Source organism: Triticum urartu, chromosome 3, assembly GCF_003073215.2.
Source record: "Triticum urartu cultivar G1812 chromosome 3, Tu2.1, whole genome shotgun sequence".
In the NCBI taxonomy this organism is placed as follows: domain Eukaryota; kingdom Viridiplantae; phylum Streptophyta; class Magnoliopsida; order Poales; family Poaceae; genus Triticum; species Triticum urartu.
The window spans coordinates 148925983-148998071 of NC_053024.1; the positions used below are offsets into that span (position 1 = coordinate 148925983).

Genomic DNA, 72089 nt, shown 5'->3' on the forward strand with positions numbered 1-72089 from the left:
GATGAGTGAAGAATATCAAATGTCTAGGATGGGAGAGTTGAAATTCTTCTTATGTATTCAAATTCGTCAACAACACAATGGCATATTCATATCTCAGGAGAAATACCTCAAGGATGTACTCAGGAAATTCAGCATGCAAGATTGCAAAGGCGTCAAAATTCTTATGCCCACAAATGGCCATCTGTGCACTGATGAAAATGGTATTGACTTCAATCATAAGGTATACCGCTCCATGATAGGTTCCTTATTATACTTATGTGCATCTAGGCCAGATATAATGCTTAGTGTTTGCATGTGTGCCCGATTTCAAGCTGCACCGAAGGAATCACACCATAAGGCTGTGAAGCATATTTTTCGATATCTAGCTCACACACCAACACTTGGATTATGGTACCCCAAGGGCTCGGATTTTGATCTTGTTGGATATTCTGACTCTGACTATGCTGGTGATCGTGTGGATCGCAAGTCAACATCTGGTGCATGTCATTTCCTCGGACGATCTTTGGTCTGTTGGTCCTCGAAGAAACAGAACTGCGTATCACTATCTACTGCTGAAGCTGAGTACATTACCGTTGGTTCTTGCTATGCCCAATTGCTATGGATGAAGCAAACTCTCAAGGACTACGGCGTCAACATGAAGAATGTGCCTCTCTTCTCTGACAATGAGAGTGCCATCAAGATTGCTCACAACCCAGTTCAGCACTCGAAGACAAAGCACATTCAGATTCGTCATCATTTTCTTCGTGATCATGTGTTGAAGGGCGACATTTCTATTGAGCATGTGAAGACTGAAGAACAGCTAGCCGATATCTTCACAAAAACCTTGGATGAGAAGAGATTTAGCAAGTTGTGGTGTGAGCTAAATATCCTAGAATCTTCGAATGTTCTTTGAAAAGGACACTCATCCTAACACTTATGCAAAATTGATGACTTAGATGTGCAACACATGAAGAAACGTTTTTCTTCAATCAATGAAGAATAACACTCTTAGTGTGAAGAAATTAACGAAGAATTTGATTCTCAGAACCCTACGATAATTGTACGCGGTGTCTGAAATCATCATTCTTATACGGTGGGTCACGCCACCACCAAAAGTTGAAATTCCTCAAATTATTCATATTCTTCAACTTTGCATAGTCTTCACTGGTTCCGTCGTTTTTCTTCATTGGCTATATATATATATATGAGTTTATGTCCTCTACAGCATTCACTTATTGTTATTTCTTCAAGTTGGTTTTCTGCTAAGTGAATGTGATCGGACCCTTCCCCTCTATGCTATACTCAACCCAATCTGTTCACAAATTCTTCATGTGCGTTCTATTTAAAACTCGTTCAAAATCTTCACTGTGTCCTTGTCAGCTGAAGAAATTGCGAACGGAACTTTAAAACCTATCTTATCGAAATTTTTGGTTTTGCCGCTCAAACCGTTCCGCATCCCACAATACACTTATCCACTCACCCACGATCTAACACGATCTGCACCTCTCACTACGTGGGTGACACATGTCATGCGAATGAGAAGGGTTAGGGGCACGTTCATCCAATTTCTTCGGGCGAGCAGTTTTTCACCGTGGCTATAAATACCCCTCCTTTCCTCCTTCACTTCTTTTACTCCGCTCGACCTCTCTCTCTAGCTTGAGCTTCTCAAACCCTAGCGCCGTCGCTACTTCATCGCCGCCGGTGAGGAAGAGCTTCACTGCCTCGACCTCATCACCGACATACTCGCGCCGACCGCGGACATCTTCACTCCGCCGCCGCCGTAGTCGTCTTCCTCCGCCAAGTTAGGGCATGGAAGATCCGCACAGACGAACTTCACATCTCCTCACTCCAGTTCGTCGTGTTCTTCGTCCAGGGTAATTAAAAGTTACTTTTACTGCCCTCGTTAATTCAAATGATTATCTACAAAATCTTCAAAAGTGTTTTTCTTCATATCTTCACACACTGAACACCTCACAAGTCATCCGTTCTTGATTCATTTCTCTAAGCATCATTTTTCTTCAAGATTCCTCAATTGTGTGGATCTTCGATCTATACAACTCTGTAACCTAAGACAAAGAACGCTTAGTGAAAATCTTCAAGACTCATCTAGTCAAATTCCTCAAACTTGTTCATTTTGAAAAACCTTCTGAGAACGCATATGACCTCTCCAAATTCCTCGCAACTATACTCTGTTCACAGGTACACATGTCAGCTGTTGAATCACTAGGTTCTCATCAACTTAACTCATTTGCAGCGTTCCTCGAAGAAAAGTTGCATACTTCTTTAGAGAATTCGATTATTCAAATTCCTCAACTGAAGAAAATGGCTGATGGTAAAAGGCCACAGAAGGGAGGAAAGAGGCCTGAGGTAAATACAGCATTTGAAATCCCTGATGACATATATGCTGGGTACTACACACCTACTGAGGAAACCAAGAATGAGCGCAAAGTGCGCATTCAGAAGATAGAGAGGAGATGGGCAAGATAATGGAGGGAGTACAGATATGTCACTCCTAAGTATATGAAGAAATTCACACTCAATCCTCCATGCCCAAGAGCACCATTGTCACCTGGCCAAATCGCTGATCCCACCAGCCTCAAGCGCGGTGAGGACTATCCTGATGAATGGGCCAAGCGCCAAGGCAAGTTGGCTAAGCAAGCCAAAGAAGCAGTGAGGAAATTCAATGAAGATTCTGCTGCTGCTGCCTCTGCTGAGGTCCTTGCTGTCAAGCCAAAGAAGGCTATGTCAAAGAAGCCTGCGCGCAAGCCAAGTGCTTCCTCAGCAATGCCCTCACGGCCAGAATCATCAAAGCCCTCACAGCCAATTCCTCATGCTGCTCCTGTTCCTCCAAAGTCCCCAGCTCCTCCGCCAAAGCCTTCAGCTGTTCCGACCAAATCCTCAGCACATGTGCATCTCGCTTCGTGCCAAAGGACTGCCGGCATCTCCATTGCCTCAGGTGTCTCAGCTAGTTACTCAGCTGCACCAAGTTCCTCAGCTGGCCCCTCACTGCTGAAGACAAAGGCCACTGCTGGACGAGGTCCACGCCCAAGTCCTCAAAAGAAGCAAGTCACCTTCCAAGTGCCGTCTGATGAAGACAAAGCTGATGATGATGAACTTGCAGAAATCATCAGAGACAGGCAAGTCAGGCCGCTAGAGCCAAAGGATCAGAGGTGCCACTGCTTTTGGATCCCAAGCTGATCCTCGACTACATTGATGATTGGCACAAGGACCCCAACACTCCCTTTCCTGACTTCAAGCTGACTCCTGGCGAGAGTCACATGCTGACCCACTTCATTCAAGAAGAAAAGTGGAAATTTGAGAAGGCCGGGCAGATCAAGAAAGCGCAGTACAAGAAAGAGCGCTATCTGAAGAAAAACGTTGTCTCTATGACAACTGAAGAACTTGTCACTATTCAGACTGAGATTAAGAAACTCAGTGATGACTTTGACGCATATCTCGCTGATTGGCTTGGAGACAAGGTTCGTTTTGTGAAACTTGTGGATAACTTCACTTCCAATGTTGCAGCCCCAATGCAACAGGAAATTCTTCAAGCTAAAGCATCTGCTCAACCTACTGAAGAAAATGCCAGCACCGCTGATGACAATCAGGCTGCTGAAGATAATGTGAGTTCCAGGGCTGATGACTGCATTCCAGCCGCTGAAGAAATTGCCAGGGCACCCACTAGTGGTGTGCCTGAAGAAAATGAAGCCTATGACAAGCTCATTGCAAATCCGATTGATGTTGTTCCCATCTCAACCAGGCCATCAAAGGACCTCGTTCCTTTTGATGAAGAATATGTGATCCCCAGCGGATCTGATGAAGAAACTCCTTCTGCTGCTTCATCTGAACCAATCGATGAAGAAATTGAAGTGGATGATATCCCTTCAACACCTATCATCTCCTCGCCTATGCCTCAGTTCACAGCTGAAGAGGCTGGCGTTGAAGAAATGGAAAATGAAGATGTGGATATTGACTGCTCCACACCCGTAATCAGTGATGAATTCTGGGAAAGTCAGCATCCAAACTCTCCAATGTTCACCCCTCTACAGCAAATTCCTCAGTCCCCCACACAAACTGTTCACCTGGGCTCTGAAGAAACTCATCCCACTGCATTTGTCCATGAGGAAATTCCAGCCACTAGCGCTAAAGAAACTGCTGCTGCTGAGTGTTCTTCACGATGCTGGACTGCTCAACTTTTGCTCTGACATCTGCGATTGGAATGAAGAACTGATTCTTCAATTCTATGCAACACGGCACATCACCAGAGATGCTGAAGATGTGAATTCATGGGTGCTGGACTGGATGTCTGAAAACACTCACTACACTGCACCAGCCTCTGAATTGCTTCGTGCTCTACCACTTAGTCCTCCCCTTGAAGAAGCTCGCTGCATCTACAGTGAACCTGAGCTCACACATCATTACATGCAGGTGCTGATGAAACCTTTGAAGCCAGGTCAAGCACCAAGAACCAAATTCCTCGTGAAGGAATTGACGTACGTGCCTAGAACTGTCTATCGTATTCTTACGAGGACAATCAGTCCTATCAAAGGCCACGACTCATCTGATGAGAAAATTGTTGGCATCATGAAGAATCTGGTATTCAACATCGTTCATGGCATTCCTGTCAATTATCACGATTTCTTCATGAGGACTATGGCCAATGTTGCACTGCCTCCGTTTGAGCTGAAGCCTTATGCACCTTGGATTATGAGATTCCTCAGAACAAGGTCTTCACTCAACTACAAAGCTGATTTCCAGAATCACCTCAGCTACTTGCCCCCAATTGAAGTCCTCAAGTAGACATATTCCTCAGTTGATGGAAAGGGCAAGGCACCAGCTATAATAGATGAAGGCATTCGCCCATTGGATGGTCAGTTTCGCAAAGCTGCATCTTATTCCACCAATGATGACTCTGCCACACATGACTCTGCCAATGCACCTAAGTCCACTCCTCAAGCCACTGCTCCGCGCGTGATGACTGACCGTGAACTTCTGCTTAGTCTTCACCAGAAGGTGGATCGAAATCACAAATGGGTTAAGCGTCAGTTTGGTTCACTTCTTCACAACATGACTGCCACACACAATGCAGTGAAGAAAAACCACTACTACCTCCATCAAGTCTTCGGTCGCACCTGGGCAATCCTGTCACATCTATATGGTGAAGAAAATCTGAAGAACATGGGTCTCAAAGAAGATTTTGACTGGTCTGCACCTCCATCGAAGAAATTCAAGAAGGTCCAAGTTCCTTCTCTGGTGGCCAGCTCATTTTCTTCATCACGCGACACTAATGAACATGAAGATTTGGACGACACTGCGGCAGGCCCTACATCAACAAACGACCCCAACAACGCTGGCGCTCCTTCATCAACATGATTATCTTAAGGGGCGTTAGTCCTCATTTTCGATCCTTTTGGTCATTCGATGACAAAGGGGGAGAAATATGAGTTAGTCTTCAAGTGGGTCTACTATATGGGCGTTTTTTTTGCTAAGTTACAACTCTCGTTCTTCTGAAACTTTATTGGATCGAGTTGTAATCTTAAACCCAATGGTGCTCTGATACTTTTGATGCACTGTGCTCTGATACTTTTGATGCACTGTGCTCTGATACTTTTGATGCACTATTCTGCATGCTTATTCCTCGTTAAATATTATTGCACGCATGCTGAATTTCATCAGGCACCATAATTCATCATGCATTTCAAATTCTTCATATTATATGTTAAATGCGTGTATGAATTACAAGATATAAGGGGAGATCTCCATGATTCAACTCTTCAAGTGTGCATTGCTTCAAAAGCAAATTCCTCACTATGCACATCTTCAGGGGGAGTTCTTCTATATCTTGCAATCAAATTCCTCAATATCAGTAGTTACACTTCATATGTTTATCCCCGTTGAAAACTTAACCTATATTGTCATCAATCACCAAAAAGGGGGAGATTGTAAGTGCATCTAGTGCCCCTTAGTGATTTTGGTGTATTGAAGACTTATAGGTTAAGGGACTAATGCGTTTGTGAGTGTACACAGGTATATAAGTCTATGAGGAGTTTGATATTTACAGGAAAAGTCGACCCCTAAAAATGAATATCTTCGACTGAAGATTTTGGTATTTCTGAAGACTTTCATGAAGACTTTGAAAGTGAAGAAATTGGTGTGTCCATGAAGACTTGATATTCATGCGAGGAATATGAAGCTTGAAGACTTTCATTTTCATAGTTTTGTTTTTCTCTTTCTTGAGTCATAGGAAACACCGTACTGTTAAAGGGGGTCAAGGAAATACTAAGGAAAAAGTTTCATGTGATGCTCAACTCAAAATCCTACATCTACCAATCCCTTCGAGTGAAGCCATTGGAGATCTCATATAGTTCAGTCAATTTCTTCAGTGACAGAAACGAAGTTCTTCTGGTCTCTGAGGAATTTGTCCTGACTGAGGAGTTAGGAATTCGTCAGTGCGGATTGCCTACACAGTGAGGAAGATGATAGCCCTGAGGATTTTACTACTCAAAATTCCGACCGTTGCTGTGCTATGCGCCAGCTGTCCCAAAATATCTATCCACCTAACGGTCATATCATTGAAGGGCATTTATGTCTTATCATGTCGGGCTGCTCCCTAGGCTATAAATAGTCGCCCCTACAACCACTAGTTGGTTGGCTGCTCCGAGAGAAACTGACACTTGTCATTTGAGAGCAACCCATCCTCCGAGGACTTTGAGCGAAAATCATCAAGTGAGGAAAAACCAAAAACCCAAAACCCAAACACCTACAAACCCCAAGTGATTGAGCATCACTGAAGAGATTGATCCTGAGTGGATCCGACGCTTGTTACCTTTGAAGACCGTGCTTCTTCCAGACGGTTAGGCGTCATGGTCTAGAGCATCCAAGAAGAATTGTGGATCGCCGAGTGACCAAGTTTGTGAAGGTTTGGAAGTCGCCTGAAGACTTACCACGAGTGATTGGACGAGGTCTGTGTGACCTTAGTTCAAGGAGAATACGGTGAGGACTGGGTGGGACTGTGTGTCCTCGAGTTTAAATACTCAGCCGCTCCAACCAGACGTACAACTGAGACAACAGTTGGAACTGGTCTACCAAATCATTGTTTTCACCAAGCTTACTGGTTCTATTTCCTCAACTCTTTCATTTCCTCATAACTGTGTTGTGTACTTGTTCATATCTGTGTTTGAAGACTTTGACTGAAGACTTTCTTAATTTCCTCAGTTTAATTTCTTTAGTCTGTTTGTCTTCATCCTGTGTTATTCTGTGATTACCCTTCCTGTATTATGTGCCTGTCTTCATTTCATCATGATGAATATGCTTGTATTCTGTTATGTTTACTTTTAAGTACTTATTCCTCTGCTAGTAGTTCTTCGCTAAGGAATTTCCTCACCGGCAAATTCCTCAATGAAGAATTTCATAAAAATCGCCTATTCACCCCCCTCTAGTCGATATAACGCACTTTCAATTCCGATAAACGGTTTAAAAATGCGATCGAAAATATGATTCATGTTTTTTGTATGAAGAAAAAACGGTTTTCAAAACTGCTCTTAAACCGCTTACATTTTGCCAAAAATTTAACTTGGGTCATGATACTGGTGTCCATAGCTTTCCAACGGTATATAGCAAGCCCCGTTTGGACACCTTTTAGCTGAAGTTCAACCTAGCACACGGGGAAGGTCAGGCGCGTTACTCAGGAAGTTCATGTTGTGATCAAAATATTATTCTGATCCCATGATCAGAATAGTGTTTATGTGTGTGTATATATATTTATGGGCCCAGGGTTCAGCCCAGTCAAAGGAGGCCCAAAGCCTTGTTTGCTTGGTTCACTAGTACGAGCACCACCACGTGACTACACATGACCTAACTCACACGTCGCACGCACAAGACACATTCGACTCCAACCTTGCGCCGCCGCCTCCCAGTTCTGCCGCCATCTTGGTGGCCGCCGCCGTGGCGCCGATCTTCCGACCACTGCCTCCAGACCCCCAACTTCCCCAGGCATCCCGTGCTTGATGACGAGTTCTCCATCAGCTCCACTGTTCCCCACCCCCAGCGGCCAAGCTCCATCCCTGTGTGCGCCGTTCGCCGCCACACGCCATCCCCTTTCCCCCCTGCCTAAACTTAGTAAATTTCTTTGATTCTTTCCACTTGTTCTCTGTACTAACCGTGTAGTCTGCATTGAATGGTATGAGATATTTTTTGGGTAGTTATAAGTGCCAAAAAATTCCACACTCCTGGAAAAAAATTGGCCCAGGGTTTGCTTCGTTCCTGGCTCCGCCACTGACCGCTATCATCACGCCTCCCGACCGACATGGGATGTGTGCATAGTGGGAGGCCACGACAGAAGACCGTGACCACGTGGCACGCGGATCCAGTGATCACAAGTCGAACCTGCAGCGCCATCGCAAACAACATCAGTTCTTATATCCAAGATTAATTAATAGAAAAAACCTATATTCACAAATGTCTCCACAAAAAAATACAGAAAAAAATCCACATAAATGATAATAGAACGATAGTGGAAAAAACTCAAAGCTATGGTACCAAACACACATTGAAGACGAAATGTAAAACACACATATACACGCATGGCAGAGTAGTGTGTTTGGTACCACGGCAAAATCCGGCATGGTTATGAGAAGGGGCTGACGTGGTGGCAAGGGCACATGGGACGTGTCCCCCCGAGAAGTAAACATTTGTGTCCACACAAGTCGACCACAACTGATCGCCCCTCTCTCGCAGCCGCCCTTTTCTAGTCCTCCATCACCACCTACTTCCCTCCCATCTATCCTCTTTCTCTCCTCGACCCTCTCTCTCTCTCGGCACCAATCTCCTCAAAAATCCTAAAGCACCCTAATAGTCGTGTTCGAATACCCAAGCCGGATCCAGACACGTGAGGTGCCTGACATCCAACTCCTTCACCTTATCTTGATTGTTCCAGGGGCCGAGTCGTTTAGTGTCGACTCCTGACGACCTTGATTACCGTGCCACTTGGGCTCAATTCGGTCAAACTTGGTTGAGACCGTCTCGCAAGAGCGCCACGAATCTTGATGAAGTCATCTGGTCATCCCTGGTGTCATTCCTGACATAGGCCAGGCCTTGTCCGACTCGATTTCTGAGAGAGCGATGGACCCATCAATTCAGGTCATTTCCAGTCAAGTGAGAGCGCGAAGCAATGCAGGCCCAACCATGTCATATCCCATCGCCTGCCACATTAAATGTGAGTGTACGACACAATAGGCACTTGGGGGCTTGGATTGTATCAGGGGCGGAGTTGAGCCCCGGACACCCAGAGCCCAGGCCCATGGGCATGGGAATTTTTGCTAGCTAGTATACATATACAGAGAGATTTTGATGGGCCCGGGGTTCAGCCCAGTCAAAGGAGGCCCACAGCCTTGTTTGGTTGGTTCACCAGCACGAGCACGACCAAGGGACTACACATGACCTAACTCACACTGTTGCACCCACAAGACACACGCGACTCCAACCTCGTGCCACCGCCTCCCTGTTCGACCGCCATCTAGGTTGCCGCCGCCGTGGCGCCGGCCCTCCAACCGCTACCTTCCGGACCCCCAACTTCCCCAAGCATCCCGTGCTTGACAACGAGTTCTCCATCAGCTCCACTGTTCCCACCCCGGCGGCCAAGCTCCAACCCTGTGTACGTCGTTCGCCGCCACACGCATCCCCTTTCTTCCCTTGCCTAAACTTGGTAATTTTCTTTGATTCTTTCCACTTGTTCTGTGTACGAACCGCGTAGTCTGCATTGAATGGTACGAGATATTTTTGGGTAGTTATAAGTGTCAAAAAATTCACAGTCCTGGAAAAAAATTAGGCCGGGGTTTGCTTCGTTCCTGGCTCCGCTACTGACCACTATCATCATGCCTCCCGATCGACGTGGGATGTGTCCGTAGTGGGAGGCCACGACAGAAGACCGTGGCCACGTGGCACACAGATCCACTGATCACAAGTCGACCCTGCAGCGCCACCGCAAACAACATCACTTATTATATCCAAGATTAATTATAGAAAAAACCTATACTCACAAATGTCTACACATAAAATACAGAAAATGTAATTCACATAAATAAATAATATAAATAGAACGACAATGAAAAAACTCAAAGCCATGGCACCAAATCAAGTACACATTGAAGAAAAAAAGTAAAACACACACACACACTTACACACACACACACACACACTTTGGCAGAGCAGTGTGTTTCGTACCACAGCAAAACCTGGCATGGGTATGGGCAGGGGCTGACGTGGTGTCAAAGGGCACATGGGCACGTCTCCCCGGGAAGGAAACATTCGCGTCCACACACACGCCGGCCGCAGCTGATTACGCCCTCTCTCTCCCAGCTGCCTTTTTCTCTCCATCACCACCTCCCTCCCTCCATCCCTCCCACCCATCCTCTTTCTCTACCTCCCCACCCGCTCTCTCTCTCTCCCTCGGCACCCATCTCCCCAAAAAACCCTAGAGGACGCGCCTTTCCCCACCCACACTCCCCCCAAATTCCCGCCGGAGCCGCCGCCGCGCCGCCACGGAGGCCCAGTCCGCGCGCCGGCCTCGCTGCGATCCCTCCCCCGGCGGCCGCGACGCCCCTCGCCGTGGATCGTGCGTGCCGAAGCGTCTGGGGGCGAGCCTTGTCCACCTCACAGGTTTGGTTTGATCTACTCGATCCCGTCTCCGCGAGCCCCTCCTGCCTTTTTTTGGTGGATCTGGCGAGGGGGCAGGGGCTCCGTCGTTTTCACCCTAATCCCTCGGCGTCCCTTTTTCTCCTCGGGCCAAATCTTTCCGTTTCTTGCCTCCTCTCCAAGCCCCCGCGGTAGATTTACGTCTGGCGGGTGAAAAAAAAAACCCATGGATTTAATCTCCTTTTGTACTAATCGGCTGCCACATCTCCTCCCCATTTTGGATTAATGATTTCATGGAGTAGGACTTGATGTTTGTCCCTTGCGTAGCTTGCGTGGCCCGGCAGGTTTTCGGAAGGGGATCTGCTCGTTCGTCCAAGCAGCGACGCCTCCTTTTTTTTTGCCTAGGTTTCGCGGCTATCATTTCATGGATCTCGGCGAGGAGGCTAACCGCCAGGCCAAGAGCGGTGGGGAGAGGGGCTCATGGGGGGTGGGCTGTACTGTTTGCCTTGCTTGCTTTTTTGTCTGCGTGGGGTCTTGGCAGTGTTTCCAGCTGTGCATGGGCCTCTCGGGACTCGAGCTCCACCTCCCAACTCCGTGGCTCTCGGATGCTGTCGCCGCGCGTCTATATTTCATGTCGCCAAAAAAAAGGTCGAAGCTTACACTGAGGTCTGCCGTCAGTACCAAGGTCGGCCTGGAGCGCACAGCTTTATTGCTTAGTTCCTTATTAGCTGCGTGTCTACACGTCTCCGCACAAGTAGCTGTGTGTGCGTGTTTCCTTTCCCTCGGTATGCATGTTATCTCCTGAGGATTAGTTGGAGATGTGGCTGGGTTGCATTCATTACTATCTTATTAGCTTGGTTTGCTGTGTGATTGTTTACCTTTGTGTCGTGTCATTCTCTATATTCCATGAGCTGAATGAGTTTGCTTGCTTGCATGCATGGATGGATGGACCAAGCTAAGCCATCTTTGTGTTTTGTTCCTCGTCTAATATATGCTTGCTTCTTTATTCAGGCTTTCAACCTACCTAGCCATCTTTCGTGAGACGTGTGTTCAGGATTCTGCATGATGATCCAAGCTGCGTTTTGTTTCTCTTCTGCGTGCTGCTTCGGTGTTTGAGTTGTTCCGTTTCGTTGCTGGACCATCACAAGAAGGTGTTCTGTGTTGTGCAAGTACCAATGGAAGTGGCTGCAGTAGAGGAGAGCGATGGAGGAACCAGTGCTGCACCAGCGGAACTACCCAAGCGTGAGGGTGCAGTGGTCGCTGAAACTGATCATACGTCAGCAGAGCAGCCATGCAAGCATTTCTCCATATGGTAATCATCTCTGTTACCTCGTTAGCTGTCCTATCATGCTATATGGCACTGGTCAGCTTACACTTTTGCACAATTCTTTGAGCTTACGTTTACATATTCGTCTGTGTTTAAGCATGCATGCATCGTAACATGCATATGTATGACTGTTTTGATGCAAGACGATTCCAATTAATGGTTAGTCAAGTGCATTTATTAGTCTTGGTTAGCAGTGATTTCTGCTAACTACTTGTTATATTTGGTGTTTCATTCCCTTTTCTACTTCATATCCACCATGGTACTGTCTTCAGTATGGATGCATCAGAGCACATGATATCATCACTGCTACACAAATGCGTGTCTATATGAGTGTCTCTTCTCCCAGCTCCCTGGGTGTTGTTGCTGCTTTGCAGCCTTGAGGAATACATATTCAAAAAATACGAGTGTCTTTTGTTGATTAATTATTGTGTGTTTTTCATATTTGTCTTGTTTATGTGGATACATGCATTTATTTTAGCCATGCTCTAGATTTGTATTTGTGTACCTGACATTTTTTTTGACGCGTTTCATTGAACGGGATTTCATCAAAAGGATTAGATAATCATAACTTATGCATCAGCAAGCTGCTCTGAGTACAACAGGCTTCTCAATGTTCTACATATATACAACATTTGCATAATCTACTTCTCACTATCATCAGCCCCCACATCCTCTCCTCTTGGTGGCAATGGCTGATCCCAACCCCCTCTGTCTGGGCAGTTGTTAACATTTCCATCTGGCTCACATGCATCTGCAGCAGGTCCTGATAGTGAACAGCAACATCTGCTTCCATTGTGTGTTTGTCATATTTATCGTGTTCATGTGGATGCATGCATTTATTTTGGCCATGCTGTACATTTGCATTTGTGTACCTGTCATTTTTGTTAACGTGTTTCATCGAACGCGATTTCAGCAAGAGGATTAGATAATTATAACTTATGCATCAACAAGCTGCTCTGAATTCAAAAGGCTTTGCAATACATTCTACATATATGACATTTGCATAATCTACTTCTCACTTTCATCAGCCCTTGCGTCCTCTCCTATGGGTGGCAATGGCTGATCCCAAGTTCCCAACCACCTTTGTCTGGGTAGTTGTTAACATTTCTATCCGGCTCATGCATCTGCAGCGGTTCCGGAACAAGTGAACAGTAACATTTGCTTCCATTTTTGCACACTACTTCTTTCCATCATTAGGCAGCGAGTCAGTGCTAGGAGCGCTGACAGGCTCGCTAGCTGCGACAGACACATCAGGTGACGGCTGCAACTGCACCGTATCAGCTTCTCAGCCTTGGAATTTTGCCATCATGAGCAATTTCAGTGTTGAGAACCTCCTCTCCCAGCGTGGTTAGAAGATAGAACATATTGTCTCCAAATTTACATTATCTTCGAAGGTTTCCATGTTTAGTCATTTGCAGTGTTAGCCGTTTTTCAATTCCAAGTGGACCGAATTGCCCTAGAATTCTCTTCCACGTTCATAGCGTACTCCTTCCATCCAGGATTGTTAGGCGTTAGATCCAAGGCTGCGATACCAAGGAGTACCGGGAAAGATCCAAATTTACAATTATGTTTGAAGGAAACGTTTCCATGTTTAATCATTTGCAGTGTCAAGGGATTTTAGAGTTCATGTTGATCAACCATTCACCCCTTTCAGATGGCTAGAACTGATTAATGTGCACTTCATTAGTCAAGTCCTTTATAGCTGATATAACAGTTTTTGCCTCATCAATATATATTTTCCACTGTGCTGGCATGTGTGTTTTCTGAAAAGGCAACTTTTTCATTTGTTCCTTATCTCTTTTGGTGAGAAAACAGATGCCTTGGACATATTAGACATGCTCTTTGTGTATCTTAACTAGCATGCAAACAGGTCCTATTTCTTTCTGACATGATTTACATTGGTTATTTGTATGAAATTGCTATTAGTATACTCAATTATTTTAGTTATATATGCATCAATATATTTTAGTCATAGTTCATTTAGACCAATGAGTTCATGTCTATTTGCACTTAACCCACTACAAAAGATTAAATTATATCAACAAGTCTGTTTTATATATTTGAACAAAAAGTCTGTTTTACATATTCTCAAATCACAAGAGGTTACTAATTCAATAGTGTTAGTTGCCCCGCATGTCAATAAAGGCCCTCTGTCTGAACAAGTTTTATGGTACAACCTATGAATGAATATGTCTAACTATTTTTTGAGAGAGAGAATCCGTCTACACTTGGTTTTGAAGTGGGTTGAATATTGTAGGCAATATATGGGTTTACACTTTCTTCATTGAAGCAAACAATGTGCTATTACATATGATGTGTATCTTATAATGATCTATCTTTATGCCAGCGGGTATGTTTCTCAGAAGATGGATGCAAAATTCTGCTCTCTATCTCAGAGTTTCAGTGCTCAGCAACAATTGGATGAACGCCCTAACAGTTTGCACCCATTCTCGGTAGCAAAGTTTCGACGATGGGATTGCTCTGTCTGCTTGGATGAGTTGAAAATCTTAGATGACAGAACAACATCTAGAGCAGTTTTTACGGCAAAGAATGTCTCAAGGGATGGTTGCTCTATTAGATTTGTTCAGAGCACTTTAGTGCCTACTAGCGTTGATTTCAGAAGCTTATTTCCTTGCACACAACTGTTAGCTCAAGAGAAGAATCCTGATAGATCAGCACTTCTGAAGAGTAACATCGAAAACAATTCCAAATGCAACTCACCTTATGAGGCGAAAACTGATCCACCCATGAAAGGTATGGTAGGGTTTGCTAAATTCCTAACTAGCATTTTCTGGTATGAGTGTAACTAACATAGCTGTTATCTCCTCAGATTTACAGGGGCCGTCAACTAATCAAGTTACAACCGCAAATATCTCAGATAATGCTTCTGTGGATATCATGGCTTTACCTGAAGATTCCCAGATTAGAGTAAGCAGAGAAGGAAATGCCATTGCAATCCCATCCAGTTCAAAACTTAGTGAAGCAAGTATGAAGCTTGATTCAGAAGAAAATGGGAAAAACAAGGAGGTACTGAGTGTTGACCACACTATTCCCAAAGTTGCTAAACCAATATCTGGGCAGAAAGGTGATCAGGTCGGTAACAGTGGTCCATGTGAAGAAGCAGCTCCAAAAAGAAGTATTGGATCTACATATAAGAAGAAGAAAGGGAAACGTACTGCGCAGGTTGGCAGTTCAGATGTAAAAGTCGGTCGGAGAAAGCAAATAAAGCTTCGGCTGCTATCAGAAATCATCAATACTGATCTGGTCGGGGGTTCCAGAAGTGATATTGAAGTTAATGGCGAAAAGGTTGCTGATCTCTGCGAGGATGATAGAAGTACGGATGATGTTCCTTCTGTTGACCACCAGGCAGTGGGAGACATCTTGTCAAAAACTACGAAGAACGTGTCAAAAGACAAAGGAGTTGATGTTGAAGATGATGAATCTTCACTTATGAACTGGATGAAGAGAATACCGAAGAGATTAAGAACTGAGAAGAAAGATTCAGAACACAAGGATTGTGATTCTTCTGCTTCAAAATCTACTGCAGATGTATTTGCCTCTAAGGATACTCAAGATTTTCCATCCTCAGGTTGGAAATTGAGCAAGAAAAATACCCTACCTACTACCAGTATGCAGCAAGGTGATGAAAATATCCAGAATGATAATCTGGAGAGAAATACACAGAGCACAGATGACATGAGGCGAATGGAAGCTGAGAACTCCACAGAGAGGTTCTTATCAAATGTAAAAACCATTAGTTTGAGTAAGAGGAAAATGCCTCTAACTGCCAGTATCCAGCATGATGGTGTTGTTCCTGTTAGCCGACAGATGTTGAGAGAAATATCGTCAAAAACTGCTAAGAAGAAGGCAAAATACAAAGGAGTTGATGCTGTTGATGATGAGGGGTCTTCGCTTATGGATTGGATGAAAAGAATTCCGAAGAAATTAAGAACCGAGAAAAAGGACGCGGAATACAAGGATAATGATTCTTCTGCTGCTAATTCAAAATATAATACTGTTGATAAAGTTGCTTTGAAAGATGTTCAAGATGATTTTATATCCTCAGCTCAGGAGTTGAGCAAGAGAAAAATACCACCTACTGCCAGCACTAGGGAAGGTGATGAAAATATTCAGAACGATAATCTGGAGAGAGATGCGCAGAACACAAATGGCATGTGTGAAACTGAATCCGATAATTGTAGGCAGAGGTCCTTGTCAAAGGTAAAAAAGATGAATTTGTGTAAGAGGAAAATTCCTTCAACTGTCAACGCGCAACATGATGATGTCAACACTAAAGAGACGGCTGTACTCAGGACAGATGATCAATGCCAAATGGTACCCAGAAAGTCTGTGCAGCGGCGCCTGAAGAAGGTAAGAATCAAGCCATGTTCCTTATGGGTGGTCGGCTTTGCCCTGTTCCCATTTGTTGCGAATCATGTGGCATTTTGTTCTATTTAAAGTACTATGATAGGCTATATGCATTGCATACCACACCCCCTCCTTCATTGTGCTTGATGATCTTATGGTCAATATGAAATTTGCTCATCTTCAATTCACATCCTGTATTAATTATTTTACTTTCTGTGGTGCAATATTAGTGTTAACACAATGAAAAATTTATAGTGTTTCTCTGCTAAATATTTTAAGAGAATAACTGTTTTGCCTCATTTGTTTCCTCAGGTTTCTCCAGGTAAGCATGTTATCCGGAATGTGACTGTCTTTGAGCAGAAACTACCTAAGAAGAGAAATAAAAAAAAGCAAGAAGTGATGCACGAAAAAAATGCCATGACAGATGACATTCCAATGGATATTGTTGAACTGCTTGCGAGATGTCAGGGTAAGAGACCACTGATAGCTGAGACCGATTCTGCTGATATTAGTCATACTCAATCCAAGATAATGGAAGATGAAGATTGTACTATAATAGCTGCCGAGGATGGTCCAAATTATGTGTCAAGTGTGATTGACACCACTTCACAGCAGAAGCGGCCTTTGGAACCAGATAGTTACCAGAATGCATTGCAGAATTGTGTAGCAGCCACCACACAGGCTACCCATATGCATGCTCTCAAATTACAGACTCCTGGTCATGTAATGTCTACCCAGGAACCACAGGCACATTCGGGCATGGGAGAATTAGTCACTATTGCTGCAACCTCGCCACTATTATCACCAGACAAGGACCAGCCTCTTGCTGAAGCAACACCTGAGCGCTGGAGCCATATGGGAGCAAAGAAGTCGATGTGGGAACCTTTCAAGGCACTTCCAAGGGATTTATCAACCACAACAGGTTGTGCTCAGTTCAGACCTAGCATTGACACGGTTGATTTAACTTATACTGATGTGGCGGGAGCTAATCGTTATTATCCCACTCGCCAGCCAGTAATTTCGACACTTGACCACTATACAAATAGAGCAGTTAACTCAGTCCAGGCAAGAAGTTTTCCAAGTTCAGTGTCAACCATGGAAGCTGGTAATCTGTGTGATGGAAGAAATGTTGGACATTCAGGTTTTTATCCAAGAGAAACCATGCCTGCTACTCAGCCCCTGAGATTGACCGAGTCACCAATGTTAGCCAGTTTCAACTATGAAGGGTCTAGCAGGAACCAGATGGAATTTCAACTTCGGAATTCACACTATGCACAGGATCAGTCCATCGGATCAGCCAGCACACCGTATGGAGCACACAATCAGTACATAGGATCAGCTAGCACATTGTGCGAAGCACACAATCATTACATAGGATCAACTAGCTCATTGTGTGGAGCACACAATCAGTACATTGGATCAGCTAGCACACCGTATGGAAGTAACCTAAATGGCATGGGATCAGCTAGCACGCAGTATGGAAGTAACCTAAATGGCATGGGATCAGCTAGCACATCCTACGGAAGTAACCTAAATGGAAGGATTCCATTGACGCTAGAGGATTTATCACGTCATCCGCTCCAGCCAAATTTGCACAGACCGTTACGTCCACTTCCTAGAGTTGGTGTGTTCAGTTCCTTGCTGCAGAAGGAAATTGCAGACTGGTCGGAGAGCTGTGGGACACAGTCAGGTTACAAAATAGGGGTGTCCAAAGGGATAACATCGAGTGATATAAACAGAAGGGGGAATGTTGAGGCATTGAACTCAGGGCTGTATTCAGCAGCATGGAATGCGCGGCGGTTGAGTTCTGTTAGTTCCAGTCCAGGATTTTCTTCAGTGAGGAATGATACTGCTCAGTCTTGGACCAGAGATCAAGGGAGAATGGCCAATCCCAATCCCAATCCCTTGGATAGATTGGTAAGACAGGATATCTGTGTGACCAACAGAAATCCATGTGATTTTACTACAATTAGTGATGACAATGAGTATATGAGGGCGGACATTTGAAGCAGACGGCGATGTGCATACATTTCCAAAACATTTAGAATAATACATTTCATCTTTATGGTGTCAAACGCTCTATTGTTTGTAAGGTAAGCTCATTATTTCCTTGTAAAAAGATCACCGTGGTGGAAATGGACAGTCACTTACTTTAGTCATTGATGTTGCATGCAGGCTCCTTAGTAAGATATGTGTGCTCCCTTTTCTGGATGGAAAGATTACAGTTACCATGGGCTCTCAAATTGCAGCCTCCAGCTTATGTATGTAATGTAATAGGCCAAGAAGAGATTATACCTCCTGAGGTCGTGAGAAAGCAGATGAACTATCCTCATATCTAGTTGTCAGAGAAAGTGTGTAAGCTTTTGATTTTAGGGCTTGCCTATTGTGTGATTAACATTATTTTTGTTTACAACTGTTGTGACTGGTGCAAAGGATGGTTAGTGGTGGTAATATCGGCAGATTACTTTTAGCTGCCAGATGTTGTAAACTATCGAATTGCAGTCGCTTACTTCTAAAGGATGGTTTGTCAGTGGTAATGTTTGCTGAATGGTTATAGCTGTAAGATGTTGTAAACTACTGCCGCCGTAGTTTTACTCTTAAGTCATGAAGGATGGTTCAGTCCAATATTTAAGAAGATTATACTGTGTGACTCATTAATCACACAATTGTCTTGTTGCTTGTCCTGCTGGTGGCATGCTATACTGATGATTCTGTTGAATATAATTTCATTAGATATTTTTGAGTGAAATTTAACTCTGTTAAAGCATGCATACCAGTGATTTGGATATCATGCCGAGAAGGACGATGATTCGACCGGATATGATTTCCGTTCGTTTTGTTGAATAGTTACTCTAGGCGTCAGGAGGTTGTTCCCACTATTGTTCCAGTTGTGCTTTTCTCTTTATTTAGGTTGAGTTTTTACTAGAAAAACTACGTTGTGCTGGACTTGTTTTTGGCTGTTGAAAAAATAGCCACGGAAGTGCCTTTTTTAATTTGTTAAACAAAATGGTAAAGTAGGCAGAAACCTTTTTTTTTGCTGGGAAAATAGGCAGAAACCTTGTTAGCAAACGAGATTATCTTGTTTGTGCATATTACCCTGAGATTTTCAAGCCTGCCCAAGGAGTGGGATATTTCAAATTTGTTCATCCACAAGAGCATGCCTTATTACAGAGGCAAAACTTGATGCCTATCTTACATCATCAAGGATTCAGGGTGCTCCACAGTCCACACCACAGTGCACGAGAGAACTAGGAGTTCCGTCTAGCTGCTAGCAATGAGATGCTTCTACCATCACTGTCTGTCCCATTTCGAGAACAACCGCGCGCCATCTGAGCATCATGTCGAGGAAAGACGCCACAATGTTGTTCTCGACTATGCTAAGCAAACACTCCCGCAGAAGTACCGCCTACAAAATGAAGCGGGGACGTGAATGGAAATCAAGATGTCGAGAAATTTGTTCAAAACGACCGGTGATTGGTTTGAGAAAATAGCATAAACTTGAACCCTACCTTACTGACCGACTAGAGCGAGTCCGAATTTCCTTTCTGGCTACCTCCTTGTGCCTTTGAGGTTGAAGGACTGCCTTGATTGCAGTGTCGAAAACAGCCTTAATGTTCTGTCAACAATTATCAAGGGAAAAAAGAGAGAGAATGTTTTTAGACATATGTACTAGAACTCTTTGAAATCCCAGGGCCTTTTATTGTTTGGATGCAGCAGAAGCCATACCCTTTGTGTCTTGGAGCTGCATTCTATGTATGCCACCGCACCTATTTGTCTCCGAAGCTCCTCACCCTAAAACATGTGGAAAGTTAATTTGGTAGTATCATTTCAAAATGCCAAGCTGGTTGCTGTCATCCGAGTGTAAAAGGCACAAACCTGCTCAGTTGTTATTATGGAATCAGCTGCATGATCAGCAAGATAAGCTCTATCTTCTCGGAGATCTGCACATTTATATGGGAAATCGATGGCTCAAGAGCGGCCAAAGACATACATGCATTACTGGATAGCACACCAAAATGTGTGGATTTGAATGGCATCCAACTAAAAATCTGTAGAAGAAGCTCAAGAGCATACCCAACTTGGTTCCAACAAGTAGTACAGGAATGCCGGGGGCGTACCGGCGAAGCTCCGGCATCCACTGCGCAGAACAAATTGAAGGCAGGCCGTTAGTAATCTCAATGCGCCTGTTCAGAAGAGCAACACAATGTGAGTGAGTGTACCTTCTTGTGCACATTCTCATAGCTTGCTCTGCTGGTGAGGGAGAAGGAGAGGATGAAGACATCGGCTCCCCTGTAGCTCAGAGGCCTCAGCCTGCTGTAATCCTCCTGACCTGCAACCCAGGACGGACCACCATTACATGGCATTACGGGAAGGAAAACACTCCGCATCGGGTACGGGGAGTGGAGGAAAAGGAGAGGGAGCCGGACGGGAGCCCGACCTGCGGTGTCCCAGAGGCCGAGGTTGACGATGCTGCCGTCCACGGAGACATTGGCGCTGAAGTTGTCGAACACGGTGGGGATGTAGTCCTGCATCCACCCCCGCATCAACAGGAGCAGCCATTTCGTCAGAATGAAACCAGATCAAGCTAGCCAGACCAAGAAGGGAGAGGGAGAGGGAGAGGGAGAGGGGTGGTACTCAACGGTGGGGAACTTGTTGCAGGTGTAGCAGATGAGCATGCAGGTCTTGCCCACGGCGCCGTCGCCCACGGCCACGCACTTGATGAACCTGCTCACCGCCGCCGCCGCCCCCGCTGCCGCTCCGCCGCTCATGTCTCTCCTCTCCTCTCCTCTCCAGCCACACCCAGTCATCCACAGCCTCTCCCTCTCTGTCTCTGTCTCTGGAGTGAGTCTGGATGCTTGCTCCAGTGAAAGCACTGCTGCTACATAACATCAGTGGGTGGGTCTCCCAGAAGGAGGACCTTTTTACAACTACATTTGAACCCGGGCTGCCGTGCCAAGATTCTGCTTTTAATGGTAAACGAACTGCGGTGCACGTGGCCCCTCACTCTCAACGCGTCTCTGACTAATCATGATTTGTTTTCAGGTTTGGATCTCTCTATCCTATCGCCCATTACAAATCTAGAATGCACGGACGGCACGGGTGGTATGGTATTATTTTTACTAAATGATCACTGGACGTACTTATTTCGCCCACTGACCCCTCAAAAACTTATTTCGTCGTCTGACCCATTCGCGCCGGGCCGTTAGGCACCAACTTGCACGTCCCGTGCCGTCCGCCAAGGCGCCTTTGACCGTCGTTGGTCACGCCGTCAGTGTGGCGCCGGCCTAACGCGCCACATACTAAGACGCGGCATATGTTTTACTATCACATCGTACAGTTAGGCGTCTTAAAAGCATGACATGCCTCTTTTTTAGGCATTCATGAAAGGATCGATATGATTGATTAGAAGGAAGGTGAACAGGCAACTAACAATTTTAGCTTTTCTTCACAAATTAAGTTTAGCAATAAATAGGTTGTCTAGATGTGCAACTAGGTGAACAACCTATATGATGCTAACAACAACAACAAGTGCAAGCAAATGATACAACACAACAATAGTTTGCACAAAATAAAGGAGAGAGATAACCACAAGTGGAGCCGATGGAGATGAGAATGTGTTACCGAAATTCCTTTCCTTTGAAAGGAAGTACGTCTCCGTTGGAGCGGTGTGGAGGCACAATGCTCCTCAAGAAGCCACTGGGGCCACCGTATTCTTCTCACGCCCTCACACAATGCGAGATGCTGTGATTGCACTAGTGGTGCCCTTGAAGGCGGCGACTGAACCTTTACAAACAAGGTTGGGGCAATCTTCACAACTTGATTGGAGACTCCCAACAACACCACGGAGCTTCACCATAATGGAATGTGGCTCCGAGGTGACCTCAACCGTCTAGGGTTCTTGAAAGTGCGTTATATCGACTAAAGGGGGGTGAATAGGCGATTTTTATGAATTTTTCACTGAGGAATTTGCTGATGAGGAAATTCCTTAGCGAAGAACTGCTAGCAGCGGAATAAGTACTCAAAAGTAAACATAACAGAACACAAGCATAGTCATCATGATGAAATAAAGACAGGCACAGAGTACATGAAGCGTAAGCACAGGATAACACATGATGACGACAAACAGACTGAATAAATTGAACTGAGAAAATTGAGAAAATCTTCAGTCAAAGTCTTCAAGCACAGATATGAACGAGTACACAAGACAGTTATGAGGAAATGAAAGAGTTGAGAAAATAGAACCAGTAATCTTGGTGAAGACAATGATTTGGTAGACCAATTCCAACTGTTGTCTCAGTTGTATGTCTGATTAGGGCGGCTAGGTATTTAAATCTAAGGACACACAGTCCTGAACACGCAGCTCAGGACACTCAGTCCTCACCGTATTCCCCTTGAGCTAAGGTCACACAGACCTCGCCCAATCACTCGTGGTAAGTCTTCAGGTGACTTCCGAACCTTCACAAACTTGGTCACTCGGCGATCCACAATTCCTCTTGGATGCTCTAGACCATGACGCCTAACCGTCTGGAAGAAGCACAGTCTTCAAAGGTAACAAGCGTCGGATCCACGCAGGATCAATCTCTTCAGTAATGCTCAATCACTTGGGGTTTGTAGGTGTTCGGGTTTGGATTTTCCTCACTTGATGATTTTCGTTCAAAGTCCTCGGAGGATGGGTTGCTCTCAAATAACAAGTGTCAGTTTCTCTCGAAGCAGCCAACCAGCTAGTGGTTGTAGGGGGCGGCTATTTATAGTCTAGGGAGCAGCCCGACATGATAAGACGTAAATGCCCTTCAATGATATGACCGTTAGGTGGATAGATATTTTGGGACAGCTGGCTCATAGCACAACAACGGTCGGAATTTTGAGTAGCAAAATCCTCAGGACTATCATGTTCCTCACTGTGTAGGTAATCCACACTGGCGAATTCCTAACTCCTCAGTCAGAACAAATTCCTCAGAGACCAGAAGAACTTCGTCTCTGTCACTAGAGAATATGACTGGACTGTATGAGATTTCCAATGGCTTCACTCAAAGGGATTGGTAGGTGTAGGATTTTGAGTTGAGCATCACATGGAAATTTTTTCTTAGTATTTCCTCAACCCCCTTTAACAGTACGGTGTTTCCTATGACTCAAGAAAGAGAAAATGAAACTACGAAAACAAAAGTCTTCACGCTTCATGTTCATCGAATGAATACCAAGTCTTCAAGGTTACACCAATTTCTTCACTTTCAAAGTCTTCAGAAAGTCTTCAGAAATCCAAAGTCTTCAGCCGAAGAATTTCATTTTTAGGGGTCGACTTTCTCTGTAAATATCAAACTCCTCATAGATTTATAGGCCTGTGTACACTCACAAACGCATTAGTCCCTTAACCTATAAGTCTTCAATACACCAAAATCACTAAGGGACACTAGATGCACTTACAATCTCCCCCTTTTTGGTGATTGATGACAATATAGGTTAAGTTTTCAACGGGGATAAACATATGAAGTGTAAATGCTGATATTGAGGAATTTGGTTGCAAGATATAGAAGAACTCCCTCTGAATATGTGCATGGTGAGGTATTTGCTTTTGAAGCATTACACACTTGAAGAGTAGATCATGGAGATCTTCCCCTATATCTTGTAATTCATACACGGATTTGACATATCACAATGAAGAATTTGAAATGCATGATGAAATATGGTGACTGATTTAATTCAGCATGCGTGCATTAGCATATATGAGGAAAAAGCATGCAGAAAAACATATCAAAAGTATCAGAGCACCATCGGGTTTAAGTTTACAACTCGATCCAGTAAAGTCTCAGAAGAACGAGAGTTGTAACTTAACAAAAAAACGCCCATATAGAAAGACCCGCTTGAAGACTAACTCAAAATTCTCCCCCTTTGTCATCAAATGACCAAAAGGATCAAATATGAGGACTAACGCCCCTGAAGAATATCAAATTGATGAAGGAGCGCCAACGTTGTTGTGGTCATTTGTCGTGGAAGGGCCTGCCGTAGTGTCGTCCAAGTCTTCATTCTCATCGGTGTCGCGCGATGAAGAATATGAGCTGGCCACCAAGGAAGGAACCTTGACCTTCTTGAATTTCTTCGGTGGAGGTGCAGACCAGTCAAAATCTTCTTCGAGACTCATTTTCTTGAGATCTTCTTCACCATACAGATGTGCCAGAACGGCCCAGGTGCGACCAAAAATTTCATGGAGGTAGTAATGGTTTTTCTTCACTGCATGTGCGTAGCAGTCATGTTGTGAAGAAATGAACCAAACTAACGCTTAAACCATTTATGACTTCGATCCACCTTCTGGTGAAGACTAAGCAGAAGCTCACGATCAGTCATCACACGAGGAGCAGTGGCTTGAGGAGTAGACTTGGGTGCATTGGCAGAGTCATGTGTGGCAGAGTCATCATTGGTGGAATAAGATGCGGCTTTGCGAAACTGTCCATCCAATGGACGAATGCCTTCATCTATAACAGCTGGTGCCTTGCCCTTTTCATCAACTGACGAATAGGTCTGCTTGAGGACTTAAATCGGGGGCAAGTAGCTGAGGTGATTCTGAAAATCAGCTTTGTAGTTGAGTGAAGACCTTGTCCTGAGGAATCTCATAATCCAAGGTGCATAAGGCTTCAGCTCAAACGGAGAAAGTGCAACATTTGCCAAAGTCCTCATGAAGAAATCGTGATAATTGACAGGAATGCCATGAATGATATTAAATACCAGATTCTTCATGATGCCAACAATTTCCTCATCAGATGAGTCGTGCCCTTTGATGGGACTCATTGTCCTCGTTAGAATGTGATAGACAGTTCTGGGCACATAAAGTAATTCCTTCATGAGGAATTTGGTTCATGGGGCCTGACCTGGCTTCAAAGGTTTCATCAGAGCTTGCATGTAGTGATTTGTAAGCTCAGGTTCACTGTAAATGCAACGAGTTTCTTCAAGGGGAGGACTGAGTTGTAAGGCACGAAGCAATTCAGTAGCTGGTGCTATGTAGTGAGTGTTCTCAGACATCCAGTCCAGCACCCATGAATTCACATCTTCAGAATCTCCTATGATGTGCAGCGTCACATAAAATTGAAGAATTAGTTCTTCATTCCAATCGCAGATGTCAGAACAGAAGTTTAATAGTCCAGCGTCGTGAAGAACACTGAGGACTAGCATGAAGCACGACAGAGATTCCATATCCACGTGAGGAATGTGCTCATGGTAGAAGATTTTGTTCTTGTTGAACATCATTGAGTATTAGAAATTGGCTTGGCTGGCTGTCCAAAAACGCCTCTTCCTAATGCGAGCAGAGTCATAAGGGTTGTAGTCTGCGAAGAATACGTGCTCGCCGAAGAAATCATCAGCCTTGAATTTTTGCTTCCTGAAGAATGGATCCTTTGGCTTGGGTAGATGAGTGTCGGTGAGTTGCATCACGACCTCAAGAATCTCAATCACAGGTTCTTCAGGCTGAGGAATTTCTGGTTCCTGGCAGTCTGCGTCTTCAGATGTTCACCAGCAGCAGTTTCTTCAGCACTAGTGGCTGGAATTTCTTCACGTACAGATGAAGTGGGGTGAGTTTCTTCAGAGCCCATTTGAATAGTTTGTGCAGGGGACTGAGGTATTTGCTGCAACGGTGTGAACATTGGAGAGTTTGGATGCTGACTTCCCCAGAATTCATCACTCATCACTAGTGTGGAGCAGCCAACATCCACATCTTCATCTTCCATTTCTTCAATGCCAGCCTCTTCAGCAGTGAACTGAGGCAGAGGCAAGGAAATGACAGGTGTTGAAGGGATCTCATCCACTTCAATTTCTTCATCCAACTGCTCTGACGAAGCAGCAGAAGGAGTTTCTACATCAGATCCGCTGGGAATGTCATATTCTTCATCGAAAGGAACAAGGTCCTTTTATGGCATAGTAGAGAGAGGAACAACATCAATGGGATTTTAAAACGAGCTGGTCAAAGGCTTCATCTTCTTCGGAGCTGAATAATCTGAAGTAGCTGATGCTTTCCTTTTCTTCACTGATGCACGCTCTGCAGCCTTGGTTTTCTTCACATCTGATGCAGATGGAAGGATCGGAGTTGGTGTAGGTGCAGGAGGAGTAGAGGAATCTGGTTGATTTTCTTCAGGCACAACTGATGAAGTTGCCCTGACTTCTTCATTTTCTTCAGGCGCACCACTAGTGGATGCCCTGGCAATTTCTTCAGCGGCTGTAATGCAGTCATCAGCCCTGGAACTCACATTTTCTTCAGTAGCCTGATTTTCATCAATGGTGCTGGCATGTTCTTCAGTTGGCTGAGCAGATGCTTCAGCTTGAGGAATTTCCTGTTGCGTTGGGGCAGCAACATTGGAAGTGACTATTCAGTTATCTTTACAAATCTGACTTTGGCTCCTTGCTAATCAGCATACTAGGCTTTGAAGTCACCGCTGAGGGTTTTGATTTCAGATTGAATTTTTACAAGTTCATCAGTTAGCATAGTGACAACGTTGTTCTTCAGAAATTTCTCCTTCTTGTATTGCGCTTTCTTGATCTGCCTGGCCTTCTCATATTTCCATTTTTCTTCTTGGATGAAATGGGTCAGCATGTGACTTTCGCCAGGAGTCAGTTTGAAATCAGGCATGGGAGTGTTGGGGTCCTTGTGCCAAACATCAATGTGTTCGAGGATCAACTTTGGATCCAAAAGTAGTGGCACATCTGTTCCCTTGGCTTTATCGGCCCTGACTTGCCTATCTCTAATGATTTCAGCAAGTTCATCATCATCAGCTTCGTCTTCTTCAGACGACACTTGGAAGGCGACCTGCTTCTTCTTAGGACTAGGGCGAGGATCTCGTCCAGCAGTGGCCTTTGTCTTCAGTAGAGAGGGCCCCGTTGAAGAATTTGGTGCAACTGAGGAACTAGCTGAAGCTCCTGAGGCAATTGAGACGCTTGTCGTCCTTTGACACGTGGTGAGATGCACAGGTGCAGAGGACTTTGTTGGAACAGCTAAGGACTTGTGAGGAGCTGAGGATTTGGGAGGAACAGGAGCAACATGAGAAGTTGGCCTTGATGGCTTTAAAGATTCTGGCCGTGAGGGCATTGCTGAGGAACTTGGCCTTGAAACCACTGAAGGTGAAGCACTTGGCTTGCGCGCAGGCTTCTTTGACATGGCCTTCTTAGGCTTGACAGAGGCCTCAGCGGCAGCAGCAGCAGAGTCTTCGTTGAATTTCCTCACAGCTTCTTTGGCTTGTTTAGCCAACTTGGCTTGGCGCTTGGCCCATTCATCAGGATAATCCTCACCACGCTTGAGGCTGGTGGGGTCAGCTATTTGACCAAGTGCCAATGGAGGTCTTGGGCATGAAGGATTGAGTGTGAATTTCTTCATGTATTTGGGAGTAACATACCTGTACTCCCTCTACTATCTTGCCCATCTCCTTTCTATCTTCTGAATGCGCACCTTGCGCTGATTTTTGTCTTCCTCGGGAGGTGTGCAGTACCCAACATATATATCATCAGGGATCTCAAACGCTGTGTTGACCTCAACCCTCTTTCCTCCTTTCTGAGGCTTCTTACCGTCAGCCATTTTCTTCAGTTGAGAAATTTGAACAATTGAATTCTCTGAAGAAGTATGCAGCTTTTCTTCGAGGAATGCTGCAAATGAGTTAAGTTGATGAGAACCTAGAGATTCAGCAGCTGACATGGGTACCTGTGAACAGAGTATAGTTGCGAGGAATTTGGAGAGGTCATATGCGTTCTCAGAAGGTTTTGTAAAAAGAACAAGTTTGAGAAAATTGACCAGATGTGTCTTGAAGAATTTCACTAAGCGTTCTTTGTCTTAGGTTCCAGAGATGTGTAGATCAAAAATCCACACATTTGAGGAATCTTGAAGAAAAACATAGCTTAGAGAAATGAATTAAGAACAGATGATATGTGAGGTGTTTTAGTGTGTGAAGATATGAAGAAAAACACCTTTGAAGATTTTGTAGATAATCATTCGAATAAACGAGTGCAGTAAAAGTAACTTTTAATTACCCTGAACGAAGAACACGACGAACTGGAGTGATGAGATGTGAAGTTTGTCAGTGCGGATCTTCCACGCCCTAACTTGGCGGAGGAAGACGGCTATGGCGGCGGTGGAGTGAAGATTTGTGCGGCCGGCGGGAGTACGACAGCGATGAGGTCGAGGCAGTGAAGCTCTTCCTCACCGGCGACGATGAAGTAGCGGCGGCGCTAGGTTTTGAGAAGCTCGAGCTTGAGAGAGGTCGAGCGGAGTAAAAGAAGTGAGGAAGGGGAGAGGGGTATTTATAGCCATGGTGAAAATCGTTCGCCTGAAGAATTTGGACGAACGTGCCCCTGACCCTTCTCATTCGCATGACATGTGTCACCCACGTACTGAGAAGTGGAGATCGTGTTAGATCGTGGGTGAGTGGATAAGTATGTCGTGGGATGCGGAACGGTTTGAGCGGCAAAGCCGAAAATTGGATAAGATAAGTTAAAAGTTCCGTTCGCAATTTCTTCAGCTGACAAGGACACAGTGAAGATTTTGAACGAGTTTCAAATAGAACGCACATGAAGAATTTGTGAACAGATTGGGTTGAGTATAGCACAGAGGGGGAAGCGTCCGATCACATTCACTTAGCAGAAAAACCAACTTGAAGATATAGCTATAAGTGAATGTTGTAGAGGACATAAACTCATATATATATATATATAGCCAAAGAAGAAAAACAACAGAAACAGTGAAGACAATGCAAAGTTGAAGATTTGAACAACTGAGGAATTTCAACTTTTGGTGGTGGCGTGACCCACCGTATAAGAATGATGATTTCAGACACCGCGTACAATTATCGTAGGGTTCGGAAAATCAAATTCTTCGTTAATTTCTTCACACTTAGAGTGTTATTCTTCATTGATTGAAGAAAAACATTTCTTCATGTGTTGCACATCTAAATCATCAATTTTGCATAAGTGTTAGGATGAGTGTTCTTTTCAAAGAACATTCGAAGATTCTAGGATATTTAGCTCACACCGCAACTTGCTAAATCTCTTCTCATCCAAGGGCTTAGTGAAGATATCGGCTAGCTGTTCTTCAGTCTTCACATGCTCAATAGAAATGTCACCCTTCAACACATGATCATGAAGAAAATGATGATGAATCTGAATGTGCTTAGTCTTCGAGTGCTGAACTGGGTTGTGAGAAATCTTGATGGCACTCTCATTGTCACAGAAGAGAGGCACATTCTTTATGTTGACGCCATAGTCCTTGAGAGTTTGCTTCATCAATAGCAATTGAGCACAGCAAGAACTAGCAGCAATATACTCAACTTTAGCGGTAGATAGTGATACACAGTTCTGTTTCTTCGAGGACCATCAGACCAAAGATCGTCCGAGGAGACATGTACCAGATGTTGATTTGCGGTCCACACGATCACCAGCATAGTCAGAGTCAGAATATCCAATGAGGTCAAAAGCCGGGCCCTTGGGGTACCATAATCCAAGTGTTGGTGTGTGAGCTAGATATCGAAGAATATGCTTCACAACCTTATGGTGTGATTCCTTCGTTGTAACTTGAAATCGGGCACACATGCAAACACTAAGCATTATATCTGGCCTAGATGCACATAAGTATAATAAAGAACCAATCATGGAGCGGTATACCTTATGATCGAAGTCAATACCATTTTCATTAGTGCACAGATGGCCATTTGTGGGCATAGGAATTTTGACGCCTTTGCAATCTTGCATGCCGAATTTCCTTAGTACACCCTTGAGGTATTTCTCCTGAGATATGAATATGCCATTGCGTTGTTGACGAATTTGAAGACCTAAGAAGAATTTTAATTCTCCCATCATAGACATTTGATATTCTTCACTCATCATGTAGGCAAATTCATCACTATAACGTTGGTCAGTACAGCCAAAGATAATATCATCAACATATACTTGGCACACAAACAATTCACCATCATAAGATTTAGTGAAAAGAGTAGGGTCGAGTGAACCGGGTTTGAAGCCTTTCTTCATGAAGAATTCCTTCAAGGTATCATACCACGCCCGTGGGGCCTGCTTGAGGCCATAGAGGGCCTTGTTGAGTCTGAAGACTTTGTCAAGATTCTTTGGATCTTCAAAACCTGGGGGTTGAGCAACATATACTTCTTCCTCAAGCTTACCATTGAGGAATGCACTTTTCACATCCATTTGATATAAAGTGATACCATGATAGTTAGCATAAGCAAGTAATATGCGAATAGCCTCAAGTCTAGCAACAGGAGCAAAAGTTTCATCGAAATCAATTCCTTCAACCTGTGTGTAGCCTTGAGCTATGAGTCGTGCCTTATTCCTTACCACAAGGCCATTTTCATCTTGCTTGTTTTGGTAGATCCACTTTGTGCCAATGATATTGTGCTTGCGAGGATCTGGACGTTTGACCAGTTCCCAGACATTGTTGAGATCGAACTGATGTAGTTCTTCTTGCATGGCCTGAATCCACTCAGGGTCCAGAAATGCTTCATCTACCTTAGTGGGCTCTGTGATGGAGACAAAAGCATAGTGCCCACAAAAGTTAGATAAATGTGAAGCTTTTGAGTGTGTGAGAGGACCTGGCGCTTTGATGTCATTGATGATCTTTTCAACTTGCACTTATTTTGCAATACGAGGATGAGCTGGTTGTCGTTGAGGAATTTGATCAGCATTCTCTTCAGCACCATTTTCTTCAGTATTTTCTTCAGGTGCATTAGCTTGATGTTCTTCATGTTCTGGAATGAATTCTTCAGCAGATTTTTCAGTAGGAATGACATCCTCAGTAGCCTTGAACTTGATAGTTTCCTCGGGTGCTGGTTCATCTATCACAGTAGGTAGGTGCTCTCTTTGAGAGCCATTAGTTTCATCGAACCGCACATCTACAATTTCAATAACCTTGTGAAGAACGTTGTTGAAGACTCTGTAGGTGTGCGAGTCCTTTCCGTAACCAAGCATAAAACCTTCATGTGCTTTCGGTGCAAATTTTGAGTTGTGATGAGGATCTCTAATCCAACATTTAGCACCGAAGATTTTGAAATAACTTACATTGGGTTTCTTATCAGTGAGGAGTTCATAGGCAGTCTTCTTGAAGAATTTGTGAAGATATACTCTGTTGATGATGTGGCACGCAGTATCAATTGCCTCAATCCAGAAACGACGAGGCGTTTTGTATTCATCAAGTATAGTGCGAGCCATCTCAGCAAGAGTCCTGTTCTTGCGCTCCACAACGCCGTTCTGCTGAGGAGTATAAGGAGCAGATAACTCATGAGTAATACCAAGTTCATCAAGATAGCCATCTAGACCAAAATTCTTGAACTCAGTTCCATTGTCACTTCTGATGTGCTTGATCTTCACACCAAAGTTGGTTGAAGCCCTCGAGGAAAATCATTTGAAGACTTCCTGCACTTCATGTTTGTAAGTAACAATGTGTACCCATGTGTATCGAGAGTAATCATCAACAATAACAAAGCCATATTGAGATGCATCATTTGAAACTGCAGAATAATGGTTAGGACCGAAGAGATCCATGTGAAGCAATTCAAATGGACGAGTGGTGGTCATGATAGTCTTCGCTGGATGCTTAGCCTTTGTCATCTTCCCAGCTTCACACGCTCCGCATAGGTGATCTTTGAGGAATTTGACATTCTCGATGCCGATGACATGCTTCTTCTTCGCAAGCGTGTGCAGATTCCTCATGCCTGCATGACCAAGTCGTCGATGCCAGAGCCAGCCTTCTGAAGCTTTTGCATGTAGACACATGGCTGGTTGTGGTCCTATAGAGAAATCAACAATATACAGATCTCCTCTCCTAAAGCCTTCAAAGACTTTGGAATTGTCAGCTTCCATAACCACAACACAATGGTACTTGCCAAAGACAACAACCATATCGAGATCGCAAAGCATTGAGACAGACATGAGGTTGTATCCTAAGGACTCGACAAGCATGACTTTGTCCATGTGTCGATCCTTTGTGATCGCAACCTTACCTAGACCCAATACCCGACTTTTGCCTTTGTCGGTAACGATGATATACTTCAAATGCGACGGAGATAATGAAGCATCCATCAATAGATTCTTGTCACCAGTCATGTGATTTGTACATCCACTATCGAGGACCCACTCAGTGGCTTTGGGTTGATCATCCTGCAGATGAATTAGTGCAACTTACGAACTCATATACTTCATCAGTGAAGAATATGACATCAAATCATCAGATCAATTTCATCAAGCAAAAGAACAGATTAAGCAGTATTGAGGACGTGAGAAATGAAAGTTCATTTCTTCATGATTAGCCTGCGTCCTTTCAGGCATACTCAAGTCTCCAGCAGATTCTTTAGACGATTACGTACGTCTGGAGACCTGACCCTGCATAAGAGATTAGTTCTTTTTGTTCACCACCCACATCTGAAGGGGTGGCAAAGAGTTCATCACTCTACGAGCTCCATACGAGAAAGGTGGCATAGAAGCCAGTCCATTTCGTTTCACATAAGAGGAGTTAGGATAAGCATATGAATAAGCAGATAAATTCTTCGAGGACTTATGAACATGATGATTAGAAGAATAATGCTCATATTCATAGCCCTTAGCTCTTCCCTGCGAAACAGAGTTGTTAGCACGATGATACTCATGTGAGGACTTTGATCCTTTTGAGGAATTTGGTCCATATGAAGAATTTGCTCTGGGTTCCTATTCTTCACAGGTGGTGTCCTGAGGACATTCACCTGAAGACTTTCAAGGCACCTTTTGGGAACCCAGATTCTTTTCATAGGGGAACCATTCCTGCAGTTAGTGCCAACATATCTAGCAAATACTTCACCATTCTAATTTTTGAACAGTTTATAGTTGGAGTCAAATGACTCATCATCAGAACGAGGAGATTCACATGCAAATCCAGATAAGTTAGATGGATCAACCGGAGGTCTCTTTGCAGCAACCCATGTAGTTTTGGGGTACTGCTCAGGCTTCCAATATGTACCATCAGCATTGAGTTTCCTCTCAAAGGCAATACCCTCTTTCCTAGGGTTCCTGTTGAGGATTTGCTTTTTACGCACATCACAAAGAGTCTGATGCCTTTGAGGCTTTTGTACATGCCTGCCATGTACAATTCCTTCAGCCCTGCATTGTCAGTGATACTAGCAATGTGCTCAGATGAGGAATTAGTGATAGCAGAGGCATGTGAAGAATTTGAAACATTAGCAGCATTTGAACATTCAGGTGAAGAATTAGCAGATTCACGTTCAATGCATTTCAAACAAGGAGGAACAAATTCTTCCTGAGAAGTGCTGATTTGTTGAGCAAGTAATGAATCATGCTCCTTCTGAAGATCTTCATAACTCACTCTTAGATTTTCAAGGTCTTGCTTTCTTTGAAGAAATTCATAAGAAAGCTTCTCATGATCCGATAAGAGAGTGTTATGATGATCTTGAAGGGTGTCATACTTAGTATGAAGTCTCTGAAGACTTTCAGCCAAAGCTTTTGACTGATCCATTTCTTCACCCAACATATCATCGCTCTTATTTAGCATGTATTGAACTTTTTCCAAAGCTCTTTGTTGTTTAGTGGCAAGGGAAGCAAGTTTGACATAGCTGGGCCCAAATTCATCACCAGATTCATCATCACTAGACTCGGATAGGTAGCATTCAGTTACCTTAACGTCTTTTGCCATAAGGCATGATGCAGAAGATGATGATTCTGGTTCGAATGTCATTGCTTTGAGAGATTCCTTGAAGTCCTCAAACCAAGGATCATGACAGGTACGATGACCTTCATAGACCTCAAAGAGACGGTCCCAGATAAGCTTCGCATGATCGAGATGCATGATATTCCTGAACTGATTTTGAGACAGACAGGAGCAGATGACGTCCTTCGCCGTGAGGTTGAGAAGAGTGTACTTGCGAATGTCATCTGCTTCCGCCATCTTGCATAGATCAGTCAGACCAATCTCAGTGACGGTCCATAGCTCGCTGTTCATCGCCATGAGGCGTTTCTTCATCATGACCTTCCACTTGGGATACTCGTGACCGTCAAAGATGGGGCATGCCACTTTCTTCATACATGCGGTTGACATAACTAAAACTCCAGGCGGTTAAACCAAAATCACACAGAATAAGGGAGTACCTTGCTCTGATACCAATTGAATATGCGTTATATCGACTAGAGGGGGGGTGAATAGGCGATTTTTATGAATTTTTCACTGAGGAATTTGCTGGTGAGGAAATTCCTTAGCGAAGAACTGCTAGCAGCGGAATAAGTACTCAAAAGTAAACATAATAGAACACAAGCATAGTCATCATGATGAAATGAAGACAGGCACAGAGTACAGGAAGCGTAAGCACAGGATAACACAGGATGAAGACAAACAGACTAAAGAAATTGAACTGAGAAAATTGAGAAAATCTTCAGTCAAAGTCTTCAAGCACATATATGAACGAGTACACAACACAGTTATGAGGAAATGAAAGAGTTGAGGAAATAGAACCAGTAATCTTGGTGAAGACAATGATTTGGTAGACCAGTTCCAACTGCTGTCTCAGTTGTACGTCTGGTTAGGGCAGCTAGGTATTTAAACCTGAGGACACACAGTCCCGGACACCCAGTCCTGAACATGCAGCTCAGGACACTCAGTCCTCACCATATTCCCCTTGAGCTAAGGTCACACAAACCTCGCCCAATCACTCGTGGTAAGTCTTCAGGTGACTTTCGAACCTTCACAAACTTGGTCACTCGGCGATCCACAATTCCTCTTGGATGCTCTAGACCATGACGCCTAACTATCTGGAAGAAGCACAGTCTTCCAAGGTAACAAGCGTCAGATCCACGCAGGATCAATCTCTTCAGTGATGCCCAATCACTTGGGGGTTTGTAGGTGTTTGGGTTTGGGTTATCCTCACTTGATGATTTTCGCTCAAAGTCCTCGGAGGATGGGTTGCTCTCAAATGACAAGTGTCAGTTTCTCTCGGAGGAGCCAACCAGCTAGTGGTTGTAGGGGGCGGCTATTTATAGCCCAGGGAGCAGCCCGACATGATAAGACATAAATGCCCTTCAATGATATGACCGTTAGGTGGATAGATATTTTGGGACAGTTGGCTCATAGCACAACAACAGTCGGAATTTTGAGTAGCAAAATCCTCAGGGCTATCATGTTCCTCACTGTGTAGGTAATCCACACTGGCGAATTCCTAACTCCTCAATTAGAACAAATTTCTTAGAGACCAGAAGAACTTCGTCTCTGTCACTGAAGAATATGACTGGACTGTATGAGATTTCCAATGGCTTCACTCGAAGGGATTGGTAGGTGTAGGATTTTGAGTTGAGCATCACATGGAAATTTTTCCTTAGTATTTCCTCGACCCCCTTTAACAGTACGGTGTTTCCTATGACTCAAGAAAGAGAAAATGAAACTACGAAAACAAAAGTCTTCACGCTTCATGTTCATCGAATGAATACCAAGTCTTCAAGGTCACACCAATTTCTTCACTTTCAAAGTCTTCAGAAAGTCTTCGGAAATCCAAAGTCTTCAGTCGAAGAACTTCATTTTTAGGGTTCGACTTTCTCTATAAATATCGAACTCCTCATTGACTTATAGACCTGTGTACACTCACAAACGCATTAGTCCCTTAACCTATAAGTCTTCAATACACCAAAATCACTAAGGGGCACTAGATGCACTTACAATTGTCAAACTCTCAAGAGTAACAAGATCCGCAAGGGATTAGTGGAGGAATCAAATTTCTCTTGGTGGAAGTGTAGATCCAGGCCTTCTCAACCAATCCCTTGAAGGCGACGACCGAACCTTTACAAACAAGGTTGGGGCAATCTCCACAACTTGATTAGAGGCTCCCAACAACATCACAGAGCTTCACGACAATGGAATGTGCCTACAAGGTGACCTCAACCGTCTAGGGTGCTCAAATACTCAAGAGTAACAAGATCCGCAAGGGATTATTAAGGGAATCAAATTTCTCTTGGTGGGAGTGTAGATCCGGGCCTTCTCAACCAACTCCTAGAAAATCAACAAATTTGATCGGCTAGGGAGAGAGATCGGGCGAAAATGAGCTTTGGATCAACAATGAAGTTTAGGGAGGAAGAGGTGGGCCTTCTTGGGGAAGAAGACTGTAACATCCACGATGCGGCTATATCTCCCATGTGTCGGAGCATGACTTAGAGGCATAACCGCATAGTAGGCATGTCGCAAGAGGGGTAATCTTTACACATCCCATGTACTGAATAAGAAAGGTATAAAGAGTTGGCTTACAAACGCCACTTCAAACAATACATAAATATCATACAATAACCAGAATACAAACATGGTCCGACTATGAAACCAAATAAAGAAAGACAACCCCTAATGCAATAGATCCCCGATCGCCCCAACCGGGCTCCACTACTGATCGAAAGGAAACGAAACAACACAACGAACATGATCTTCATCGGACTCCCACTTGAGCTCGGTTGCGTCATCTGCACTGGTATCATCGGCACCTGCATCTGGTTTTGGAAGTAATGTGTGAGTCAAGGGGACTCAGCAATCTCACACCCTCGTGATCAAGACTATTTAAACTTAAAGGTAGGAAAAGGGGTAGTGAGGTGGAGCTGCAGCAAGCACTAGCATATATGGTGGCTAACTTACGCAAATGAGAGCGAGAAGAGAAGCAAAGCACGGTCGAGAAGCTATAATGATCAAGAAGTGATCCTGAAACTACTTACGCACAAACATAACTCCAAAACCGTGTTCACTTCCCGGACTCCGCCGAAAAGAGACCATCACGGCTACACACGTGGTTGATGCATTTTAGTTGAGTTAAGTGTCAGGTTTTCTACAACCGGATATTAACAAATTCCCATCTGCCCATAACCGCGGGCACGACTTTCGAAAGTTCAAAACCCTGCAGGGGTGTCCCAACTTAGCCCATCACAAGCTGTCACGGTCAATGAAGGATATTCCTTCTCCCAGGAAGACCCGATCAGACTCGGAATCCCGGTTACAAGACATCTCGACAATGGTAAAACAAGACTAGCAAGACCACCCGCTGTGCCGACAAATCCCGATAGGAGCCGCACATATCTCGTTCTCAGGGCACACCGGATAAGCTAAGCGTACAGGAACCAATGTAACCCAAGTTACCAAGGGACGGCCCTGCACAGTGCTCTAGTTTGGACCAACACTCAGAGGAGCACTGGCCTGGGGGTTTAAAATAAAGATGGCCCTTGAGTCTGCAGAACCCAAGGGAAAAAGGCTTAGGTGGCAAATGGTAAAACCAAGGTTGGGCCTTGCTGGAGGAGTTTTATTCAAGGCGAACTGTCAAGGGGTTCCCATTATAACCCAACCGCATAAGGAACGCAAAATCAAGGAACATAACACCGGTATGACGAAAACTAGGGCGACAAAAGTGGAACAAAACACCAGGCATAAGGCCGAGCCTTCCACCCTTTACCTAGTATATAGATGCATCAAAGTAAACAAGATATAATAATGATATCCAACAATAATCATGTTCCAACAAGGAACAAACTCCATCTTCACCTGCAACTAGCAACGCTATAAGAGGGGCTGAGCAAAGCGGTAACATAGCCAAACAACGGTTTGCTAGGAAAGGTGGGTTAGAGGCTTGTCATGGCAATATGGGAGGCATGATAAAGCAAGTGGTAGGTATCGCGACATAGCAAAAGAGCGAACAACTAGCAAGCAAAGATAGAAGTGATTTTGAAGGTATGGTCATCTTTCTTGCAAAGTTCTCAGAGTAGACGAAAGCTTGATCCTCGTAAGCGTACTCAACGGGTTCCTCGATCACGAACTCATCTCCCGGATCTACCCAAAGCAAGAACACAAGCAAAGGAACCAACAATCAACCACGGTGCAATGCGCAAGCAACATGATGCAAAACATGGCACGATATGCGGGATGAGATATGCAATGCATATGCGTGCTCCGGAAGGAAAAGATTGAACCAGGCCTCAACTTGGCAAACCAAGAGTGCCGCTAGAAAGATGAGTTGATTTCGGTTGAAATGGATATAAAGATCACCGGAATCAGATGCACGGTTTGCAAATGACAAGTAAGACAAGAATGGCACAATTCTGTGATTAACAGCACAATGCCATCTAGAATGCAATAAGAAACTAAGCTACTGGACTCCAACATAGCAACAAAGCACATGGCAGTGATCTACTCAAGGTGCTTGACAAAAGATGAACACTGAGCTACGGCTAAATCACATAAGATCATGTTCAAACAAGCATGGCAAAAGTGCAAAAGATATCAGCTTTATAGACATAGTGAAAATACTAACATGTCAGGATTTAACATCAGGAAGCAATGTTTAGAGCAAGATAACAACATGCTACAGGAACAGAACATAGCAAACAAAGGCATGCCAGGAATCTACTCAAAAGCATATAACAAAAGTCCCTTACTGACCATAAGACAAAAAGGATCAGAAGATAAGATGACACCCATGTAAACGTAGCAAGTTTCGCTAGAAGATTCAGACTAAGCGGAAAACCGGGCATGGCAAAAACAGAGTTACGAAGGCCTCTTTGCGATCTCGATTCACTCACCACAAGGCATTGCATGACAAGATAAGCATAGCAATAGTAAGAAGACATGTTCATGAAGCTAACCATGGCAAGAACAAACTCATAGCATGCATGGATCAACTACAACGACCTTGGAAAAATTGATTAACACGTAAACAATCTGCCGGGAACATTTTATAGCAACAGTAGAGCAAGATTGAGTCATGCTAGGGCACTCCATAAATCCAAACAGGGGCATGGATGGGTAGAGCACAACCATATGTCAAAATCATCCTTACTGAACATACTCAAAAGAAGCATGGATCTCACTGTAGCATCATGAATACATGGCATAAAAATAACAGCAGAGCAAAGACTTAGTGAAATTCTAAGTCTTTGAAAAAACAACAATATTACGAGAGCTACTTTGCATCCTTGTGCTAGTCACCACATAGATAAAAAATACATGGCATACACCCCTGTAAAGATGGCATGGCATAGCCCAAAACACATGTAGAGCTCATGCCCATATGCAGCGCACAATAATCATGGCAAAAATGACAAATGCTCATAATCTGATAAGAATCAGGAACTAACATTTTATAGCACTCTCTCATCAACAATTAGGGCATCAAGATGGACTCAAACAAGCATGGCACAATGGAACAAAATGAAGAGGACATCCTAATGAACATTTTGATATATCATATGCATGATCTGGATCACCGAGCATGGAGATACGACATGAGGAAGGATGCTTAAAAATAATAGGGATTCAAGACTTAGCCAAAAATTCTAGATCTAAAAATGAGCGTTAGATAACTATAACACGCCTCGGCGGGATTTAGTGGGCTGGAGCTCACCTTGCGGCCCGTGGGCCTGCTCGGGTCTGAGGGTGGAAAACCGGATCGCGGGTCGGGGTGGTTCGGTGAAAACCGGAAGCGAAGGAAGAACCGGCGGAACCGGGTGGACCGGACGGCGGAGCAGAATGGCGGCGAGGTCGCTGGGGTTGGACACGGCCATGACGGTGAAGCAGGATGGCGCGGCCGCGGAGGGGCTCGGGTGCGCGGATCCGGGGAGGCCGGTGCCGGATCCGGCCAGGGCGAGGCCGCAGAGGTTTATGTGTTGTTGCATTTAAATTCTTTTGCTAGAGAGTTATTTGTTTGTTGCATTTAAGTGTTGTATGAACTTTATGTATGAACTTTATGTATTGTATTAATTTGGTGTTTTCGGTGCTGTGTATTGAAGATGGGTCGGCAATGGATGTACGATGACCGATGCTCTCCCAAGTTCATTAATGGCATGCATACTTTTCTGCTTGCGGCTGAGGCAAACAAGCGGGCGGATGGTTTTATGCCTTGTTCATGTGCTGGCTGTAAGAATGGTCACAATTACTCTACATCAAGAACCATTCACATCCATCTATTTGAGTCCGGTTTCATGACCCACTATAATGTTTGGACCAAGCACGGAGAAAGAGGGGTTATGATGGAAGACAATGAAGAAGAAGAGGACGGCGATAGCTATCCTGGCCATGGGTTCCCTGAATATGATGATACAACAATGAGGGAAGAAGCTGAGCCGGAAATGCGGGAAGAAGCTGAAGAAGAGGCATCAGATGAGCCCGTTGATGATCTAGGTCGGGTCATTGCCGATGCAAAGAGAAACTACGCAAGTGATTTGGAGAAGAAGTTGCAGCGCATGTTAGAGGATCACAAAAAATTGTTGTACCCGAATTGCGTAGGTGACAAGAAAAAGCTGGGCACCACACTGGAATTGCTGCAATGGAAGGTAGAGAATGGTGTATCTGACAAGGGATTTGGAAAGTTGCTGGTAATGATAAAGAATATGCTTCCAAAGGACAACGAATTGCCCGAGAGTACGTACGAAGCAAAGAAGGATGTCTGCCCTCTAGGGTTAGAGGTGCAGAAGATACATGCATGCCCTAATGATTGCATCCTCTACCACAGTGAGTACGAGGATTTGAACTCTTGCCCGGTATGCGGTGCATTGCACTATAAGATCAGCCGCGATGACCCTGGTGATGTCGAGGGCGAGCGCCCCAGGAAGAAGATTCCTGCCAAGGTGATGCGGTATGCTCCTATAATACCACGGTTGAAACGTTTGTTCCAAAACAAAGAGCATGCCAAGGCGATGCGTTGGCACAGATAAGACCGTAAGAAAGATGGAAAGTTGAGAGTACCCGCTGACGGGTCGCAGTGGAGAAAAATCGAGAGAAAGTACGGGAAGGAGTTTGCAGATGACGCAAGGAATGCATGGTTTGGTCTAAGCGCAGATTGCATTAATCCTTTTGGGGAGCAGAGCAGCAACCATAGCACCTGGCCTGTGACTCTATATTTGTATAACCTTCCTCCTTGGTTGTGCATGAAGCAGAAGTTCATTATGATGCCAGTGCTCATCCAAGGCCCTAAGCAACCCGGCAACGATATTGATGTGTACCTAAGGCCATTAGTTGAAGAACTCTTATAGCTGTGGAATGGAACAGGTGTATGTGCGTGGGATGAGCACATGGGGGAAGAATTTGACCTAAAGGCGTTGCTGTTCGTGACCATCAATGATTGGCCTGCTCTCAGTAACCTTTCAGCACAGACAAACAAGGTATACCGCGCATGCACGCATTGTTTGGACGATACCGATAGTATATATTTGGCTAATTGTAAGAAGAATGTGTACCTGGGACATCGTCGATTTCTTCCAACAGGCATGCCGTAAGAAAGAAAGGCAAGCATTTTAAAGGTGAGGCGGATCACCGGATGAAGCCTCGCCACCGTACTGGTGCTGATGTACATGATATGGTCAAGGATTTGAAGGTAGTCTTTGGAAAGGGTCCTGGCAGACAACCTATTCCGAATGACGCTGACGGACGCGCACCCATGTGGAATAAGAAATCTATATTTTGGGACCTGCCCTATTGGAAAGACCTAGAGGTCCGCTCCGCAATCGACGTGATGCACGTGACGAAGAATCTTTGCGTGACCCTGCTTGGCTTCTTGGGCATGTATGGGAAGACAAAAGATACACTTGAGGCACGGGAGGACCAGCAACGTATGCACGGAAAAGACGGCATACATCAGGGTCATGCCAGCTACACTCTTACCAAAGAAGAGAAGGAAATCTTTTTTGAATGCCTGCTCAATATTAAGGTACCGTCTGGCTTCTCGTCGAATATAAAGGGAATAATAAACATGGCAGAGAAAAATTTCCAGAACCTAAAGTCTCATGACTGCCACATGATTATGACGCAACTGCTTCCGGTTGCATTGAGGGGGCTTCTACCGGAAAATGTTCGATTAGCCATTGTGAAACTATGTGCATTCCTCAATGCAATCTCTCAGAAGGTAATCAATCCAGAAATCATACCAAGGTTAGAGAATGATTTGGTGCAATGTCTTGTCAGTTTCGAGTTGGTGTTCCCACCATCCTTCTTCAACATCATGACGCACGTCCTAGTTCACCTATGCGAAGAGATTAACATTTTGGGTCCTGTATTTCTACACAATATGTTCCCCTTTGTGAGGTTCATGTGAGTCTTAAAGAAATATGTTCATAACCGTGCTAGGCCAGAAGGAAGCATCTCCAAGGGCCATGAAAATGAGGAGGTCATTGAGTTTTGTATTGACTTTATTCCTGACCTTAAGCCGATTGGTGTTCCTGAATCGCGGCATAAGGGCAGACTGGATGGAAAAGGCACGCTAGGAGGGGATCAAATAATATGTATGGACGAACATTCTCTAACTGAAGCACACTACACAGTTCTACAGAATTCCGCCTTGGTGGCTCCGTATATGGACGAACACAAGAATTTTCTACGCTCCAAACACCAGGAGCGGTCTGATGACTGGATTACATGTGAACAAACCAGGAGTTTCGCCGGCTGGTTGCAGACACGTACCATGCATGACGCCTCTATTGAAGATGACATGTACTCGCTGTCCCAGTTACCATCTTCGAATATAATGACTTTCAAAGGGTACGAGATAAATGGTAATACATTTTACACGATCGCCCAAGATAAGAAGAGCACCAACCAAAACAGTGGTGTCCTCTTTGATGCTACAACCAAGAAGGGAAAGGAAACTTATTATGGTTACATAGAGGAGATATGGGAACTTGACTATGGACGTGGTTTGAACGTCCCTTTGTTTCGGTGCAAATGGGTCAATATGACACGAGGCGGGGTAACGGAAGACCAGCAGTATGGAATGACAACAGTGGATCTCAACAATCTTGCGCATGCAGACGAACCATTTGTCCTAGCTAATGATGTGGCACAGGTTTTCTATGTGAAGGATATGTCTACCAAGCCGAGAAAAAGAAAAGATAAGGAAGCGAATGCATCATATGATGAGCCAAAGCGCCACATAGTTCTTTCTGGGAAGAGAAACATCGTGGGAGTGGATGACAAGACAGACATGTCAGAAGATTATGGAAAGTTTGATGAAATTGCTCCATTCACAGTGAATATTGACCCGAGCATCCAGTTAAAGGATGAAGATTTTCCATGGCTACGGCGCAAAGGGACACACGCGAAGAAAAAGTTTCACACCCAAAGATCTGGGATGTGATCGGCTTCACTATCATCACTTTCTTCTGTGTTTCACACCCAGGAGGGAATCTTTGTAATAGTTAGGGTAGTTATGTGTTTTGGCATTTGAAACGCAAAGAAATTTTATGTGCAAACAAACTCTTTCATGCATTTACTGATTTTTTCAGCTAAATGACCCTGAAATTGAAAAGCATTTCAAATGAACTCAGAAAAGTTTGAAAGTTGGCATGGTATCATAATTTCACCCACATAGCATGTGCAAAAAAGTAGAGAGGGTTACCGCAAAAACTGGATGCACTTCGTGTACAAAATGGACAATCTCTTTCGAAGTATGAGGGTTTCGGACAAAAACTCATCCATTACAAAGGCATTTCATTTTTTAAATAACCTAAGCATTACCAAATTGAATATAATGATAAAACACACTAATATTAAACATAAGAAAAAAGCATCACTAAAAAATCTATTTTCAAAGTTAAGTTATTCACAAACTAGTGATTCACACAAATTTAAAATAATTCAAAATTTAAACTATTCAAATTTGTAAACTACCGGCACTAACAGAAAGTCTGTAGTTTTTTGTACCTAAAGCAAAAATATTCACAAAGAAACTCTAAATACAGCAAAAAACAACTCAAAAATAAATAAAGCAAAAAAAGCCCGCCTACTGCGCCACAACGTCATGCATACGACTAGAAACCCAACCTATTGTTGGGCCACGATGCAGGCCCGCAAAGGCCCAGTAGGCCCACAGGGAAGCACAGAACATTTAGGCCCAGTAGGCCTGCTTTGGAGAGGAGCTCGAGAGAGCTACCGCACTGGGGCTTATAAACCAGTGCAGACGCCCCTCGGCTAGCGAGGTGGGACTAAACATTTCGCACCGCACTTGCGCCAGCGCACCCCCTTTAGTACCGGGTGGTGGCTCAAACCGGTACTAAGGGGGGGGGGTCTTTACTATACCGGTTGGAGCCACCACCCGGTACTAAAGGGGTGCCGTTCCTGCCGCTTGGCCTGGCCAAAACAGACCTTTAGTATCGGTTGGTGGCTTCAACCAGTACTAAAGGTTGTTCTATATAAGAAAACACTTCAAAAAATTTGTCAGTTTCTCATCTCTCCCTCTGCTTCTTTCTCCTCTGCCCCGTCGCCGCCGCCCCTCGCCGCCGTCCGTTGCCGTCCCCGTCCCCGTCTCCGTCCCCGTCGTCCCCGTCGCCGCGCTGCGCCCCGTCGCCGCGCCCCGCCCAACCCGTCCCCGTCCCCGTTGAGGGAGTCCTGGATTAGGGGGTGTTCGGGTAGCCAGACTATACCTTCAGCCGGACTCTTGGACTATGAAGATACAGGATTGAAGACTTCGTCCCGTGTCCGGAAGGGACTTTCCTTGGCGTGGAAGGCAAGCTTGGCGATGCGGATATTCAAGATCTCCTACCATTGTAACCGACTCTATGTAACCCTAACCCTATCCGGTGTCTGTATAAACTGGAGGGTTGTAGTCCGTAGGCAATCAACTCCATACACAACAATCATACCATAGGCTAGCTTCTAGGGTTTAGCCTCCTTGATCTCGTGGTAGATCTACTCTTGTACTACCCATATCATCAATATTAATCAAGCAGGAGTAGGGTATTACCTCCATCGAGAGGGCCCGAACCTGGGTAAAAACATCGTGTCCCTTGTCTCCTGTTACCATCCGGCCTTGACACACAGTTCGGGACCCCCTACCCGAGATCCGCCGGTTTTGACACCGACATTGGTGCTTTCATTGAGAGTTCCTCTGTGTCGTCGCCTTTAGGCCCGATGGCTCCTTTCATCATCAACAACGATGCGGTCCAGGGTGAGACTTTGCTCCCCGGACAGATCTTCGCTCTGCGGGCCAATTCGCTCGGCCACCTGGAGCAGATCGAAAGCTACGCCCCTGGCCATCAAGTCAAGTTTGGAAGCTTAAACTACACGGCTGACATCCGCGAGACTTGATCTTCGACGGGCTCGAGCCACGGCCAAGCGCACCGCACTATCTCGAGGGCATGATCTAGCTCTGCCCCCGGACAGTGTCCTGGAGGCCGCACACGCATCGGTTCCGACCCCTAACTCGGAGCATATTGCGCCAATCGAGGATGAGCGGTTGGACGTCACCTCGGGGGCTGCGATCCTGAAAGCGATCGAGCCGAACGCTAGCCCCGCACCCTGCACGACCCGTGACTCCGAGGATCCGGAATCCGAACCCCCCGCGCCCCTGCCAATCGAATCCGATTGGGCACCGATAATGGAGTTCACCGCCGCAGACATCTTTCAGCATTCGCCTTTTGGCGACATCCAGAATTCTCTTAAGTCTCTCTCTTTATCAGGAGAGCCCTGGCCGGACTACGGTCAGCGAGGGTGGGATACGGATGATGAGGAAATTCAAAGCCCACCCACCACCCACTTTGTAGCCACTGTCGACGATCTAACCGACATGCTTGACTTCAGCTCCGAAGACATCGACGGCATGGACGACGATGTAGGAGACGAATAGGAACCAGCACTTGTAGGGCGCTGGAAGGCCACCTCGTCATATGACATATATATGGTGGATACTCCAAAAGATGGAGATGGCGATGGAACAGTGGGGGATGACGCCCCCAAGAAACAGCCAAAGCACCAGCGTCAGCGGCGCCGCTCTAAATCCCGCCAAAGCAAAAACGGTGATTCCGGCACGGGAGATAATACTACCCCGGATAGCGCCGAAGAACACCCACCTCAACAAGATTCGGCACAGGAAGATGGAGAAGCCAGCCTTCATGAGAGAGCGGCAGACCGAGAGGTCAAGGATGATAACTATACGCCTCCCTCCGAAGACGAGGGAAGCCTCGATGACGACGAATTCGTCATACCATCAGACCCCGCCGAACAAGAGCGTTTTAAACGCAGGCTTTTAGCCACGGCAAGCAGCCTCAAGAAAAAGCAGCAACAACTTAGAGCCGCCCAAGATTTTCTAGCTGACAGATGGACTGAAGTCCTTGCGGCTGAAGAGTATGAACTCGAACGCCCCTCCAAGAGTTACCCGAAGCGCAGGCCGCTACCACGATCAGAGGAGGAAGCACCTACATCCCCAGCGCATGACATGGCAGACCGGCCACCTCGCGGCCGTGATAGGGAGGCCTCTCGGCCCTCCACCCAAGCCATGCCCCGACGCCGCTCAACTAAGGCACGGGAAAATACGCCCGACCTGCGAGACATACTGGAGGATAAGGCAAGATAAACAAGATCGATCTACGGATCACGCAGGCGCCCTACGGCATGTGACAATGATCCTCACTCCGGATACAACAAATCCGGCTGGGCCGAACACAACAGACATAGCTCTTCCGAGCTGCGTCGTGATATAGCCCAGTACAGAGGCGCCGCACACCCGCTATGCTTCACGAATGAAGTAATGGATCATAAAATCCCAGAGGGTTTCAAACCCGTAAACATCGAATCATACGATGGCACAACAGATCCGGCGGTATGGATCGAGGATTATCTCCTTCACATCCACATGGCACGCGGCGATGATCTACACGCCATCAAATACCTCCCGCTCAAACTTAAAGGACCGGCCCGGCATTGGCTTAACAGCTTGCCAGCAGACTCAATCGGTTCTTGGGAGGACCTGGAAGCCGCATTCCTCGACAACTTCCAGGGCACTTACGTGCGACCGCCGGATGCCGATGACTTAAGCCACATAATTCAGCAGCCAGAGGAATCGGCCAGACAATTCTGGACACGGTTCCTAACAAAGAAAAACAAGATAGTCGACTGTCCGAACGCAGAGGCCCTAGCAGCCTTCAAGCATAACATCCGCGACGAGTGGCTTGCCCGGCACCTGGGACAGGAAAAGCCGAAATCCATGGCAGCCCTCACGACACTCATGACCCGCTTTTGCGCAGGAGAAGACAGCTGGCTAGCTCGCAGTAACAACTTATCAAAGAACCCTGGTAATTCGGATACCAAGGACAAAAGTGGCAGGACACGTCGGAATAAGAAAAAACGCCGCGTTAACAGCGACAGCAATGAAGACACGGCAGTCAATGCCGGATTCAAAGGCTATAAATCCGGTCAGCGGAAAAAGCCATTCAAAAAGAATACTCAGGGCCCGTCCAGTTTGGACTGAATACTCGATCGCTTGTGCCAGATACATGGCACCCCCGAAAGGCCAACCAATCACACTAACAGGGATTGTTGGGTGTTCAAGCAAGCAGGCAAGTTAAGGGCCGAAAACAGAGACAAGGGGCTGCACAGCGATGATGAGGAGCCCAAGCCGCCGAACAACAATGGACAGAAGGGCTTTCCGCCACAAGTGCGGATGGTGAACATGATATACGCAACCCACATTCCCAAGCGGGAGCGGAAGCGTGCGCTACGGGACGTATACGCGATGGAGCCAGTCGCCCCAAAGTTCAACCCATGGTCCTCCTGCCCGATTACTTTTGATCGAAGGGACCATCCCACTAGCATCCGTCATGGCGGCTTCGCCGCATTGGTTCTCGACCCAATCATCGACAGATTTCATCTCACAAGAGTCCTCATGGACGACGGCAGTAGCCTGAACCTGCTTTATCAGGATACAGTGCGGAAAAAGGGCATAGATCCCTCAAGGATTAAGCCCACAAGAACGACCTTTAAAGGCGTTATACCAGGTGTAGAAGCCAACTGTATAGGCTCAGTAACACTTGACGTGGTCTTCGGATCCCCAGACAATTTTCGAAGCGAAGAGTTAATCTTCGATATAGTCCCGTTTCGCAGTGGCTATCACGCCCTGCTTGGACGAACCGCATTCGCAAAGTTCAATGCGGTGCCGCACTATGCATATCTCAAGCTCAAGACGCCAGGCCCTCGAGTAGTAATTACGGTCAACGGAAACACCGAACGCTCCCTCCGTACGGAGGAGCATACGGCGGCTCTCGCAGCGGAGGTACAAAGTAGCCTTCTCAGGCAATTCTCCAATCCATCCATTAAAAAGCCAGACACTGCCAAGCGCGCCCGGAGTAACCCACAGCAGGACCGCCTGGCACACTCTGAGCAAGCGTAGCAATGCGGCCCCAACCCCAGCTTTCGTGACATAGCGAAACCAGTACCTCGCGTACATAACTACACCCTTGAAATACCATGGGCACAGGGGAAGGGGCACAATAATGGCACGCCCAAAATATGGCTTAAAACGTACTAGGGGCTGCTGGATTCTTTTTTAATTTTAATTTTTTCTTATTTTCAGGACTCCATACCTCGGACGACCTGTTCGGCAATTCGACTGCCGCACAAACGATGCAAGATCCAGGGAGGCAGACAAGCCATGCCGCATTATGGAACTCCCAGGTGGTCTCTGTTACGAGCGGTATACCTGTTTTGAATGCAATTCCGCGGCCTGCCCCTGATCAGGACATGTTAAATAGTACAATATATTTTTGCTTATCGCACTACTTGTATCGTTCGGCTTTGATAAATAGCCTCTCTATAAACAATGCATAGCTTTTTGTCTATTTTTTGCATTATCCTCTTTTCATATATATGTTTATTAAATGACATGATCGCACCCGTACACCATGGTACGGCAAACACGCCAGGGGCTTCAGTACCCCTCATTATGGTGTGAGAAGTCCGTACACTTTCACAAGTGCGGAACCCCGAACTTATAGCACTATATGCATCGGCTCCGAATCATGATTTGAGTCAATAGTTGGGTTTGCCCGGCTCCTATGTTTTGGTGCCTTACGTTCCGCTATATCGGCTAAGGTAGCACTAGGAGAACCACTGCGATTGTGCCCCGGTTCAGCTGGGTTAAGCACCTCAGTGGAGAAAGCTAAAACTGACTGTCATGATGAGGCGAGAGACCGGTCGCTGTTCGAGAGGTTTTTCGAGTCCCTAAAGACTTATGCCGCTTCGAGCGAGGAGCTGGATTTGTCCGGCCAAGGCGTGGATAGCGCCCCGAACTCGGTCTTCCGAACTAGGGGCTTCGCCGAAATTTAAAATTATAAAGTTCTATGGCTAAGTGAGAGTGTTCAAGCATTATAGTCCGATTGCCTGGTTCGTTGTGCTGAGCGCCTCCCTCGAAGGACCCAACCATGGGAAAAAGAGCGCTCAGGTTTATCCCGAACACCCCAGCACTAGTGGCATGGGGGCAGAAGCCGACGACTGGCCATCTCTCAATTTTTGATAAACGGCTGCACAGAAAACAATTTTTTAAATTCAATAAGCATTGCTTAGCGCATATGAACAAGTTTTCAGCGCACAGGATAAACACGAGCGAGTTCATTCAAAAATTACATCCTCGGTACATTCATCCGCCACAAGGCGGGCACCTGCAAGAACATCCTTGTAATAGCTCTCGGGCTTGCGATGCTCCTTCCCTGGCGGCGGCCCGTCCTTCACAAGCTTCTCACCGTACAGCTTACCCCAGTGCACCTTTGCACGGGCAAGGGCTCGACGGGCACCTTCGATGCAGACGGAGCGCTTGACGACCTCGAGCCTTGGACAAGCCTCCACCAGCCGCCGCACCATCCCGAAGTAGCTCCTAGGCAGGGCCTCTCCGGGCCACAGCCGAACTATGAAGCCCTTCATGGCCTGTTCGGCCGCCTTGTGGAGCTCGACCAGCTGTTTCAGCTGGTCTCTCAAGGGCACAGGGTGTCCGGCCTCAGCATACTGAGACCAGAACACCTTCTCCGTCGAGCTGCCCTCTTCAGCTCGGTAGAATGCGGTGGCGTTGGATACGTTGCGGGGAAGATCTGCAAATGACCCTGGAGAACTCCGGATTCGGGTAAGTAACAAGTAGTTTACTTTTATATTTCTGCTTTGCATAAAGAATGCCTTACCCGCTGCTATCTTCCTCATCTTCTCCAACTCTCGGAGGGCCTTTTGGGCTTCGGCTTTGGCAGACTTGGCAGTCTCAAGGGCCGCCGCGAGCTCGGATGCTTGTGCCTTTGACTCAAGCTCCAAACTCTCATGTTTTTTCATGAGAGCCTGAATCTCTTGCTGCACCTCGCCGACCTGAGCCCCAAGTCTCTCTCGCTCGGTGCGCTCCGCGGCCGTTTTCTTTTCGGCCTCAGATAGGGCCTGCTTGAGGGTCGCCACCTTAGTCGTGTCCCCTACAATAAGCACTACAATCCTATTATTTTTTGCAATCACGTCTTTTTGTAGGCACTTTTTCTATAAGGTATTTTCTTACCTTCTTTCTCCTCGAGCTGCCGCTTGGCAAGGCCGAGCTCTTGCTCGGTCCGCTCAACGCCCTGTTTCAGGGCACCCACCTCCGCAGTCAGTGCGGCGGTGGCTAGCAGCGAAGCCTGCATACGCATATTGACTCTTTGTTGTTAGACTCCTGCGAAATTTAATAGATCCTCTATTCGGCTTTTCTTTCCGAACGCCAAACAGAGCATCAGGGGCTACTGTCTATGCGGTTATATTTTTACATATTTTTTACTTACCTCGGAGCCTGTTAGGAGGCTAGCGCAAGCTTCACTCAGTCCGCTCTTGGTGGACTGAACCTTCTAGGTCACCGTACTCATAATAGTACGGTGCTCCTCGTCGATGGAGGCGCCGTCAAGCACCTCCAGCAGATTGTCCGACACCTCCGGTTGGACGGAGGCCGCCGGCTCAGAAGGCTTGCTCCTCATGGAAGGAGTTCGCCTACCGCGGTCCGGAACTGTTGAAGATTCCGGCGCGGTGTCCGGCACAAAGCCGGACTTGGAGCCCTGGGGGGTCTTGTCCCCTTTACTCATGGGGTCCGGGAGGTCGCCTTGCGGCTCCTCCAGGACCACCTCCTCCTGCCCCGGAGCTCGTTGCGACGCCACTTCGGCGTCATCCGCAGTGCGGGGGGAGACAGCGGGCGGAACTGAGTTCACGTCCGATGAATCCAGGGAGCCGCTCGACGACTCGTTGAGTTTGGCCCGGGGCGGGCTGCATAATTATGTTCGACATTAGGGAAAGCTGTGCGACAAAGGAACGTCATGAGTTACTCTAATATCCGAATACTTACGATTTCGTTGGATGCTTGGCCCTATCTGGCCACTCCTCTTCGTCCTCTTCGACGTCGGGGGAGTAGTTCGGCGGAGGGGTCTTCCTCTTCCTGGACCCTTCGGCCTCCCCCGTTGGGGCGGCCTTCCTTTTCTTTCCTCCCCCCGCTGGAGGGGGAGAGTTTTCTACTTCCTCCTCCTCGTTCTCACGGGAGGAGAGCGTCTCGGACTCGTCGGATGACGAATCCGACACCACCACATTACGGGCACTCTTCCGAGTCCCCGTGGCCTTCTTCTTCTTGGCCTTCTTCTCCGGCACCACATAAGGCACCGGAACTAGCAGCTTCACTAGGAGAGCAGGGGCTGGGTCTTCGGGCAAGGGAGCCGGACAGTTAATCGATCCGGACTGCGCCTGCCAAGCCTGTCAAAGGTGAGGGAGTTTAGATCCCGCAGAGAGTCAAACTATGAAAAAACTTAACATCCTGTAAAAGGTGAAAATAGCTTACCTCGCTAGCGTGACGCTGCGAGCTGTACCCACGGTCCTCGGAAGCGGATGTGGGAGCCTCGGCGCCTTTGGTTAGCACCTTCCAGACGTCTTCATACGTCGTGTCGAAGTGCCTGTTAAGGGTTTGGTGCTGCGCCGGGTCGAACTCCCACAGATTAAAGTCCCGTTGTTGACACGGGAGGATCCGGCGGACGAGCATAACCTGGACTACATTGACGAGCTTGATCGGCTTGCTCACCAGGGACTGGATGCATGTCTGCAGTCCAGTCACCTCTTTTTCGTCGCCCCACGACAGGCCCGTCTCTTTCCAGGACATAAGCCGCGTGGGGGGTCCAGATCGGAACTCGGGGGCTGCGATCCATTTCGGATCGCGCGGCTCGGTGATGTAAAACCACCACGATTTCCACCCCTTCAGGGTCTCCACGAAGGAGCCCTCGAGCCATAGGACGTTGGCCATCTTGCCCGCCATGGCGCCTCCGCACTCCGCCTGGCTGCCGCGCACCACCTTGGGCTTGACGTTGAAGGTCTTGAGCCAGAGGCCGAAATGGGGGCCGATGCGGAGGAAAGCCTCGCACATGACGATAAACGCCGAGATGTTGAGGACGAAGTTCGGGGCCAGATCGTGGAAATCCAGGCCATAGTAAAACATGAGCCCCCGGACAAATGGGTGGAGTGGAAAACCCAGTCCGCGGAGGAAGTGGGGAAGGAATACTACCTTCTCATGGGGCCTTGGGGTGGGGAGAAGTTTCCCCTCCTCGGGAAGCCGGTGCACGATGTCTTTGGACAAGTATCCAACCTTCCTTAGCTTTTTGACATGGCCCTCCGTGACGGAGGAGACCATCCACTTGCCTCCCGCTCCGGACATTGCTGGAGAAGGTTGAGGTGGGAAGTGCGGGCTTGGGCGCTGGAGCTCGAGTGCGCAGGAGATGGATAGGCAAAGGAGGAAGTAGGCGTAGGTAAAAAGGTGGATCCTTATCCCCTTATATGGGCGGATGCGGTTATGCGTCCCCACCTGCCTAATAAAACTTGCTTGCCTCCCAAGTGCCATGGTAAATGGCGCGGTTGGGTTACCCACGTCCGTATTGATGAGAATCCCGTAAAAGGGGGGTACACGATCTCTGCTTTGACAAGACGTGCCAAGGAAACTGCCTCGCAAAACACGCTGAGGTGGAAAAGTGAAAACGATTCGAGTGAAGGACTTGGCTATAGTGTGATGACGCACTGCGGAATACGTCAGCAGATTTGATTTGTGTTAATATTATTCTCTCTATGGCAATATGTGGAAGCTTATTTTGCAGAGCCGGACACTACTCTTGGTGTTTACAATCTTCTATGAAGGACTTGGAGGAGGAACCCGCCTTGCAATGCCGAAGACAATTTCCGCGCCGGACTCGTCGTCATTGAAGCCTGGTTCAGGGGCTACTGAGGGAGTCCTGGATTAGGGGGTGTTCGGGTAGCCGGACTATACCTTCAGCCGGACTCCTGGACTATGAAGATACAAGATTGAAGACTTCGTCCCGTGTCCGGAAGGGACTTTCCTTGGCGTGGAAGGCAAGCTTGGCGATGTGGATATTCAAGATCTCCTACCATTGTAACCGACTCTATGTAACCCTAACCCTATCCGGTGTCTCTATAAACCGGAGGGTTGTAGTCCGTAGGCAATCAACTCCATACACAACAATCATACCATAGGCTAGCTTCTAGGGTTTAGCCTCCTTGATCTCGTGGTAGATCTACTCTTGTACTACCCATATCATCAATATTAATCAAGAAGGAGTAGGGTATTACCTCCATCGAGAGGGCCCGAACCTGGGTAAAAACATCGTGTCCCTTGTCTCCTGTTACCATCCGGCCTTGACGCACAGTTCGGGACCCCCTACCCGAGATCCACCAGTTTTGACACCGACACCCGTCGTCGCCGCCCCGTCCCCATCCCCGTCGTCACCGCCCGTCTCCGTCCCCGTCGCCGCCTCCCGTCGTCGCGCCCCGCCGGTGAGCTCCTGCCCCGACCGCACACACACACACACACTGTGTTATAGAAATATTAGAAATGTTAGTTATATAGAAATGTTTTTTAGTTATAGAAATATTAGAAATTTTAGTTATATAGAAATGTTAGTTATATAGAAATATTAGAAATGCTAGTTATATAGAAATGTTAGTTATATTAGAAATGTTAGTTATATAGTAGTTATATAGAAATGTTTTTTAGTTATAGAAATATTAGAAATGTTAGTTTTAGTTATAGAAATATTAGAAATGTCAGTTTTAGTTATAAAATTTAGAATTTGCATCTATGAAATCACAATCCATCATTTAAAAAATGTTACTTTACTTTTGCGGCATATAGTATTTGTTGTCGACGATGCCCGTCCCGCATCCTCGCCGTCGACCAGTTCGCGACGACGTCCTGCTTCAGAGGACCCATGTCTGGGACTGGGCTCCGCCGGGCTGGCACTGGGAGGTGCTACCTTCAAGGGCGCGACGCTTGGTGAGGAACCCAGCCCCGGGTCCCATCGTCGACCCTGATCTTCTTTGGTGGCGTTCGCGTGGGCCACTTTCGGTGCGGAGGGAGCCGGCCCCGCCGGAGGTGGTACATCGCCGTGTCAGGGAGGAGGACGAGCATCTCCATCACTACATGGCTGCTATGGACGTCAGGTTCTCCAATACCTGGCAGGTTCTTTGGGGAGATCACCCGAGCTATGATCCAGTGATGGTTCCTTCACTTTGGTTGTCCACCGCCTAGATTACTCTCTAGTATTCGATCTTTATTAGCTAGCTAGCTAGTGATGTATTCGATATATAATATTCGAGATTATATATATTATTTGAGATGATGTATTCGAGATTATATCTATTATTCGAGACGACGTATTCGAGATTATATTCGATGATGCTTATTATGTATTATGATTGATTCAGTGTTTCCTTATTAATTGATTGCATCCATGCATTGTAATTTGAATATATTTCTTTTGGATTAGTTAAATAAAACCTATGGCGGACAATACCGGTAGAGAGAGAGAAGAGGCCCTGTTCAATATCATACGCAATCCTCGCAGGCCAGATGATGATCTGAATGAAGAAGATTATGATGGCTCTGAATATCTAAACAACACCAGGGAGGGTGATATGATATTCGATCGCGACAACCGAATTGATGAAGTCATGAACTATGAACATGACGAAGAAAATGTTGATCTTGAAACAACAAAGACCGGTGAGGTATATTTATATAAGCAGGCATCTGGTGATCATCACATGTTTTAAATGACTTGAAGATATATATTAACGAATTGATCCTTCTTCTTTCAGCCATCCGGATCAGGCAAATCTTCAGGCAGCAGGACAGTACGAGGCCCGAACAAAAAGTTGAAGGAGGGCTTAAAGTACAATATCGAGGCCATCAAACCTAATGGCGAACCATTAGCACCTAAGAAGATTATGGACAAGTTCATTCGTCAGTGCGGAGTTCTTGTGAAGGACCAACTCACGATCTCCCTTCAAGAATGGAGAGAGCCGGCAAAGCCACGTCTAGATCTTACTTTTGTCGACGACAGACAAAAACTTCTGCTTTGGGAAACGCTCATGGAACATTTCACCCTACCAGATCATTTCACAGATGCAGATGTGGAGAAAGTCAAGGACGCTGCTCTTAGGAAGATGGCGGTTGCATTCAACAACCACAAGAATCATGTATGGGACCAGTACGTCAAGGGAGGAAAGAAGACTCCAGTATTCAAGGGAACACTAGAGAAGCAAAGTGCTCATTGGGCCAATTTCGTGAAATTCAAGGAATCGGAATTATCTAAGGAACGGTCGAGAATAAACAGGGCCAATGCCGCAAAAAAGGATAAGTTCCATAAGCTAGGGCCAGGTGGCTACGCAGTGTGAATGCCTAAGTGGGATAAGTCTGAGAAAGAGATGGAGGATGCAGGTGTCACTCCAGAAACATTGAGCTGCCCCCCTAGGTGCAGGACTTGGTTCTATGCGCATGGGGGGGAGTTGGACCCGAAGACAGGCAAAGTTTCGAAGAAGGCATGTCTGGACGGAGCCGAAGATAAGCTACTTGTTGCAATAGAAGAGGCTCGATCAGGGGTGTTCGAGCCCAACAGAGAGAACGACGAGCTTATGCGTGCCCTGGGAAATCCTGAACACCCGGGAAGAACATGAGGCAAGGGCGCTATTCCGTGGTATGAGGGGTTTTCGGACTGGAATGCCGACTACAAAACCCGTGCGAGAAAGAAGATTACAGAGGAGGAGAAGAAGAGGAAGATGGAGGAGGAGCAGAGGAAGCTGGACTATGAACGCCTTCAAGGCCTAGAATCAGCGCACACGGACTTGGCAGTCAAATTCCAACGGCAGCAGGAGCAGATCAACTCACTTAGCCAGCAAAGGGGTCTTAGCAGCTGCAGCAGCTAGCGGATGATCCAGCATTGGATAGCACCGTCCCATCCATGCCGAGAAGCAGTGTGGGTTCCGCCCCGGGTGACGCATTGTTGGATAGCTACCCAGTGGATGACATCATGGAGAACACTAACTGCGAGCTACACTTCAAAATGAAGAACATATCCATGAAGGTGGCGGACGCCGTTGCTTTTATAAATCCCCCCGAGGCAACCTTCCATTGCAACCCGATTCCAGCGGGCTATGCTCGTGTCTTGGTTGATGAGGTGGTGGACCAATATTCGGGGCTAGAGCTTGACATTCCTGGAGGTGACGAGGAGCACACACTGGGAGAGGCCAACCATCGTATCATCCTATGGAGAAAGGATTGCATCATCTTTCGAAGGCCACCGACACCGCGTCATCCGACTCCTCGTCGAAGTCCGCCACCGAGTCAGCGGACTCCCGCTCCTCCAAGTCCACCAACGAGTCAGGCCACTCCTCCTCCAAGTCCGGCACAACTTCAGGCCACTCCTCCTCCTCCAAGTCCGACAAAGTGTCAGGCCACTCCTCCTCCAAGTCCGGCACAGCTTCAGGCCACTCCTCCTCCTCCAACTCAACCACGTCAACCATCTTCGCCGCCTCAGCAATCACGAAAGAGAGCCGCCTCAGCTATGGTGCGTAGCGGTACAAGTTGAAGTAGTACTGGAGGTACAGGCGGAGGCAAGCGATCTCAATATGGTCCAAGCAGCCTCGTGCTCTTCCGCAGAGGCCTTACGACAAGTCCGAGGAGGAAAACGCAGCCATATCGAAGGCCGAGGTGGAAGCCCATTTTGCACCGAAACCGCCACCGCCGCCAAGGGAGAAAGTGCCTGAGGAAAAGATTGACCACTTCATTCGTATGGCTAGAGCACCATCTCCCAAGCCTGTTGACACAGACTATGAGCGCCACCTCAGGAAGTTAAATCGAGCACGTCTACAGAAAGAGGCGAGCTCGAGCTCGAGCAAATCAGCTGGCAAAAGGAGCTGTAAAACCGTTCCCCAGCTGGGAGAACAGGCGGCGCAATCAATCCCCACGCTTGTTGTGCCAACCACACATGAGAGTACGCGCGCCCAATATTATTGTGGGCAAACCATTAACGTTCCCGAGATGGGCGATGTGGTAATAACCGAGGAGCATATTGAGCAGGCTAAAAGGCTCATGATCACTGTTGGACAACTCCTCGATATCGAGCCCATGTATTTGATTACAGAGGAGGAAATAAAACGGAAATATGTCCGGGGCCAACCTTTGGTCGAGCCATACAATGTCAAGAAGCTCCCAACGAGAATGTATGAATTGCATCAATGGTACATGGACATTACCAAGATTTCCAATCGAGAGTCCCTCATGGTGAATGTCAAGAAGGATCATTACTACCATGAGAAAGCTGTGTCCGTTGAGTATTCAGAACTATTTTAGTTATACAATTAAGACGCACTCGATAAATCTATCGTCAGTTGCTATTGTCTGTAAGTGATTTCTTTCTGTAATTGAAGTCTCAAGCTAGCTGTAGTGATCATTTTGATCAATCATTACCTGTAATTATCCTCACTATATTCTTTTCTATGGTATTATGCAGGATGAAGATTTATGAAATGAAAAAAGGTGGACGCTATGGCATTGGGTTCGTTGACCCAAATACCATTAATGAATACACATGGAAATTAGATCCATATTATGAAAAAAGTGTAGAGGAAAGCATGCTAGAGTTCTTCAAGCGCCTCAATACCAATGAAGATATACTACTTCCTTACAACTTCGAGTGAGTCACACTGTCTTGTACTACAAATTCTGTTTTTGCCTACTAGCTAGCTACATGTTTTTGCTTACATATGCCCGCTTAATTAAGACATGCAAACGTGTGTGCATGCAGATTTCATTGGATCTTGTTAATCATTAAAGTTGATGAAGGAACAGTTGAAATACTGGACTCACTACTTAAAAAAGCAAGTGACTACACCATCTTGTTTGGGATAGTCAACAGGTAATTTCAATCATTATTAACTATATCTTGGCCTATTTAGTTCGTCATTTCCTGATATGAACTATTTAATAACCCCTTTATTCATTTTCTTTGTCGGCGGGCAGGGCTTGGGAAAAGTTCATCAGCGTCACTCCAGGCCAATGGAAAGAAAGCTGAAATGGTATCGACCCAAGGTAAGCAATTAAGTAGTACTAGCTAGCTAGCTGCCATCTCTTTAATTATCATGCTTGATTAATTATTATCTGATCAAAGTCCATTCTCGTAAAGGCCCTGAAGCAGGCGTCGGGGAATAATCTATGTGCATACTACGTTTGCGAGAACATTCGCATGATGGCGTCCGAAAGGAGCAGATCTCAAAGACAGGAGTGGGTACGTTTGTCAGAACACTATTCACAATTTTTACACCATTATCGATATCTAGTCACACAACTAATACACATGCATATTGATCTCCTTCTTAACAGTTCAAAGAGGTGCGGGAGCAGCTCCTAGCAGAGGACCGCATAGAAGCAATTCAAGAGGAAATAGCGGGATTTTTGCTCGACCAGGTCATAGATCCCAAAGGAGAATACTATTACCCGCTACCGCCCTCATGAACCACTTCCAATTGTCATCGTGCTCCGAAGGCACCAATTAGGCTAATGCCACTGGCTTCGAAGGCACCAATTAGGAGAAATTGTATATAGCTAGCTAATTGTATATATATACATGTGTATATATATGTGTGAATTAATTAATGGTGGTTGTGAGACATTTGATGATATATATATATATGATTGGTTCTAGTAGAAATTCTCTTTATATATATGCATAACGTGTACAATATGTTGTATCGTAAAATACCAGCAAATGAAAAAGAATTAAATGGAAAACACAAAATTAAATGAAAAAAAATCATAAACCCCAAACCCCCAACCTTTTAATACCGGTTGGTGTCACCAACCGGTACTAAAGGGCTCCCTGCCCCCAGAGCTGGCTCGTGCCACGTGGTTGCCCTTTAGCACTGGTTCGTGCTGAACCGGTACTAAGGGGGGGGGCTTTAGTGCCCACACTTTAGTGCCGGTTACCGAACCGGCACTAAAGGGCCTTACGAACCGGTGCTATTGCCCGGCTCTGCACTAGTGATTAGCACGTAGTGAATACATGAACTCCTCAAACTACAGTCATCACCGGTAAGTATCCCGATTAATGTCACTTCGGGGTTAACGGATCATAACACATAATAGGTGACTATAGACTTGCAAGATAGGATCAAGAACTCTCATATATTAATGAAAACATAATAGGTTTAGATCTGAAATCATGGCACTCAGGCCCTAGTGACAAGCATTAAGCATAGCAAAGTCATAGCAACATCAATCTCAGAACATAGTGGATACTAGGGATCAAACCCTAACAAAACTAACTTGATTACATGATAAATCTCATCCAACCCATCACCGTCCAGCAAGCCTACAATGGAATTACTCACGCACGGTGATGAGCATCATGAAATTGGTGATGGAGGATGGTTGATGATGACGACGGCGACGAATCCCCCTCTCCGGAGCCCCGAACGGACTCCAGATCAGCCCTCCCGAGAGGTTTTAGGGCTTGGCGGCGGCTCCGTATCATAAAACGCGATGAAATCTTCTCTCTTATTTTTTTATCCCCAAAAGCAATTATATAGAGTTGGAGTTGGAGTCGGGAGGTCTCCAGGGGGCCCACGAGGTAGGGGGCGCGCCCTAGGGGGGGCGCCCCCACCCTCGTGGACAGGGTGTGGGCCCCCTAGTCTTCATCTTCGGCGAGGATTTTTTTATTATTTATTGTAAGATATTCCGTGGAGTTTTAGGTCATTCCAAGAACTTTTGTTTTCTGCACATAAAACAACACCATGGCAATTCTGCTGAAAACAGTGTCAGTCCGGGTTAGTTCCATTCAAATCATACAAGTTAGAGTCCAAAACAAGGGCAAAAGTGTTTGGAAAAGTAGATACGTTGGAGACGTATCAGGCCACCAACTCACGAGCTGTTAGTGTGGCTATTGTGGTGGAGCGCAAGGAGGCTGGCAAGGAACATCTGGTTCAACGGCCGGTTTACTACGTCAGTGAGGTGTTAATTGAATCCAAGCAACGATATCCACATTGACAGAAGCTCGTATATGGGGTGTTTATGGCAAGCCGGAAGCTTAAGCATTATTTTCAGGGTCATCCAATCACTGTGGTTAGCTCTGCTCCTTTGGGAGACATCATTCAAAACAGAGAAGCCACTGGACTAGTCGCCAAGTGGGCCATTGAGCTTGGGTCTAATGGGTTGAAGTATGTATCACGTACTGCGATCAAATCGCAAGCACTGGTTGACTTCATTAATGACTGGACAGAGATGCAGATGCCAGAAGAGAAACCAGACAACACATATTGTACTATACATTTTGATGGGTCCAGGCAATTGGAAGGCTCGGGGGCTGGAGTTGTTTTAGCCTCTCCTCGAGGTGACCAATTTTGTTACGTGTTACGGCTGATGTTTCCTTGCACTAACAACGCAGCAGAGTATGAAGCCTTGCTCCATGGTCTTCGACTGGCAAAAGAGATGAGTTTGAGCCGGGTCAGATGTCTTGGTGACTCAGATTTAGTGGCTCAACAGGTATCATGCAAGTGGGATTCCAAGGATCCTCTCATGGCGGCTTATCGCCGGGAGGTTGATGCTGTTGCAGGGCATTTTAAAGGTTATGAGGTGGAGCACATTGACCGTAGGAAGAATGAAGCGGCTGATGCTTTAAGCCGGTTGGGGTCTCAGCGTAAGCCGGTACCACCTAACACCTTTTTGGATGTTTTGCATAACCCGTCTATCAAGTTGCCCACAGAAGAAGATTTAGTTGTTCCTGACCCGGAGGCGCAGTTGGTGGCGGCTCTTCATGTCATCCCAGATTGGACAGTGCCGTTCTTGGCTTACATGACCCGGGGAGAGTTGCCAGCGGATAAGACTCTGGCTCGACAGATAACCCGGCAGTCTAAGTCAATGACGATTTCAGATGGGGAACTATACCATCGCAGCTTCTCTGGAGCGTTTCAGCGGTGTGTTTCCCCCGAAGAAGGCCAAGAAATACTTCGTGAGATCCATGAAGGCGATTGTGGTCATCACGCCGGGTCAAAATCTCAGGTGGCCAAACCTTTTCGTCATGGTTTTTACTGGTTGACGGCTCACGCTGATGCAGAGGATCTGGTCAGCAGATGTGATGGATGTCAAAAGTTCGCACGACGAGCACATGTTCCAGCTCAAGAGCTCCGGATGATTCCAATCACTTGGCCGTTTGCGGTCTGGGGGCTTGACATGGTGGGGCCTTTCAAAAGGTCTAAGGATAAAAAGACACATCTTTTAGTGGCAGTTGATAAATTCACAAAGTGGGTTGAGGCGGAACCGGTGAGTAAGTGTGATGCAGCCACGACGGTTCAGTTTATGAAAAATGTGATCTTCCGCTTTGGTTTTCCACACAGCATTATCACGGACAATGGCACTAATCTATCCCAAGGGGCTATGGAGGAGTTTTGTCAACGTGAGCATATCCGTCTTGATGTTTCTTCCGTAGCTCATCCTCAATCCAATGGTCAAGCTGAGAGAGCAAATTAGGAAATTTTAAAAGGTCTCAAGCCCCGGCTTATGGTTCCCTTACAGCGAACACCGGGTTGTTGGGTAGAGGAATTACCCTCGGTGTTGTGGAGTATCAACACCATGCCTAACAGGTCTACAGGTTACACACCTTTTTTCATGGTGTATGGAGCAGAAGCGGTGTTGCCTAGTGACATCCGTCATGACTCGCCCCGCGTGGCAGCTTATGTTGAAGCTAATAATGAACAAGCCAGACAGGATGCACTCGACTTGTTAGATGAAGAAAGAGACTTAGCAGCAGCTCGATCAGCAATTTATCAACAGGACCTGCACCGTTATCACAGCCGCCGGGTTAAGTCCAAGACTTTTCAGGAAGGCGACCTGGTGCTCCGGCTCATCCAGGATCTGTCAGATGCACACAAGTTATCCCCACCTTGGGAAGGACCCTTTGTGGTCAGCAAGAACTTAAACAACGGGTCATATTACCTCATTGACGTTCGAGAGCACAAAGACTCACGTAAGTCGGAGGAGACCCGCCGGCCGTGGAACATTGCTCAACTCCGGCCATACTACAATTGAGCCACCGGCTCTCATCATGTACATACTTTAACATTGTATATACCATGATCAGCAATAAAGTAAGACCATCGGTCTCTTTTCTTTTCAAAGATTGTGCATCTTTATTGTTTCTTATTTTCCAATGACTATTAAGGAACTGATCATATTTGAATCCAGTTTAACCTTTTTGGGTCCAGCTTATGATCGTATTCGAATCTAGCTGCAATATCATGGTCACTTGGGGGCTTCCTGTTCAAACATAGGTCATATTCGAACCAAAGAGAACATAGATGTCATAACCCTCTTGATCGGCTCAATGCCAAACTCACTTGAGGGCTTCTTGATCGTATCCGAATCATAGGTTAACCCCTTTTGGGTCTGACTTGGATCGTATTCGAATCAAGGTCGTTAAAAACCTCTCAAGGTCATTTGGGGGCTTCCTGTTCAAACATAGGTCGTCTTCGAACCAAAGAGAACATAGCTGTCGGTACCCTCTTGATCGGCGCAACGCCAAAGTCACTGGGGGCTATATGGTCGTATTCGAACCTTAGCTTAACCCCTTTGGTCCGGTTTACTGATCGTATTCGAATCAGAAGCCACCAAGCTTTAAACATAAGGTTAAATTGTACTTGTTACCTGTTATTTGCCTTTTAGTTTTTTGTTGTCTCAATTCCACAAATAATTAGCATGATCTTCTTCATCGGCTTGTTTATTCGACAACAAGGCCACCAAGGTATGATGATGATTAAGTATTCAGAGGCATTGACTTCTCAGAAAGATTGAGTTATCAACTTCATTACCCGGGTTATTCAAGCCGGTGGTCTAAGGATCAAAGTTACAAGTATGGCTATTATTTGTACACAATTGCCTGCTACATTAACCAAAGGATTAGTTTCAGCCCTTGTCCTTTATTTATATCTGTTTCTGTTTTCTATTATGGTAAACATATTGGCTATAAGCCGGGTGTTTTAACCCGTTCGGTTCTAAGCCGCCAAGCCAGTCTTTTCTCTCGTATCTACAGGAACAGAGTTAAAGTGTTGCAGAAATAATAATCAAATATGATGCATATGTTGCCATCAGGAAATACGGAGTCACACACAGTGTTTTATGCACGATGGCATAGGCAAGGCATTAAGTGTTTTCATAGCTAAACTATTACAAGGATTTTTATAAGCCAATGAAGATGGTTATTACTCCTCCCTCGCTGGTTCACCGCCCTCGGTTTGCTGTAAGTTGGGTTTTGACCAGTCAAAACCATTCACGGCGACAAATTCGGCTTCTTCATCGATCAAGCCGGCCGGGTCAACTTCCGGGGCAAATGTATTTTCTCTTACAGGCGGGATCAAATCTGTCACCTTATACGAGGGAGTCGCCATCTTCTTATTTTCAACATCAAAACCCGGCTGGTATTTGTCGATATTGGTGTCATCTCCAAGGGTAGTTGCCTGAGGTCGGACTCCGCGCACGCAAGCCATGAAGTCCTCCTGCTCAAAGGGAGATCCGTCTTCCTTCACGATGGGATAGCCTCTGGCCATGTCCGCCGGGTCTAGGTCTGGCACCCAAGCCTTGGAGCGGCTCAGGGCAGTCAAAGCTCCGGCTCGCGCACAGGAGCGCTTCACTTCTTGAAATCTGGCGGGCAGGATTGACAGTTTCTTCAAGACGCCACTGAGCCGGTTGGGTCCTTGATTGGCAGGAGAGATGGCGGCAAGTGCCCATTGTGCGCCAATATACAATTGTTCTACTAAGGTATACACTGCCTTCAGTTTAATCAAAGGATCTTGGCTCAGGTTTTTGCTTTGTGGGCCTACACATATTTTATACACAAAGTCAGTTGGCGGTTTATATTCCGGATCAGCAAAGGAGTACACAGGATTGCAGATAGACGGCTTACCAAAGATGGCGGCCACCATTTGAGACACCTGGCCCTTTAAACGATTCAGTTCTGTCGAAACCTCTTCAAGGGCTGTTTCGGCCTTCTCGGCGCGTTGTGTCAGAAGCGTTTTTCCTCTTCCCAGGTTTTCTTCTTGGCAGCGAAGCTGGTCTTTAAATTTTCCATCTCAGGAAGACTTATTTGCAATTTGGAGTTAGCGGACTTGATTTTTGATTCCTGACCTGCTAGCCGGGTCTTCGCATCAGTCAACTGCGAGTTTAGTTCAGATAAGGCATTCTGCAAGAAAACATACTCAGATGAGTCAAGATTTTGCTCAAAGGTTCAAACATCACAGTTCAAGTCTCAAGTACTTTACAAAAAACCACTTGACACTTGGGGGCTAATGTATGCCAAAACAATTTCTTATGACTCTACAGACATACTTTAAGTCCCAAGTACTTTACAAAGTAACAACACTTGGCACTTGGGGGCTAATGTACGTAGTTCAGCAAGTTTCTCAAGGTTAAGCCGGAGTATTAAGTCATTTTAATATGGTACAAAACAATTTAAAGTACTGGCTCATTTATGATCAAAAGGAACCGGCCCTTGGGGACTACAGGTGAAGCTTTGTTCTATTTTAGTGAATTCAAGAAAAGTTTCAAAGGTAAAGGTCTTGGCCTATATTATAAAGTCTACAGATCATTCCGGTTCTCTCATAATCTGAAGACTTGGGGGCTGGAGGAATATAGATAAGCTGGAAGAACGTACCTCGTATTTCAACTGCAACTGTTTGACCATTTCGATCTCAGAGTCATGACTGGAGTGCACATGGATGAGATAGCCGGATAAAATATCGTTGGCATTTAGATGGTCGTAATTGGCAACGTCAAAGTGCACTTTCTGCCTCTCCAATGCCTCTTGTTTCGCAGTACACCGAGCCAGCACAGTTGGATTCCCCGGCTCAATAAAACGGCTCCCGGTGATCTGAACGTCTTGTGCAGACGGTGATGGCGGGTTGGCTGAGCTTGATGGTCCAGTTGCGGAAGGATTCACAGTGGTCTCATCAGACGACGGCTCAGGAGAATTTGCTTCTGCATCTACAGGCGGGTCTTCTGGAGCGCCAGTTAATGGAGGGGAAGGTGGCCTGGCCGGGTCAGATGCAAGGATTGGCGGGTCTTCTGCCGGTTTAACTGCCTTTGCCTTCTTGGACTTAGCTTGGCCACTAAGAGAAATATTGCAGGAATGTCAGTTCAAAGATACAATTCAAACAAACCGGAAAAAGGGGGATTTTTCATTACCCAGGGGCAGTCTTGAAGGCTGGAAATTGGGTCTGCGATGAGTCGCCAGAAGAGCGAGACACCTCCTGAAAAGATAAAATAAAGTTAAAGTAATGCAAGGGAAAGGATCCATTAAACAGAGTTAAGGACAAAAGAAGTAAACCTCATTCCGGCGCTTCTGAGGAGTTTGTTGAAGAACAACAGCCGGTTCGTCTTCCGTCTGGGCTTGACGGTGGCTCTCATGTTGCTGCTTTTTCAAAATAAAGTTGGGATCCAAGTGAGCTAAAGGGTTAGAAAACCTTACTTTATGGATCACTCATCGAATTTTTTGTCTTGGCAATGGCTCTAAGTCGGAGGAAATGATAGTTACCTCTTCTTCCACGGCCTGACTGGCCCCAGTGTCATCCTGGAAATGAACAGTGTCAATAAGATTATTAAAAAGTTGGCCAAGGGAGTCAAGGGCTACCTCCGACCCAGAAGTATCTTCAAGTCTCATCCAGTCTTCGGCAGTGTTCTTCTTCTTCTTTTTTGACCTCCGGGTCATTTTCTTGGCATTTATGGCCGTGACTCTTGCTTTCTTGGCAGCTTCGTGGTCATATTTAACTTTCCAGAAGTCAGAGTTGGCCTGTAGACAGGTAAAAACACGATGAAAAGGTTAGGCAAGTATTAAACAATACGCCTGAGAAAAATACAAAAGAGAAGATATCAGAATATCCTTACTTCTGGCACCGGGTTAAGCTTGCAGAAGGGGTTTAACCCAACAATACTGCAATCTTCGTATTTCCCGTTCACCGGAAGGGTTGACATTGAAACAATATCTTCTTTTGTTAATTGAACGGGGCTGTGACGAAGAGAGTCATCCGGGCCTCCACCATACTCATACATCAGTTTTGACCAACGACTTAGAGGGACCCTCCATGAGATCCAGCAGCGGGCCAGATCAACTCCAGTTAACCCGTTTCCTAACAGAGCATTAATCCTTTTGATGGATGGTATCATCTTTCTGCGTTCAGCGGCAGTGAGCTTGTCAGGAAGCACGAACTTGGAGTCAAGACGTTGGGGGCGATAACCAGGCAGTGGCCTCTCGTTTGCCGGTGAAATGTCTTGGCAGTAAAAACAAGTCTGATTCCAGTCTTTTGGATGACTGGGCAAGACTATGAGGGGGAAGACAGCGCCCTGCCGGTGTTGAATTGAGATGCCTCCAAGCTCTAAGCTAAGGCCGGTGGTGCACTCATTCTGCCGATTCAGATAAAAGTATTCTCTAAACAACTCCATGGTCGGCTCTTGTTGAAGATACACCTCACAGAGCACTTGGAAGTTACAGATGTTAGATATGGAATTGGGCCCAATATCTTGAGTGTGGAGTTTGAAAAAATGGAGGACCTCTCTGAAGAATTTTGAGCCGGGCGGTGAGAAGCCACGATTCATATGGTCAGTAAAAACGATCACTTCACCAGACCTTGGATTGGGCCGTTCTTCTTCCGAGTCAGGGGCACGGTAAGACATGACGGTTTTTTCTGGCAAAAACCCTATGGTGAAGAAGTCCTTCAAACGTTCCTCAGTTACGGTTGAGGGAACCCAGTTGCAGATGGTTGGTACTTTGGACGGCATGATGTGCAAAGACGAACTGAAAAGAAAGGTAACATGACAGTTCAATTTAATGGTGAGATTAACAGTTAAGTGATGATTATGCAAATAAGTAATGGCGGATTGTTAAGGGCTAATCACATATAAGGAAAAGTAAGCCGGCATGGTAAGCCGCCATGACTACAGATATTTGAAGAAGGCAAATTCAGCTAAGTGTTGAGACAAACAAGTTTCCTAAATTGCTTGGTATTATTCCAGATCAAATGGCTATTCAAAATGGAGAAAATTCTAGACCTAAAAGGTTCAGCGCAGAGGAGTCTATAAGTTCTAATAAGACCTTTGAACCAGAGAAAGGGATCTGCGGACGTCAGAAGTAGGCACAAAAACACTACCGCACAAGCATATATTTCTTTTTGGATCAAGAAGAAGCTTGCGGTGGAAGAACTATGGAGAACTACGATGAACTACGAAGAACACAAAGAAATCTGAAAACCCTAAATGCGGATCTGAGAAGTGAAAAGGAGGACACTTACAACCGCGGATCTTCTGCGGTGGTCACCGCCGTTCTCTGGATCGGTTCGGGTTGATGCAGCGGCCAAAGTCGACGGAGACGGAGGCGAAGCACGGCGGTGGTGAAGCTCGAGTAGCAGGGGGTTGGCGAGAGGAAGAAGACGGAGCGAGAGAGAAGAAGGAAGAAAGCCGAGGCGTGCCTATTTATAAGGAAAATGTGAACAGACGGGCACGAAAATCGAGGGATAGCCGAATAATGGTTATCCAACTACACAGACGCCTCGATTCTCGGGAGACATTAAAGATGAAGATCCGTTGGAGATGACGTCATAAAGTTTTTTGCATTTTCAAAAGATGATGTCACGGCGGGTTACAAAAACTTCTACGAGGATAAGAAGATGGATTTTCGTCTAAGTATTGAAGATTGACAAAGAACGAAGTTCAAAGTCAACCTGGGGCCTAATGTTGGGGATATAGCTATCAGTTATGACCCGCCCAGGAGGGGCCGGGTCAGCCCCAATGGCGGGTTACACAAGAAGCCCAGTAAACATTAAGATGACCGTTTATCAAATATTATAGAAGGCCCAAAAGCCTAGCGGCGGCTTAAGGCCCAATGTTGTAAACCGCCGTATGTAAGGAAATACTTGTAAAGAAAGGCATATAAAAGAAGTCACTGAGCCGGACACGATTTATGAGCCCGCCGGGACTCTGTACGACACCAGGCGTCAACCCATGTATATAAGGGGACAACCCGGTGGCGGCTTAGGGCAAGAAACAAGAGATCGATAACCAAGCCGGCGAGTTAAGCCTCTTGGTGATTGAAACCCCAGCAATACCAAACACAACTAGACGTAGGCTTTTACCTTCATCGTAAGGGGCCGAACAAGTATAAAACCTCTCGTGTCCTTTGTCCCGATCAACCCCTTTAAGCTTCCTAGTTGCGATGGCCCTACAACTAAGTCCTTCCACTAGGACATCTGCCGTGACAATTCCACGACACTACTGCACTCCAACATAGCAACAAAGCACATGGCAGTGATCTACTCAAGATGCTTCACAAAAGATGAACACTGAGCTACGGCTAAATCACACAAGATCAGGTTCAAACAAGCATGGCAAAAGTGCAAAAGATATCAGCTTCATAGACTTAGTGCAAATACTAACATGGCAGGATTTAACATCAGGAAGCAATGTTTAGAGCAAGATAACAACATGCTACAGGACCAGAACATAACAAACAAAGGCATGGCATGAATCTACTCAAAGCATATAACAAAAGTCCCTTACTGACCATAAGCCAAAAGGATCAGAAGATAAGAAGACACCCATGTAAACATAGCAAGTTTTGCTAGCAGATTCCGACTTAGCGGAAAACTGGGCATGGCAAAAACAGAGTTACGAAGGCCTCTTTGCGAGCTCGATTCACTCAACACAAGGCATTGCATGACAAGATAAGCATAGAAATAGTAAGAAGACATGTTCATGAAGCTAACCATGTCAAGAACAAACTCATAGCATGCATGGATCAACTACAACAACCTTGGCAAAATTGATTAACACGTAAACAATCTGCCAGGAACATTTTATAGCAACAGTAGAGCAAGATTGAGTCATGCTAGGGCACTCCATAAATGCAAATAGGGGCATGGATGGGTAGAGCAGAACCATATGTCAAAATCATCCTTACTGAACATACTCAAAAGAAGCATGGATCTCACTATAGCAACATGAATACATGGCATAAAAATAACAGCAGAGCAAAGACTTAGTGAAATTCTAAGTCTTTGAAAACAGCAATATTACGAGAGCTACTTTGCATGCTTGTGCTAGTCACCACATAGATCAAAAAAATACATGGCATACACCCTGTAAAGGTGGCATGGCATAGCCCAAAACACATGTAGAGATCATGCCCATATGCAGCACACAATAATCATGGCAAAAATGACAAATACTCATAATCTGATAAGAATCAGGAACTAACATTTTATAGCACTCTTGCATCAACAATTAGGGCATCAAGATGGACTCAAACAAGCATGGCACAATGGAACAAAATGAAGAGGACATCCTGATGAACATTTTGATATATCATATGCATGATCTGGATCACCGAGCATAGAGATACGACATGAGGAAGGATGCAGAAAAATAACAGGGATTCAAGACTTAGCCAAAAATTCCAGATCTAAAAATGAGCGTTAGATAACTATAACACGTCTCGGCGGGATTTAGTGGGCTGGAGCTCACGTTGCGGCCCGTGGGCCTACTTGGGTCTGAGGGTGGAAAACTGGATCACGGGTCGGGGTGGTTCGGCGAAAACCAAAAGCGAAGGAATAACCGGCGGAACCGGGCGGACCGGTAGGAACCGGGCGGACCGGACGGCGGAGCAGAACGGCGGCGGGGTTGGCCGTGGCCATGACGGCGAAGCAGGACGTCGGAGTAGGGCGGCGCGGGCGCGAAGGGGCTCTGGCGCGCGGATCCGGGAGGCCGGTGCCGGATCCGGCCAGGGCGAGGCCGCGGAGGTCCGGCGGCGAAGGAACGCGCGGCTGGAGCTGGCCGGCGACGAAGGAACGCGCGGCTGGAGCTGGCCGACGACGAGCTCCCGTGGCGGGGCGGCGAGCTCGTGGGGAAGGCGCGGGGAGGACGATGCGGGTGGCGGCGGTGGCTCTGCGCCGCGGCACGAGCGAGGCGGCGGGGACGATGGTGCAGGACGGCGTGCTCCGGTCGCCGGAGTTGGTCGCCGGCGACGCGCGAAGGCGGCGGGCGACACACGGGCCGGGCGGCGGCGCGGTCGGGCTCGCGCGGGCCCCGGATGGGCTCCGCGGGCCATGGCGGCGTGTCGACGTGTCGCCTGTGGTTGGACGAGAGACGGCATCGGACATGTCCAGCGACGGGGAAGTTGTCCGGTAGTGCGGAGGAGGATTGGATCTAGGGTTTCGCCCAAAAATTGGACGGGGAAGACCTTTATATAGGTAGAGGGAGTTTGGAGTGTCCAAATGAGGTGCGGTTTTCGGCCACGCAATCATGATCAAACGGCCGAGAGGATGGAGGGGGTTTGGATGGGTTATTGTGCCACTTGGGGGGGGTGTTGGGCTGCAACACACATGAGGCCTTTACGGTTCCCCGGTTAACCGTTGGAGTATCAAACGGACTCCAAATGGCACGAAACTTGACGGGCGGTCTACAGGTGGTGTACCAAGTCCTCTTGGCAAATCTCGGTCCATTCCGAGAAAGTTTAACACCCGCACACGAAAAGAGACAAAAGGGGGCGCTGGAGGACGTAGGAGGGTCGGATTGCAAAACGGACAACGGGGAAAATGCTCGGATGCATGAGACGAACACGTATGCAAATGACATGCACATGATGACATGATATGAAATGCATCACACACAAACAAATGACAAGGCAACAACAGCGAATAACTAGAAGACACCTGGCGCAACGGTCTCGGGACGTTACAAAGACCCCCTTTTATAGTGTGTGTGTGGGGGGGGGGGCAAATCCAACCGTTATGCTTCACGCAGCCCGCAGATGAGCGGTACTACCGCTTCCGGAGCAGTACTACCGCTCCTAGTAGGATACACATGAGAACTGAAAAACAAGGGAGAAAACAGAGGAACGGGCAGTGGTAGCCACAGTAGTAGGAGCGGTACTACCGCCCCAACTAACGCTGCTACTACCGCCCATTTTCTCGGGCAAACGAGTAGCACGGTAGTAACTCAAAGGCACCACTCTAGAACCTGACAAAAAAATTGAGGTCCCAGCCACGAGTGGTAGTGCGAACGGTGGTTACAACGGTACTACCGCCTACTACCGCTGCAGCCAACGGTACTACCGCTTGTGGCTCTTCTCCCCTACTTCGATGCAAACGGAGGACAACTCCAATGAAACGGAAGGGGTCGATGGGAGCAAGATGAGTGTGTATGTGTTGATTCGACCCAAAACTTTCCGATGCGGACCCCCTCTTGATAGTACGGTTTTCCCTATGACTCAAGTCCACCAGAAAAGAAACGCGGGAAAGAAAACCGTCTTCTCTTGAAACTCCGAGGGGCACGAAACATCGTGTGCCATATGCTTGATAGTCTGAAAAGCTCAACACACACGATTAGTCCACAAACATGTTGTCATCGATCACCAAAACCACTTAGGGAGAAATTCCCTAAAAATCTCCCCATTTTTGGTGGATTGATGACAACGAGGGATTTGCACAAAGGATGTAGCAAAAAGAGGTGTGCAACCCCACAATCTACAAAATATAGACAGGCTCCCCCTAGATGTGTGCACTATTTTAGTCATGCTTTTGGAATGCAAAATACACACATATAGGATCCACACTCCCCCTATATTCTATAGACCAAACCATACTTGCATAGATAGTAAGATGACGGCAGGCAATGGATACTATGTGAACATATGAATGAGAGCATAAACATAAGATATATCTCACTAG

General features: G+C 46.2%; 2 protein-coding genes across 3 annotated transcripts; one reads left to right on the plus strand and one right to left on the minus strand.

Moving 5' to 3' along the window:
- Window positions 1-10360: 10360 nt before the first annotated feature.
- Window positions 10361-18978, plus strand: LOC125543365. Of its 2 annotated transcripts, none has more exons than XM_048706691.1 (6): window positions 10361-10635; window positions 11623-11923; window positions 14286-14692; window positions 14769-16309; window positions 16619-18399; window positions 18482-18978. In XM_048706691.1, exons 2-5 carry the CDS (start codon window positions 11787-11789, stop codon window positions 18311-18313), a joined length of 3780 nt encoding a protein of 1259 aa, XP_048562648.1. In that variant the 5' UTR covers window positions 10361-10635; window positions 11623-11786; the 3' UTR covers window positions 18314-18399; window positions 18482-18978. The 2 variants fall into 2 exon arrangements, with proteins under 2 accessions (XP_048562648.1, XP_048562649.1); XM_048706692.1 differs by lacking the exon at window positions 10361-10635 and adding an exon at window positions 11112-11296.
- A 395-nt stretch (window positions 18979-19373) lies between these two features.
- On the minus strand, window positions 19374-21207 carry LOC125543367 (rac-like GTP-binding protein 1). The gene is made up of 8 exons (XM_048706693.1): window positions 20947-21207; window positions 20745-20832; window positions 20527-20636; window positions 20381-20444; window positions 20183-20247; window positions 20033-20098; window positions 19816-19922; window positions 19374-19712 (listed from the first exon to the last, which is right to left on the minus strand). Exons 1-8 carry the CDS (start codon window positions 21112-21114, stop codon window positions 19679-19681), a joined length of 702 nt encoding a protein of 233 aa, XP_048562650.1. The 5' UTR covers window positions 21115-21207; the 3' UTR covers window positions 19374-19678.
- Between the last annotated feature and the right edge of the window lie 50882 nt (window positions 21208-72089).

What these genes read in the sequence shown, in the direction of transcription:
- LOC125543365 (XM_048706691.1), top strand. Translation starts at nt 11,787, where the DNA reads ATGGAAGTGGCTGCAGTAGAGGAGAGCGATGGAGGAACCAGTGCTGCA. An exon ending in AACTGATCCACCCATGAAAG is followed by an intron (nt 14,693 to 14,768) that starts GTATGGTAGGGT and finishes TTATCTCCTCAG; the next exon opens with ATTTACAGGGGCCGTCAACT. An exon ending in TGCAGCGGCGCCTGAAGAAG is followed by an intron (nt 16,310 to 16,618) that starts GTAAGAATCAAG and finishes TTGTTTCCTCAG; the next exon opens with GTTTCTCCAGGTAAGCATGT.
- LOC125543367 (XM_048706693.1), bottom strand. Translation starts at nt 21,114, where the DNA reads ATGACTGGGTGTGGCTGGAGAGGAGAGGAGAGGAGAGACATGAGCGGC. An exon ending in CGGCCTCTGGGACACCGCAG is followed by an intron (nt 20,637 to 20,744) that starts GTCGGGCTCCCG and finishes CCTGGGTTGCAG; the next exon opens with GTCAGGAGGATTACAGCAGG. An exon ending in CCATAATAACAACTGAGCAG is followed by an intron (nt 20,099 to 20,182) that starts GTTTGTGCCTTT and finishes CACATGTTTTAG; the next exon opens with GGTGAGGAGCTTCGGAGACA.